The 72,089-nt window shown below is 39.3% G+C and overlaps 1 pseudogene; it reads right to left on the bottom strand.

The window, feature by feature from the left end:
• Positions 1-12,291: 12,291 nt before the first annotated feature.
• On the bottom strand, positions 12,292-47,521 carry LOC148840763 (uncharacterized; annotated as a pseudogene).
• Positions 47,522-72,089: the final 24,568 nt, after the last annotated feature.

Below are 72,089 nucleotides of genomic sequence, written 5' to 3'. Positions count from 1 at the left end.
GTAGTCTGTCGTTAATAGAAGGGGGAATGTGTGATCCTCGCTGCAGGATAATTTTGGTTTCTGTAGTCTTTCTGATTTATGTGCTCGGAAAACCGTCTTTGAGGTTGCGCAGATTAGGTGATCGCCGATATGAGATGATGGGGCGGTCAGAAAAGAGGGCCCCAATGGAGGGATCATCCTGTAGGATGGAAAAGTTGTCGTTAATAGTCCTGGGGATAGGAAGTGTGTTGGGGTGGTAGGGAAGCACCAAAGGAATGTGGTTGTTACGGCGGGAGTTCCTGATTGAGTTGATGGTCTGAGGGGTGTTTTTGGCTCGGGCAAGGACCCTGTCAATAACACTGCTGTGGTATCCTCTGTTGATGAAAAAGGAGTACATTTTGAGGGCTTGGTTCTGGAAGTCAATGTCGTCGCTAAGGAGGGGACTAAGCAGGGGAAATGGACACCCAAAGCACAAAATTCATTTGAGGATTCAAGAGGCCATTTATTTCAGCTCCAGTTCTCTGTCCTTTAGTCACAACTCTACCATTTGTGCTTGAAGTAGACACATCAGATGTCGAGGTGGGAACACTCTAGGACGGTGGTTCTCAAAGTTCTATCATCTGCGGACCACTTACATCAAGTCACAGATGCAGTAGATCACCTATGCCTACGTCCACTTCTTACCCTGTAAAAATCATCACCTATTAATGTACTAAAAATAACTAAGATTGAATTATATTTTATGAAAAGTACTAATATTTTTACAAACAAAGCTGCATATTTTGAAAATGTTTTTATTACTTAAAAAGTTAATGTGAAGAATGGAGCTGCTTATGTTGAGCAATCAGAGAAGTGATATCTGGATCCAAGCTGGACACCTTTAGTCTCATGTCCGGAATCAGACAAAGACATCACATCTAGCACACCTTCTGCTTTCTTGCACATCACATTTATAAAGCTGTTGGAATTAGAATTACAGCATTACTGGTATGGTTCACAAATTACCTCACTCACATTTTCACTTCTATTCTGCATCTTACTGGCACTTGCGTTATCACTATCAACCCTATATTTGCGTTTCAGAGTCCCAGATTTGAGCCATTGCTCCATAATAACCCTTCTGCTTTGACTGTTTCTTTAAATTACACTTTGAACTTTCCTACTCAAAGTAAGATATTCAAAAGTGAAAACAAAATGGTACCAACAATAATAAGTGCAACGGTCGAACCACACTCACATATCAAAACGTAAACAGAGTAAACACGCAATCATGACAACTAGTGATGCAGGGGTTGACTCGGGTTAAAAACAAAGTGGGTGCGGGTTGATATATGACCAAAAGCAAACTATTGCAGAAAACCGATCCTTTGTATCTTAAATTAAATTGAGTTTAAGGTTTAAAACTGACGTTTTGTCATATTTAAGCCCCAGTTGGTTGTATCACAAGGCAAAGTGGGAGAAAACATAATCAAACAGACAACAGTGTATTACAAAGAAAAAAACATAATGGCAACCTCGTTAGAGCAGATCAGGACACAACTCCAGAACAGTGAGATAAAAAGAAGAGAAAGTGACAAGAGAGAGTGACAAAAGAGTCAGGTGGGAGACGTTTGGAGAACTATTTAACACAACAGAAGAAAAAAGCACAGGTTATGTTATCTGCATTGATTGTGAAGCACTATACAAAAATGACATTCACTAGACTAGGCTATGTTAGTCTGTTTAAAATGAGGAATCTGGATATGCTGTTTCAATTAATGTTGATCAAATGAATGTTTGAATATTGTTCGGTGTAATTTCTAATGGAGCGGGTTCAGACAGGCTTCGGGTCAGTACTTTTATCATTTTAAATCGGGTCGGGCGGGTGTAGGTAAAAAAAAAAGACGACCCTTGCATCACGTCTCGTTTGCAATGCGTGACACCATTTCATTCGTGGCGCATAAAACTAAAACAGAATCGATAGGCGTTGATGGGGAGAATGAAGAGGCAAGGTGGTCCGCCATAACTCAAGCTTCATTAAAACACAAAGACAACAGAAGGGTACAGCCAAGGAGAATGAATGGAAACTTTGCCCTTTCGGCAGACCCTCAAGCCAGCCGAGCCTAGCCTAGTGGAGTGGAATTATTGTGTAGGTGATGTTGAGCGGCTAGCAGTTAAACTGCCATGGAAGAGGTACTTACTGGAAGGGGCCCCAATATCTTTTTGTGGTGTTTACCAACCATAAGAATTTGGAATGGTTGAGTACAACCGAAAGATTCAACCCCCGAAAAGCTTGATGGTCTTTGTTGTTCTCTTGCTTAAACCTCACCATCATGTATTGTCTGGGTTCTTGGAAGCCAATATCCTCTCAAGGATTCACTCCCCTGATGATTCCCAACCTAAACTGGCTCCCGTCATTTCTCCCAAATAATTTATTGGCACTACCCTACAACTGCTACAAGGCAGTTTTCACCTCACTCTGCCCACTGCTTGCTATGATTTTTCCACCTGCCTCATTCAGTCATCCTCTTAATCTGATCATATTCTCTCATTTACCTGAATTAATCCTTGCTCCATTCTAGGTTCTGAGGCAGCTAAGCTCTGAGTCCCTTAGCCTGAACATTGGCTGGCTATGGCCCTGTCTCTCAGTGACAGCAGCACAAACACCAATAACTTCAAAAATCTGCCCTAGTCAGGTGTTATCTATTGCATCTAGATTCTTAAATACACATAAATAGTTACTTCCAATAGCCATAAAAATATGACTGGTTAGAATTCAAGAGAAATACCTTTCTATAAGAACAATACACATGTCTGCTCAATAACATTTATTGAAGAGGGGAAACAATCAAGTTACAATTCATGTGCATTGAGGCTATTTGGTGCAGTGTCATCACTGAGGACATTTCAGCCCTGTAAAATAAAAGTTATCAAAATTTATAGTTTTTTTTACATAGATGAAGATTCACTATACAGAGCTCCTGTATGATTAGCATTTCTTCAGAAAAAAGGTCATGTACCTTACACAATCCATTGCCATTGTTGTCATGGAAACTGCCAGTCTTGTCATCACACTTGTCCCTAGGCAGTTACTGCTTTTTCTCACATTCACGGACATGTGCTTCCAATTCTTTCGACTGAACACTTTATAAGACACAAAATCAGCTTTAGTTTCTCTGGGAAAACAAGTCTGGCATTAAAACTAACAAGTCATATAAACATTAGCTTGCATTGTTCATACATCTATCAATGGATTATAGTGAACAGAGATTGTTTACACTGATGTGTTTTTATTCAACTAAAAAAGGCAATGAAAAGTTTTACTATGTGCAAGAAACAAAAAATAAAATTCAATTTTACATTAGATTAAAAACATCATTTACTTATTGTTTAATATCAAAATCCCTTACAGGAACAAGCCATTTGTTCTGAAGCATTGTAGAGCTAATTATTTACAGTGCCTTGCAAAAGTATTCAGTTCTTTCCTATAGAAATTGTTTTAAATTACAAAATGGTGCGTACAGTACACAGTTATTTAAACTCAATATTTTATTCAAAACCTAAATGCTCAAACTAAAGACTTGAAAGAGTAAGATAAGTTACAATGAGTGTTGCGAAATATGAAGAGAAAAAAGTGTTTTTGAATAATTTTATATCAACACATTGGCTTGGTGTAGTTTTTGCCCACTTTTTGCTAAAGCTCTCTGCAGTTGCTTGGGGATCACAGAGGCTACTCAACTAATTGTAAAGGTAATTTTGTGCACCTAAAATAATTTACGTTTTCTGCAGCAAATGTAATGTATTGCTCTGATACGGATTAGGAAGTGTATTTAACAAATATTGATTAATACTTCAAAGTCATGACTTTAAACTTTAAAAGCAACAACATTAATACAGTTCAAGCATCTGTTTTCATTACATTCACAAGGCACTTTATATACAGTCTGTATCATATATAGTCTTTGAAGCTTTTATCGAAAAGTTGTATCTACCATATAGCCTTGAATATGTCATTGAGACAAGTGACTGAAATTTGTGTTCACTCTGTTTTATGTTTTTAATGAACGATATAATGTGTAGTTTAATGTGGTCTTACTGTATTTTGTCCCTTTTTCTCTTCAAATTAGTTACATTCTACATGTTTAAGTTACAGATGGGAATTACGCCATGTCAGGATTAACGATATCCCTCTAACTATGAAACACATACAACATAAGGCTGCCCTGAAGAAAACAATTAATCTGGTGTTTGCATGTAATTTGCAATTGTTTATATCCCATATATAAAACTAGTGGAGAAAGTAATAGGAGAGAGCGCTGTTAAAAGAATAAAGGGAACAATGATCATTGCAACATGGGGTGTCAGTAATACATCCTATGTCAGAATAGTATAAGATGTCAAATTTCCAAGACTTTTAGAGGCCATTCTGTAAATCACATCATCATGGGCCAAATAAATATTTCTTACAGTTCCTGATGCCTACCACTATGTTTTATTTATATATTTTCTTATTGCTATCCTCTGCTTCCACCACAGTTCACACAGTGAACGCAGCGTCCAGAGCTTTCAAAACGTGCACTGTTGAGCTGGACAGTGTGTGCTTCCCCTGCTGCTGGACACTGGGGTTGCAGTCTCTATCCTGAATCTCAGTGGAGCAGTTTTTCTCTCGCCAACATTCGCCATCTTGTGCGGTTATGGCAGTTCTCAACTTACGAGTATGCTATGACTCCAGGTCTCTGTCTAGCTTCAATTTCCACATGTCCCGCTACGGCACCAACCTCCTGCAACTGGACCTTTTCACTCACCTCGGGTTTGCTCTGCTTGATAACAGCAGCTCTGCCATTCTCACTGTCAGCTCTTCGTGGCAGTCCCATTGGCCAGCAGCATTCTGTAGTCTCAGCTGCATCATCGCTTTTAACCAAATCAAATCAAAGCAAATCAAAGTTTATTTATCAAATGCACAACAATACAGCGTGCAGCAGTAGTTGCTGGCAATGAAATGTCTTTTCTGCGAGCTCACAAAAATCACAAGAATCACAGAAATCACAAAAATCACAAAAACAAAAATCACAAAATTAAGGTTATGAAAATAAGTTTACATAATAATAGATGTAATAGAAATGGAATAAAACTCAATATGAGTAGAGATGCTATGTGTCCATGGTGTATGCAATATATACAAGTAGTGCGGTTATGCTGAATACAGAGAAAGCTGTGTGTCCATGTAGCCATTACAGGTGATTTGCTAAGGGAGCTGCAGGTTGGCTATTTAGCAGTCTTATTGCCTGGAGGTAGAAGCTGTTCCGTAGTCTGTTAGACTTGGACCGAATGCTTTGCTACCGTTTACCGGATGGTAGGAGGGAAAACAGTTTGTGACTGGGATGACTGGGGTCCTTGAGAATGGACCTGGCCTTCTTCAGACGTCTAGCTGAGTAGATATCCTGGATGTTTGGTAGCTCACAGCCGGTAATGAGCTGCGCTGACTTCACCACCCTCTGCTGTACTTTGTGATCTGGGGCAGAGCAGTTCCCATACCAGGCAGTGATGCAACCAGTCAGGATGCGTTCAATAGTGCACCTGTAGATGTTGGCCTGGATATGTTATGGCATGCCAAACCTCTTTAGCCTACAGAGAAAGAATAGGCGCTGCCGTGCTGTTTTGACCATGGTGTTGGTATGGTGGGTCCAGGTTAAGTCCTTTTAAAAAACTTTACACACATCCGCTCTGGATATGATCAGTGGGTATCCGTCTTGGATTTCTGGAATCTTCCTGACTGGATCTGCGTTACTGACCTCAAACTGAGCATAGAATGAATTTAGTTCATCAGGAAGAGAGGCAGACTGTTGTGCGACATAGCTGGGTTGCGCTTTGTAGTCTGTAATGGTGCGTATACCACTCCACATGGTCCGTGTGTTGCAGCCGTGATTATATGACTCTAATTTTACTCTGTAGTTGTATTTAGCTATTTTGATAGCTTTCCTGAGGTTGTATGTGGATTTTTTGTATTTATCCATATTGCCAGAATTAAAAGCAGCTGTCCTAGCTTTCAGTTTGGCGCGTATCTCGCCATTTTACCCACGGTTTCTGATTTGGATATAGTCTGTATACAGATTGATATTATTTTCGGCAGCTTCGCGGAAGATCTGCCAGTCAGTGGTAGCAAAACAGTGATTTAGTATAAAATCCGATTCATCCGACCAACGTTGAATGGTTCTTAACGCTGGCCTCTTCTGTTTAAGCTTCTGCTTGTAAACGGGAAGTAGCAGAATGGAGGCGTGATCGGATTTGCCGAAAGGAGGTCAGGGGAGGGCTTTGTAACCATCCTGGAAGGGAGTGTAAACATTGTCCAACGTGTTTGTTCCGCGCGTTGGACAGTCGATGTGTTGATGTAGATTAGGCATTGTTTTCGCAGAAGTTCGTACTGTTGAAATCACACACAAACCCCTGATTGACACCACCGTGCGCCTAGTCATCCAGCCACTGCTCCACATTCCGCTGGCCCTCCGTGATGAGGTCACTGCAGACCTCCAGAGGCTCCAGGAGGCAGGCATCATCGAACTGGTTGACGCATCCCCATGTGTGTCCAATCTGGTGGTTGCTAAGCAAAAGTCCAGGGGCTTGCAAGTCTGCGTGGACCTGAAGGCAGTTAACAAAGCTGTAATACCAGACAAGTACTCCCTCCCCACAGTGCAAGATCTCACCTCACAGTTTTCTGGTTCCACTGTGTTTATGAAATTGGACCTTCAACAGGGCTACCTCCAGAATCCTCTCTACCTTGACAGCCAGAATCTGACAGCTGTCGTCACACACATTGATGTCTTTCGCTACACAAGGGTGCCCTTCCTTCGGTTTGAGCTTTGCGCCCAGTTGCTTCCAGAAAGTGATGTTCACTATCTTTGCAGGAATCCCTGGAGTGGTCATCTACCTTGATGACATTGTGGTTCATGGCCCAACCCTTGCCAGCCATGAAGAGCGCCTCCACAGTTTGTTCAAGGTGCTCCACCACCAACTCACCCTCAACGGAGAGAAATGTGTGTTCCCTGCTGATGCCATCGAGTTTGTGGGTTTTCGTCTTACAGCTACGGGCCTCACCCCACTGCAGTTCAACATTGAGGCCATTCTGCGCATCCCAGAACCTACCACAGAAGCTCAGGTTGCCTCCTTCCTTAAGATGACTGCCTACTATCTCCGCTTTCTGCCTCACTACTCAGCCACTACAGCCCCGGATTCCTCTTGGGTTTGGACACCTGCCTGCTTTGAAGCCGTCTGTCTCCTGAAGGCTCAGCTCACCTCACCGCCTGCCCTGGCACACTTCGACCTCTCCAGCCCCATCTTCGCCACCTGCAACGCCTCCAACACTGCTGTGGGAGCAGTAATGTCCCAGCTTTATAATGGGGTGAAGCCTTAGCCTCCCGGGCTCTCCGTCCAACTGAACAGAAGTATTCTGTGGGGGAGCGGGAGGTCCTGACATACGTCTGGGCATGTGAGAGGTGGCATGTGTATTTATATGGTCCTGCATTCACACTACAGACAGACCACCAAGCCCTCACCACACTGCTCGCCTCTTCAGGAATAGGGCATCGACCACTCCACCGCTGGTCTGAAAGGCTCCAGCAATACAATTTTACACTAAAGTTCACTCCAGGATGTGAGAATGTATTTGCAGATCTACTGTCCCATTCTTGGGGCCAGGTTCAGACACATTCAAGCCCGACCTCATCCAAATGCTCCACACTCCACTTCAGGCCACAGTCTCTCTCCAGGAATTACAGAAGGCCTCAGAACTGGACCCAGTGCTCTCCCAGATCCGCACCTTTATACACTCAGGCTGGCTCAAATATGAGCGCTCTTGCTGGAATGACTCCTGTGTTACCTGAGAGACCTGCATGGTTGTTCCAGCCAGTCTCCAAGCACGAGTCCTGCAGATGGTATATGAAGGCCACCTGGGCATTGTCAAAGTCTAACAACGGTGCCGGGATCTGGTGTGGTGGTCAGGAATCAACCAGGACATAGAAGCACTGTTCAGAAACTGCGAGGCTTGCCTCCTTAGTGGGAAAACAGGAGGGCCTCCTCTGCCTCCCCTTCAGTCCCTAGACTGGCCGGCCAAGTCTGGAATCACCTCCAGTTGGACATCTGTGGGGAGCTGCCCCATCAGCGCTTCCTTATAGTGACCTGTGACCTCCATTCAAAATGGCTAGAAGAAGTCTCCATAGGATCGGATCAGTCACAACTCAGGCAGTCATGGACTTTCTGGAATCCCTTTTTGCCCCCTGGGTGCTGCTAACCATCATCACCACCAACAATGGGCCGCAATTTGTTTCGGGAGAGTTTGAGTCTTTCTTGGCTGACCAAGGCATTCGACACATTCGCACTGCTTTCTACAGCCCAAAGGCAAACGGAGGTATGGAACAACTCAATCAGACTCTCAGAAACGGCATCAGAGCCCACCTGTCTGAAGGCTGCTCCTTCTCAGCCGCGATCCCCTGCACTCTTCTCCACTACAGAGCCAGATGGCATGCCACGACTGGCAGCTGACCAGCCTTCCTTATGATCGGCTGTGAACTACAAATGTCCCTGGACAGGCTCAGACCCCTCTGGCGTGCACCCACAGCAGGATGGCAGAGCAGCAGCATCAGATGAAAAGGTGGTATGACAGGTCACATAGGGTGAAACTGCCTGGATTCGCTGTCCAGGATTGAGTCCAGTTCTGAAGATCCAATCGGGAGCACAAGCTCCAGTCTTCTTCTTTACAGGTCACAGAGCAGTTGGGTCCAGCCACCTTCTGCCTCTCTGATGAGTCACTATGGCATGCCAGCTGCCTCTGCAGAGTGACATGGCCCACACACCCTGTCGTTGAGGCCAAGGTGTCCCCTGCTGCACTCCCAGGAGAGGTCCACATCCCTGTGGGCACCCAAATCATGCCAATAAAATGCACCCCATAACATTACAGGACCATGAGAACCCTTCAATGTAAGAACCAAACATTCAAGGCTTTAGAGTTCTTTAGGTTGGCACAACTCAGTTACCCATTTGTGAAGAAAATAGGAAGCATGATTAATCTGACCATATCACATTTATCCACTGCTTGGTAATCTATTGTCTATAGTAAATGCCATTAGTCTATAATCATTGTCTATAATCTTTGGACTAACAAAAGTACATTGTCAGATTGTCAGTTGTGCACCACAACTCAACTATGGTATTATTATCCTGCTCTGTGCGGTTCTGATAGTCCATTTCTAATGAAACTTACTCAGGTTGAAAATTATAGTCAATTAATCAGCAGTTGCTGAACAGTTTTGCCTTGTGCTTCAAATTAATGCTTGGATTGGATTTTATGTATTGTATTACGTAACTGTAACCAGAGCACTATTAACGTGTAGCCTACAAAAACTGCTGAAATCCAGCAAATTTTGCTGAAAACATTTTTGTGACATTTGATTAAAATAAAATACAGACAGCTGACAGGGACAAATTGTCTGATCAACATGCTATGTATTATTTGATGTATTATTTAATGGAAACAAAGTAGTAGAAATATATTGTTATAAATAACCTAATGAACTCTGAGTAACAGACAAGAGGTTTTCTCCTAACTGTAGGGTGAGGTAATTTGTCAGTTTACCCGACAGGAGGAAGTGGCTAGTAAGAGGGGATTTTTGGAACAATTGTCTGTTACAGGCTATAAAAAAACATGTCAGAGAAACTGGCAGAGCTCTTGGTGCTGCTGTGTCTTGACATCAGTACTGAAATGGGAGTTCAAGACACAGCAGCATCTAAGACAGTTGAAGAAGGCTAAGATATTGTTGTAATAGAAAGAGTAAGGTTCTGGATCCCGAGATGAAGTTAAACAGATGAGTTTATTGCATGCAAGGAACAATAAAGCCAAAGTCTTGTTTCCTGCAAGAAACAACAAAACCGAAGTATTGTTCCAAGTGCTGATACAAACTTTAGGTTTATATATCCTTTGCTTTCCGCTTCTGACGTCACTCGTTATTATGGTAAAGGGGGGAGGTCACGTGTTTGGACAGTTTACAGCTTTTTGGCCAAATGGTCAGGGATTTAGTTCCTAGGGGGTTTCCTAGCTCTCCTAGCTCGCTTCTGGAATCCTTATCAGTTCTCCCTTTCCTGCCATAAACTCCTGTTGCTTAGAAGTCTAATCTTCAAGCAGAAAGGACTTAACTTAACCCCCATCTTTACTTTTACTTCAATATGTTCCCAGATCCTCACTAACTTTTACAGATGCAATACACAGTGTGGTATGGCAACTGCAGTATTGCTGACCGCAAAGCCCTACACTACAGCAGGTGGTGAAAACTGCCCAGTCAATCACTGGGGTTGCCCTCCCATCTATATAGGACATTTATGACAGACGGTGCTTGAGGAAAGCTCTAAGCATCATCAAAGACCCCACACATCCCAGCTACAGACTGTATGACCCTCTACCATCTGGAAAACGGTACCAGAGCATTCGGGCCCGGACTACTAGACTCAGAGACAGTTTTTACCCCCGCACTATCAAACTATTAAACTCCCAGCCTCTCTCACTCTCATCTCACCTCTCACCTATGATCTGAACCTCACAGTGCCTTCTTTCTTACCAAAAACTCAAACACACATTGAAATCTACCTCTACCTTACATGTCAAAAAGCTCACTCCCAATAATTTCTATCCTTTTATTTCCTTCTGTGGATGCATGTTTTTGTACATCTGATGTTGTTTTGGTAATTACCTGTTGTTGTTTTTGCACACTGCCTGTTGTCTCTGTCTTGCTTTTATTATACAACTGTATTGTTGTTTTTTTGTACTACTTATCGTCTGAGAGCTAGCTAAATAGCATTTCGTTATACCATATACCTATATATGAGTATAATGACAATAAACTTGAACTTGAACTTGAACTTGAAATAAAGGCCTGGTAGTCATCCTACCTCTGTAGCCTGGACTCTGTTTCTTTGTCTTGGTCACCTGAAGTGGGCTGACCTTACATGTTCACTTTTCAATAAGGTTGCGATATTAAGGGTTAATAAATGCTCTATTAATAATGACCTAACTAGGATTCATAGTTTATTGAAAATAAACAAAGTATTAATTAAGGATTAACAAAGGTGTTATTATGCCTTTATTAACTGTGATATTCATGCTTTGTAAATGTTTTTCTTTAAATGGATTTAACTCAAAACTCTTAGTTTATAGAGCGTGCGTGAACAACACATTAACAGATGGCAATTTTTTTTTATTTTGCTGAACATGAATTCTATGCTCTGTAGAAGAGCAACACAAGCTGTCTCTGGGGCACCTAAGTGCTTTATAGAACACCCTTTGAAGAGATCCATAGCTTACTCAACCACAAGATCACAATTGAAGGTATACTAGATAGTTTTGGTAAACGTAGATGTGTTGAAGAGAGTGTGTATGCAGTTCCAGGCTGTTGACTCCTTTCATCCAGGACAGTGGTAGAATTGCAGAATGTTCTTTTATTAATGTGCTGTTACAGTATTCTGCCACTTACAGTATAACCATCAACCACATAAGACTAAGCCTTATGAACAACCTTCCTATTTACTAACCCCACAATGGGTTGATAGATATTATTAACAGGCATTTGTGAAGGCTTTATAAGCCTTTTATACATTCTTTGAAGCACCTCATGTAAAATGTGTGAACCTATTAATGCTTATTAATGCAAAATCATGTTGCAGTAAACTATTAATAGACATTAATAAAGCTCTTGTTCCCAATGTGTTCATGTTTCTGCAGTACCCCATGTAAATTGTGAACTTATTCATGCTTACTAATGCAAAATCATGTTGCAGTAAACTATTAATAGACATTAATAAAGCCTTTGTAAACCACACATTAAATGTGCCAGTAATACAGACCACATATCCAAAACAAGATTCTTTAAATGACAATAATTGTAACCACTGTATTACTTATAAAAATATTTTGCAAATACAAAAACAGAAATCTTGGACAAAGTATCTTTACAGTATCTTAATGAAAACATATTTGTTTTACACAGAAATTAAATGTAGTTTGACTTTGAGGCATGGCAACAAAGTAATGACTACTGTAAAAAAAATAGTAAATACATAAAATCAAGTAGGAACAAGCAAAGGTTTATTCCATGTTGAAAAGCAGAGCAAAGAGAACACAACACTTCGGTTGTGGATCCTTCTTCGGGTGTAAATAAAATCAAGTATATCCATATCATCACTCTGTGACTACACTTAAGTCTATTGCCTCAACCAAAATGATCAATAGCAAAGACTGAACAGCAGAATCCAGTTTGGCATAATGAGCGACATATTTATAGGGATAGTTAATGACTATTGTTTCCTCAAATCATGAAATAATCTACCCAGGGGTCCATTTCGGTTTTTATTTCCAAGTAATGTGTCCACTCTATCAAATCCAAGTGCTCCTATAACAGCATCTCTGTCCTATTTTCTCTCAGTTTCCACACATGTTCCTTGTATGTATGCCATGCTCTCTCAATATGCTGTGTGTGAGTACCTGTGCAAGGATTCACAAAATTTCTTCTATGATTGACTGTAAAATGGTTGTAACCAAGACTGTCTAGTACTTCCCTGTATGTTCACCACTCATCTGTAATTATGCTAGTTTGTGGTTGAACGTAATGAATAATGAGGGGTATCAGATGTCTTCGTGACCTTTTCTCCACCAGACGCAGGACTGGCTTCTTTTTTTCAGCCTTCATCCCCAGTGTAGCAGCGAGGCTTATTTAAATACAGGAATTCAGTTTTCTGCTCCCTTGCCAGTCCCTCTCTCCTTCATCTCAGTGGTGCCTGATACAGAGAGGCCATTCCATTTGGTTCACAATTAAGGTGTTTTCCTAGCTGATAGAGTTTCTTGATAAGGAACAACTCCCAATTCCTGAGATTCTCCAGCAACCTTAACAAATGGTTATCTGGCACCGTAAAGTCTGAGATTCCAAGGGAGAGTCTGAATCAAAGTTTGTTTACAACTCTAAGGTCAGAGGGCATGATTACTCATCATCAGCCAATCAGGAACTGGTAGGGCAGGTTAACCCCACTTGGGTCTCTGATGCCCATGAAGTTTTCAACCAATGAACGACCTGCATTTCCTCCAGGTAAACAGGCAACACAGAGCGCCTGTAGAACAGTTCCCAAGCGCAGGACATTCTCGCAGCGCGCCTGCTGGACATTCAGCCTCGGGGCTCCTCCTGAACATCCTCAGACTCAGCCCGGACCACCACGTAACAACCAGTGTATCCGAGTGCAGGACTTTCCTTTGTTGTAAGAGTCGAGAACGGAGGTTGCCAGCAAGTACCAAAGGATCCACCCAAGGTTAGCATCAGCAGCAAGCCTCGTGAACAGGTTGGAACTGTGGACAGCTGAATCAGTATTCAGAACTAGCGCTTCATCAGGAACGAACCGGTCTTCTTCCTGACCTGCTGGGACCCGCAGTCACTTTTCTCCTGTGCACAAACTTTGCTAGTTTCAGCCAACACTAACTAGCTGGTCTTCAGAGAGCATCAGCAGCGTATGCAGCTGGAATCTCTCCCACCACGTCGTTGTAATCCAAGTTCATTTACGAAACGGTCAAATTGAATGATATACTGAACGTATGTCTCTCTTGGTATTTGTAACTCTTCGTGACTGAATATATACCTGTTGTATTCTGCTAACCCTCACAATAAGATCTGTTATGTTAATATGCACATTTTATGTATTGATAAATGTATTCTCGTGTATTAGTACCCGTGTGTGTGCATTGTTTGAGTTATCCCTCAAGGTTGGTTTCTAATAGCCATCAGAAGAATCATTTTTGTGACTTGCTGCTACAATTAATAATTGTTAAATAGTTAAGCACAAACCCCTACATTTACTGTTGCCTCGTGAGAGGATACCCACACCAGCATTCCAAAAACGCATTCTTTTCCTTTGCCATGTTGCAGAAAACCTCCCTTTTCCATACTGACAAAAAAGAGAAATAGGAAACAGGTTACTTTAAACATTATCAAATACAGTACCTATGATACAACAAGAACATATAACAAAAGCGGAGATGTGCTCTACATTTCTACATTCATTTTGTTAAAGATTCATTCTAGTGATTCTTTTGTGTGAAATGGGTCAATCTGTAAGGTGTGTGTATGTATTATTGCAAAATCGGCTCTCAATAAATATATCATATTATTGTTATACATTTAAGAACCTTAGTTTTGTCTTAATAGTGTTCCAATTGTCTGCAAATATTTTTCTTATCATCAGAATACAAAGAGAAACCTAAAAGAAAGTGAAAATAATGGAGTGCCATAAATATCACATACAGAATGTGCCTTTCTTTTGTGTCTGAAATTGCTCTCATCAGTTACTACAAACTCCCTTCTGCCACCCAGGTACCTCTGCGATACCTCCGGATAGCTTTCACACAGGCACCCCGGACCTTCTTGGCCATTTTTTACATTTGCTGCTCACGGCTATGCCATCCTGAATCACGTCTATTTCACGAAGATACAATCCTTGGGCAAATCTAATTTAAGAGTCAGTGAGGGAATGTTTAGTAACTAAAGGTTCAAACAATATTTTTGTTGATTTAAGCTGTTTTCTCTTTAGTTTTAGGGAATTGGTTTCAGATTTAATTGCCAAATATTTAACACTTTAATTGTCCCTCCTCTTGATTTACACATGTGACTTTTAGTAGGATGGCAAAATACATAAATATTACTGGATAAAAGGCATACCATTTGCTGTGATAATTTCATCAGTTTCTGTGAAATTTACCTGTGTAAAAATTTCATCCACTGAAACAGTGAGAGTTTTGATTTCTTGAGCAAAGATCCATGTCTCTGATTTCACACAGGTTCTTCCGCGGTGTTGTGAACGTTGACAAATCTTTGATAGCAAAAAGGGGGGATAAATAAACACCTTAACCCTACAGAACATAACATTAAAATATATAAAGCAAAATATTATTTTTAAATTTCTTATTAAATTAATATAACAAAGTCAAAACTCAACAACGAGTACCAGGCATATAGATCAGTTTTCATCCTCCTGTCATTCAAATGCATATAGTGTTGGCAAAGTTGGCCCTTAATTTTGCTTTTTAAAATATGTCTTCGTTGAAGCCACTGTTTCAAATTAAGTTTTTTTCTTTGTTGAGCTGCCACTTATCTTTTTAAGCAATTTCATCTGCAAGTTGACATAATGACTAAAAGAAAAAAAATACTGAGAAACCATGAATAAAACACCAACAAGTTAAAAACACAAAAAAGTATCTAAAACTAATTTAATAATATTGGGAAGTGTTATTGTTTTCGTTTAGTTGGCAGTTTCTTTTACACACCAATACAATAACGATATGCATGCCAGATGATGAAAAACACATTTTTCACGTATTTTCTTACACCTATATTAGTGCTTATGTTATTAATCTATCAATTATAGTTACAGTTAATAGCTTTTTCAGGGTACTACAAGGGAAAAACCATCAAATGCCCACATCATCCTCTGTATTGACAGAGGATGGAATAGAATTTAATTTGAATCCAAGTGTTACAGTAGAAACCTGTAGTATCCTATTATACATTAACCAAAAAGAGCCACGTTTTTCCATAATTTTTTGTATAATAAACTTTGCAAATATAAATGTATAACCTTACCCAGATACGGTGGACAACTGGGTGTCTCTGGTCAAATCCTCTCTGTTGCACAATTCCAAAATCTGACCTTTGTGGTCACAATCTTCACGTGGTCTATTTATCACAGAACATGCACGAAATTCCCACAATAATAAAAGTCCTGCGTACAACTGCACAACTGGTAAAATATTGTTCCCCATCCATATTACAATTAAAAGACACCTGTAATGTTCATTAATATAGTATATATGTATAGATAATAATTGTTAACAAAGTTCTAATTTTCACATATGAAATCTTAATAACTGTTTTACCAATTGACAAACGGAACTGTTATTCATGTGCATTGAGGGAATAATTACATTGCTCATTGCCTGGGTAAAGGTCAAGGTTCAAGAACGTGGCTCTGAAAATGGAGGTGTGGCAGAAGAAAAAACTGAGATCAAATCCCTGCAAGCATCAGTTTGCCAGAAAAGGGGGATGGAAAATACATCACAGGTAACTCCCGGTTCAGCAGGCAGTAAGTAAAACCATTTCAGGACGTATGTGAAGCTATAAAGCATTGTCAGAGATATAGCCCAATGCTATTTGGGACCTGTAATGGCAACTGTTGTAGTGACAAACTAGACCCTGAGAATCACTCCTTACAGCTGTTTAATTCGAGAAAGCTGATTATTTAACTAGATTGAGCATGTGTTTTAAGTGTATTGGAAATACATTCTATTTTCTCCCCCAAATCTTATTGGTTTCACTCTGCCCTATGCGTGAAATTGAAATTTCCCCCATTACTGCATTGCATGCCCTCCACAATTAAATTAAAAACATTTTAACTTAAAAAGTAAATTATACTGGATGGTGGAGCTAACAACCATGTTGATGGACCATTGGTAAAGGTTAACAGCATACTTATATGGCATGTATGCAGTATGTATTTCATTATTTTTGGTGTTGCTCATTCAGAAAACATGCTCACTTAATCACTTTCTCTAATTTATTTATGAGGAAAGGGTTGTGATTCTCCCACGACACTATTGGCAGTTGAAAGATACAAGGCACAACTGCAAAGTCTAAAGCTTAAACTGCAGTGGCAAGAAGAAAAGAACAATGAACTGACTGCTGAACGTGATTTTCTAAGAGACCAGTTGATGGAATGTAAGTAACACTTTTTTCTATGTCATGTAGGTAAGGTTATTATTACTGTACTATGCCAGTAGCTGATGAGGACAAGACTTTACCAAAAATACCTATTTAATACAGTTGTAAGACAAATGTAAGCAATGTGCAATTGCATTGTAAAGTCTGCTTCAATAAATGTAAATGTAATTTTAATTTCAATCAGCACTTGTCTTTTGTAAATTTATTATGTTTCATATTTTTAATATCTTTAAATAAAATATTTGTTGCTTTTCACAGCAAGAAAAAAAGTCAGCTCTTTCAACTGAGTCGTCTTTATCAGAAGATGAAGACACATCAAGTTCTTCAACTATCATCTGAATCCTCTTCTGATTCTTCTCAGAAGAAAAAGAGAATTAGTACGAAAAGGAAGAAGAGTGAAGTTCATAGAGGTTGTAAGAGAGGTAAATACTAAAGTGGCTGCTGTATACAGTATGTAAAAATGAGTTTGTTTTGTACGACTTTATTTTTTTTTACTAATTGGTTAGTGTAAGTGTCATTTCCCTGGACAAAGATGATTGTAAGATTGACCAGCATGTGGAGGTGGCAGCTTATTATCTTTACAATAAAATGACAATATTTCAGTTGACCCCCCATGTTGGACACCACACCTATCTGAAGATATCTTGGGCTCCCAACCTCCAAACAGAACCACATAGACACTAAAACAGACGGGAGCCTTGCAGGCTAATGTGTGCTTTTCTATTTTTTCTAGCCATTATATTTTACTTTGTTCACTGTATTTGTGTTTTTTTTCCATTTATGGTACAAAACACCAGGAGCAGTGTTATTAGTAATCATTTAAAAACCTCAACGAGGATCTCTAGAGGGACTTTCTGGTGTCTGCAGCACCTGCTACAGTGCCTGTAACAGAGTCTTCAATTAAAACAGTCAAAATTATTCAAAGATAAGTGATTTCAGGATCATTTTTAATGAGTGAAAGTTATGGAAGAAGGAAAATGTGTTATTTTATGCAGTAACAGTGTTGCCTCTGAGAACCAGTCATGACAAAAACCTAGATATAATTCCTTTATGAATTAATTGTTTTTCATTCATTGTTTGTTCTAAGATTTCTCTACCCTACTCAGTAAATACCTCACCTTCCAACTTTGTGTTGTAAATGCTTCTTCCAGTATTGTGCTACGATACAAGAAGGTGCTGAAATTACTCAGAAGAAAGGGGACCATGAAGAAAGCATTGCAGAGGATAAATGTGGACAGGAACACAATTGTTTCAACAGCTGCCACATTGCAGAGTTAGCAATTAGTGCACCTGAGATATACAATGAGGTTTTACAGTCTTATACCAGAAGGACAAAGCTGCCCAACTTTGCAAAGCAGCAATACATAGTGATATAAAATCCAAACTTGAAAAAAATGAAAATGGAAACAAGTTACTCCCCCTGAAGAATACTTACTGTTAAGTGTTGAATTAGGTCAAGAGTTAAAGTTGTTTCACTGCATTTAAATAAGTCTTTCACACTTTTAATTTATCATATTATTGTTTCTCACAGTATTTTCCATTTTATGCCACTTCTTAGATCTGTACAAAAATAACCTGTACATTGGTGGCAACAAAAGGAAATCTGAAGCATTGTTAGTTTTTCATGGCTTTGAAATTAATGAGCTCACCTTTCCTGTAGGAAGATATACACGGAAGGTATTTTTCTAATTTTTCAGTTTTTGTATCTGTTAACCAACATATTTAAGTTTTGTGTAAAATACAAATATTTTTCAATATAAAGTTACTTCGTCCAAGATTTCTGTTTTTGTATTTGCAAAATATTTTTTATAAGTAATCCAGTAATACAGTGGTTACAATTATTGTCATTAAAATAATCTTGTTTTGGATATGTGGTCTGTATTGCTGGCACTTTTAATGTGTGGTTTACAAAGGCTTTATTAACGTCTATTAATAGTTTACTACAACATGATTTTGCATTAATAAGCATGAATAGGTTCACACTTTACATGAGGTGCTTCAAAGAATGTATAAAAGGCTTATAAAGCCTTCACAAATGCCTGTTAATAATATCTATCAACCCAATGTGTGGTCAGTAAATAGGAAGGTTTTCATAAGGCTTAGTCTGAATGTGGTTGATGGTTATAAGAGGCATTAAAGAACATCCTTCGATTCTACCACTGTCTTGGTTGAAAGGAGTCAACAGCCTGGAACAACATACACACTCTCTTCAACACATCTACATTTACCAAAACTATAAAGAAAACAGATAAAGAAATCATGCAGTACTTATATGTATTGTAAGGCACTTATTTTTTTATTTTATTTACACTCTAACTCAAACCTGTGTTATACAGTGATATAGACGTGGGTAATGTCATCCCTATTAAACAATGTGCTTATCACCCAAATCCTGCTAAACTAGAAGCATTCCAGAAGGTGAAAAGTGAACGCTGAAACTCCACCAGACATCGTATGTACTGTTTAACCATAGTCAAGGACCAATCCGCTCTTCCCTTTTGTAACAGGGTTACTCCCTGGAAGAGTATTATTGGACAATGTTGTGTGGGTTTGGTGGAAATTCTCTGTAAATTAAAGAGTTATAGAGGAGACACGTTGTGTCTTTTTACACTTGTAGGAACAATCCAATGTTAATGCGACAAGGAAGATATTATCAATAACCTTTTAAATCTGAAGCTGTTAACTCTACTTCACACCTGCATGTCAAGATCACGGTTTCAAAATAATAAAAAAACATCTAACCTTTGATTGAATAAGAACATCATGATTGTTTTGCAAGGATGTGAAACGTGACAATTGGTTACAGTTACCCGTCCTAAACTTTTGCCCAACTGACCAATCATGCTTTCATAAAATATACCAACTTTTTAATGACGGATGATTAACATGCTGTAATACACAGTTTAAATTTAAAAGCTCAAATGCTGTACATGAGAGGTTAAGCTTTATTGGCTCCTCCTGGCGGTTTTACAAGGTGATTCCGGATACTTTCCAGCATGACGTCAAATGACGCGATAGACCGCGTGATACCGGGTTTTGATGCGACACGCCCACCGCGGTATACCACGAAATACCCCACCCATTTTGAATGGCTGCATCTGTAGTTGTACCACTGGTCCCCAGGTACATCCAGCAACACCTGGCAGGCCTTCCCCTCCAGGACCGCGGCAAGGTGGCATTATTTCTAAATATCTAAACATCACAACGTGTACACAGCGATCCCCTCGGATTCCAGCTAGTGCGTAATTACGCATCGCTGAAAAACCGGAGGTTTAAAAAAAGAGAATTAGCTCACTGATTGTTTTATGTGCAAGCTGTGAACATTTTCACAACAAGTGGTCTTTAAAATGCATTTATTGGTTCACAATCTGACAACGCAATGTAAATCATTATCTTTGAATTCTAAGTCCCTTAATTGACTTTAAGCATAGCTTTCTCACTATTTAGATTTATTTTTCATACCATCGTTAAACAAAGCAGGAGCGTATACTACTTCCTCATGGGATCAAACGTGGAAAGGTTAGAGTAATTGTTTTTATTTTTTAATTAAATTTTAGAAAAGTGTCATTTATACAAAAAAAGTTGCATTTAATACCACTTGATAGTTATATTAATAGAGATAAGCTCTCTATTAAAGCTCAGATCAAAGATCAAACAGCAATATCTCATACACAGGGACTTGATCTATGATGTGGTTGAGTGAATTGTGGCGCTCTAGCAGGCAAAGTTGTCTGTGCCGAAAAATAAAAACCGGTTTAACAACTCTAAAGCATACTGTAGGTTTTGTTAGACCATTAGACATGCAATACACTTCCTCATGATCATCTAAGAATCTTTGATTAAGCTGCAAGGTTTTTAAATTTATATACACAATACTGCTAACAGCGGGAAGATTCCCCATGCTTTTACTCAGCAGCTTATTAAAAACAGCACCAATAGTGTTTAAACTGATTTTTTTACACAGAAGACTGACACAGCTTCGTGCTATGAATCTCTTTTTCTAAGAAAACATGTTTCCGTTGGGGGAGGTGTCTTTCACTGGAAGACTTGCCCCCTTCTACTTTGAAAATACCTGTGAAACCAGTTTAATTTGTCACAGCCAGCACTCCCGCAGAGAGTGATGAAAACCACGCAGCGCCAGGCGAATGCACATTAATGTTGGGCTTTTGGGCTCAGGTGGATTTGCGCCCTACAGTTCAACCTGCGGTACCACTGTATACTGTACATACAGTACGAACGTGTTATTTTGAAATATAAAAAATGTCAATATACAGTATAAACAATGTCTTGTTTGGAGACGGGGATATTCTGACAACAACTAATTTAAAGACAATCAGTCAAAGTGCAATGAAATACAAATTGTTGTTGTTATTGTTGCTTTTATCCTGTAAAGTGCTTTGAGAAGCCACCTTTAAAGGCGCTATATAAAATAAAGTTTATTATTAATTTGCTGGACAGAGAGGTGAACATTATTATGCTGAAGACAAAGATAACGATTTACATTGCATTGTCAGATTGTGAATCAATAAAGAGATTTAATTAAACACAAGTTTGCGATTTAAATGGAAATGGGGGTGATGGGAACTCTTAATCTAAAAAAAAATAAAATAAATAAAATAGGTTTTGATAGTTAATAATCACTTTTTATGCGCGAAACACAGGTGATTTTTCTTCCTCCTGATCAGCTTAGAAATCTGTGTACGCTGTAAGGTTTTTACTTCTTAATTAAATGTTTAAAATACACGTTTCGAATAGAAACAACATATTCTGTTGTCTTCCTGGTATGTAGAACAGATCAGCAGGTCTTTTTTCCTCAATCAGAGGGGTGTCAGATGGTGTCAGCCAATCACCATTCTGAAGCCGTGTCATAATCTCTGGTATACGAACACCCCAAAATTTTGACTACTTCTTAGCGTAGATAAGAAAGCATAGATAAAAAAGCTTGGATTCTCATGTATCTGATACACGTATCTTTTTCTGCAGTTTTCGTTGTGCTCTTGAGGATCCTTGTGATATTTTGAGCTCTGGTTGAATGATAAGTGTCACAGTTTAAATCATTTTCGGTGTTAGAAATTATGAAACGCTCTGTTAAAATCAAGGGAGTTTTTATGTCTGTTATAGTAAAAGAAAATGCCTGACGAACTAGTGATTGGACAGTTTTTCAGTGCTTGTACAATCGATGGATTCATTTCGTTTAAAATGACGGTTACAAAGAATGTGGACCAGCGTAATACTTTGAGTTTACAGCTTGTCCAAGGTCATTCATTATTAATACTATTAGTAATATCTTCGGTTTTGATGCATAAAATATTTCTGCATAATTAAAATATTTATGAAAAACGTAGGTTGTGTACTTTTGCCCAACTGAGCAATCTTGCTTTCATAAAATATACCAAACTTTTTAATGACTGATGATTAACATAATACACTGTAATACACAGTTTAAATTTAAAAGCTCAAATGCTGTACATGAGGGGTTAAGCTTTATTGGCTCCTCCTGGCAGTTTAACAAGTTGATTCCAGATACTTTCCGGTATGACTTCAAATGACGTGTTACATCGCATCATACCGCGTTTTGATGCGACACGCCCACCGCGTTGTACCGTGGCGTACCCCCCCGTTTTGAATGGCTGCATCTTTAACCCTGTACCCAGCGAAATTACCCATAGTTCATCACATTGTGCCACGGTATGTGATTTGGCTGGCCAAAATGACTGACAGGGACACTCGTGGTGCATTGGCTGTTAGTGAAATGATTTAATAATTTAATCTCTTTACTGTGCATATTTTAATCTTCTTAGTATTGAATATTTATATGGAATTTTACAACTAAAGGGAAATTTTAGTAACTGAGCATAAAAAGAAGAGGAGCGTAATAAACGTCATAAACGATATTAATTTAGGAACATAAACATATTATGTAAACTGTATATGGCTGGTATTGGTGGTTTAAGTAAAAAATACACACCAGTATTCCACTTTCTTCCTAAACATTTTAACCATCAAAGTCTTTCATTTGGTTACATACTGTGGTTATTTTGGAAAATGTTTTTACATGCTCCTTCTGACTATATTAAGTTTATATACTTTGCCTTTCATTTTGGATTGTTGCTCTCATGTTGTCTGTCCCGTGTTCAGACCTACTCGCTTGCTTCCTGGTTTCGTTTTTGTTTAGTGATTTGGATTGGTGGTTTATCTCTCTCCTGAGTCCTGGACAGGATCCATACACCCTACCTGCCAATTCTGACAGACACACTATAAGTTCACCTTAAGAGCACAGGAGAGAAAAAGGAGCAGAACAGAAGGAAGAAAGAATGTGGAACAGGGAGAAGAGAGAGGAGTGGGGACTTGAAGCTTGCACTAGGCGAGCGCTCCTACTTCATGATCATCTGAAACATAACCTAACTGAGGCTGGAACCTTATTAGAGCGTGCTTTTCTGTGTTTTAGAGAACTTGGGTTTCCCGCATAAAAGAGACCTCAGTTGGAAATGTCTCTACTGATTAGGGTGCATTTTATGGATAGGGATATAGGCTCCAATTTATTTAAAGACATCCAGGGTGCAAAGAGAGAGAGATCTAACTGCAGGTTGTTTTGTATTTAGTTAGAAGGCAGCTCATCTCTTGTGTGTCCTTGGTTGGCATATTAAGAGTTTAGTGCTTAGTAGCAGTCTGGGGTTTTCTGGGTGATCAGAAAGTTAGGCCTCTGAAACACCTTGTCTTTAAATACTGTATATACTGTAAAGTAACGTGTTGTTGTGTGTTCATTGTTTTAAAATATCTGTCCAGCCCCATTTGTAGCAATATAATATAACATGGTGTGTTGTATGTTTTGTGTAGTTTATTGTAATAAATATTTGTTTTAACCATGTGTGCCTGGATTATTACTCCTCTACACAAAGCTGTGCCAGAGAATAAAGAATTAATGTGCCTCTAGTTATACCAGCCGCTTGGGTATAGAAATCACTTACAAGTCGGGGGTTAAGAATAATTATTTCACTGATTGGCTAAACCGCTTGGTCAAATACTGATTTTCACCAGTTTCTTAACCCCCCATTTGTAACAATACCATACGTACATACAATGCTTAATAATTTTAAACTTAATTTAATTTATATTCTGTACATAATTTATAATGGCATTTCTGATGTGTTATGCCATCATACACATTCATCACACTTTGTCAGAAACAACACGCATGTAATAGACTGGCAACCACATGTCCCACCCATTAACCCCATAGAAGAACTCTGATTTGCATGTGTGTTGCCCAGTCCCACAATCATGTTTTGCTAAGCAAAGTGCAGCACTTCTCACTGAGTGAAAACTTTTCTATATGACACTTTTGTAATTTGAGTGTCACATTGGATGTGTTTTGGCAGAAAAAACAGCATCAGCTAAGCGTTTGTGTGTTGAAAGTCGTCTTTATTCATATGCATATGGAAGTCTTGCGTTGTGTGGCACAAGACTTAAATTACAGCGTTTAGAGAGCTCTTTTATACACTGAAACAAATGATACAAGATATACTCCCTCATGACTCTCTACTTGCATTGTGGCTATATATAGTCATTCTAAAAAGCTGAGCATTACATATATATTCTTTACTGCTGGCTTGCATGACAAGCAGCCCCTTCTGCTGAATAGACCATTTGTTCCAGGAGAGGTCACTCAGTCATTTCCCTGAGAACTATGTCAGCTGTGCGTCAGGACATCATGTGGCTATGTTATCTTTTGAGACCAGAACTCCTGAGATGAATTTAGTAAAATATAAGTAAAAAGATACATAGTTAACAAGATATAATACCAACTTTTAGTAAAAACTTTTAGTTAATTCCGTCAGATGTGACTAGCAAATGGAGAACACATAAGATATTGAACTAATGTACTGATACTCCCTTGACATTCAACCTCCTTTGATTAGATGGTACTGAACATTAAGAGCCCTATGTACAGTATTACAGCATTATGTGTACAGCCAGAGATATAATCAATATATATTTTATTCCTGTTTGAAAAAATAAAATGCCAAACTCATATATCCCATTTTAATAGCTATCTGTATATTACCAAAATAATAAGAAATACAAAATAATACAAATAAGCAAAAATAAAGGGACTTTTGTCAAAAAGATTCTTTTGTCAAACATTGCTTATATTGTTGTTAAATTGAACTGTAGCACTCATGTTTTTAGATCAGGGGTCTGCAAACTACGGTGTACATGCCATTATTGGCACACAAAGGGATTTTTAGTGTCATATGCAATGAAATCTAATCAGCCAGGAAGCAATTTAGATAAAAATAATACAAACTATGCTTGACTAATAATAATAACAACAAAAAAAATAGTAATTCCTTTCAGGAACTCTCCACTTGAAGTGCTTTATAGGTAATGGGGACTCCCCTCCACCATCACCAATGTGCAGCATCCACCTGTATGCTGCAACGGCAGCCATAGTGCACTAGAATGCTCAACACACATCAGCTATCATTGGGAAGGAGAACACAGTGATAAAACCAATTCATAAATGAGGATTATTAAGATTCCATGATTTGTAAAGACCAATGGAAAATTTGGCTAGGACGCTGGGGTAACACCCCTGCTCTTTTAGAGAAATACCCTGGGATTTTTAATGAACACAGAGAATACAGAGACTTCAGTTTTACTCTCATCTCAGCTGAAGAATGGGGCTTTTTTAAAGTATAGTGTCCCTGTCACTATACAGGGTCATTAGGACCTACACAGACCACAGGGTAAGTGCTCCCTACATCCTTAATCATCCCACTAACAAACTCTTTCAGCATAAACTTTAGCTTTCCCAGGAGGTCTCCGATCTGCTCGCAACTGGCAACCCACTGAAGCTAAGCAGGTGTGAGCCTAGTCAGTACCTGGATGGGAGACCTCCTGGGAAAAACGAAGGTTGCTTAGTGGGGCCACCAGGGGGCGCTCACCCTGCGATTTATGTGGGTCCTAATGCCACAGTATAGCGATGGGGACACTATACTGTAAACAGGCGCCGTCCTCCGGATGAAACGTAAAACCGAGGTCCTGACCCTCTGTGGTCATTAAAAATCCCAGGGCATCTCTCGAAAAGAGTAGGGGTGTAACCCCGGTGTCCTGGCCAAATTTCCCATTGGTCCTTACCAATCATGGCCTCCTAATAATCCCCCTCTATGAATTGGCTTCATTACTCTGCTCTCCTCCCCACTGATAGCTGATGTGTGGTGAGCATTCTGGCGCACTATGGCTGCCGTCGCATCATCCAGGTTGATGCTGCACATTGGTGGTGGTGGTGGAGGGGAGTCCCCATTACCTGTAAAGTGCTTTGAGTGGAGTGTCCAGAAAAGCGCTATATAAGTGTAAGCAATTATTATTATCTAGGTACTGGCCAGGCTCGCACCTGTTTAGCTTTAGTGAGTTGCCAGTTGTAAGTTGCAGGGTGATATGGCTGCTGGATCTCCAGTGTTTTGGACTGATGTTTTCTTTTCTGAATCAATTACACAACTTAGATACCAGCTACACAGATATTTCAGTGTTTCAGTGGATGGATGTTCAGAATTGTGAAATGTACCACAGTAAAATTAGCTTGAAAGTTTGATATTTTCTCAATTTTATTTTTTGGAACTTCAGTAACATCTTAATAGAGTCAGCTGGTGATTTCAAACTTCTTGCATTTTGTTTAGGGACATTTGTGATCTTTTCACAACTTTCACTTTATCATTTAAATGCCTATTTTTTTTAGACACAGTGTTTCAGATTAAATAACTTTGTGAGGAAAATATGTAGAGATTTCAAACCACTGATGTTTTATAAAAATAACTTTTATTTATAAATAAATTTTCAAACCCGACGGTGCTGTACATAGTAAATAAAGAAAATGACAAAAACAGCACAATAAAAAGATGTAGGCAATCATTTACAGATGTAGGCAATCAGACATAGACCTTGGTAAAAACATAAGTTTTAAGTTTAGATTTTAAGAGAGTTAAAGAAGTTGTCTCTCAAAGAGTCAGAAGAAGGTCATTCCACAGCACTTGAGCAGCTATGAAAAGGCATGGTCACAAAAAGTCTGTGATTTAGTTCTGGGTACGTGAGTAGAGGACCAGCCTCAACTGAATGGAGTCTACGGGAGGAAGTGTAAACATGGAAGAGTTCAGAGATCTATGATGGAGTCAGATTGTTTAGAGCCTTGAAACTAACAAGATCTTATATTGAATATGTGACTTTACAAGCAACCAGTAGAGGTTTAAGTGTAAGAGTGTTATGCTGCCAGGATCTGGTGTGAATCAGTTGTCTAGTTGAGTTTTGAACATATCACAACTTATTGAGAAGACAGTTAGGGAGCCCATAGAGTAAAGAATTCTGATCCTGATTGAAAAAGTCTTGTCTTAATCGAAAGGCATAATTCTCAGGGAAATGACTGAGCAACCCTCCTGGAAGAAATGGTCTATTCAGCAGAAGGGGCTGCTTGTCACACAAGCTGGCAGTAAAGAAAAAATATATACAGATGCAGCCATTCAAAGTACGCGGCACAGACACATACCGCGGGTAATTGGCTACGGCCTTGCGCATCGTGACGCAAAATACTGTGGTACGTGATTGTTGACCGACAGGGGCACTCGAGGTGCGTTGGTCGGTCGTAGAAAGATTTAAATGTCTTTACTGTGCCCATTTTAGTATTGAATATTTATATGGAATTTTACCATTGAAGGGAAATCTTAGTAGCTGAGCATAAAAAGAATAGGACCATACTGTAACGCGTGTGAAGGCCATAAACGATATTAATTTTGGAACATAAACATACAGTATATGGCTGGTCTCGGTACTTTAAAGAAAAAATACACACCAGAATTCCATTTCTCCCTAAACATTTTAAGCATCGAAGTCTTTAACTATTGTGATACCGGAGTCAACAAGCATACTTTTAGAATTTGATTAAAAGGGAATATAATATGGAATCGCGTATCTAAAGAAATTAATAACGATATAATTATATTCATGTACCGCAACACAAGAATAGTACACGCTGTACATTGTCTGTTGATAATGTTTCTGTAGGGCTTTTTCAACACTCCTCATGTGACCTTGCCAGTGGCACTGTGGGTTAGGTTCCTGACTCACCCATCACACGTTGGGTGTTCAAATTCAGCCGGAGCCATGACTTTTTTAACAAACATTTCTTTGAAAAAATAAAACTTTTCCCTGGGTCAGAGATTAATTAAAACTTCAATCGCACCAAACAAATTTATATTTGTAAATATCACAACATGATCGAATTTAAGTCATTTTAATAACAATGAATAGTCACCTATACGTTACAATATAAACATTTATATTGATTTAAATCGAGTTTTGATTTAAATCGCAAACGCGTGTTTAAATATATGTGTTTTTTGATTCACAATCAGACAAATGCAACATAAATCGATATCTTTGTCTTCTAAGTATCTTAATAAACTCTCAGCATAGCTTTCTCCCCGTTTAGAGTTGTTTTTCTTGGGATCTTGGGATCAAACGTGGAAAGATTAGATTGTAATCGTTTTTATTTTTTAAAGACATTTTAGAAAAGTGTAATCTATACTAAAAAGCTGTACACCACCTGCTATAAAGATACATATTGTAATACTTTCGGGTTCGGATAGGATGGACACAAGAACTCAGACTTGCGGAGTTAAAGCAAGTTAAAGCCTTGATTTTATATATCACCTTTTAAAGTGGCATCTCAAAGCAATACAGTAGATGTAAAAACAGTTTAAAGGACCACAGATTACAAAGTAAATACCCAACACTGATTGTACCCATCTGTCATGCTAATAAAGCACCTTAAATTGAATTGAATTGAATTGAGAGAGGGGGGGGGGGAAGGGCGGGCGAGAGAGCACAGCCAGGACAGGCAAATAAGATACACTCCACAGACATTCACAACAGCAGTCTTTTCAAAGAATGTGCTGTCCTTTGACAAAACAAGGCTAGCCAAATAATGTGAATCGAAACCTGTTTTTCTAGCTTTTAAAGTCGTGCGATGTGTAAGCAGGAACACATCATTATATCTTACATATGAAAAATACATAATATACAGATGCAGCCATTCAAAGTGCGCGGCACAGACACGTACCGGAGGTAATTGGCTACGGCCTCCCGCGTTGATGCAAAATACCGCGGTACGTGATTGGTTGACCGACAGGGGCACTCGTGGTCTGTTGGTCGGTCGTAGAAAGATTTAAATGTCTTTACTGTGCCCGTTTAAGTATTGAATATTTATATGGAATTTTGCCACTGAAGGGAAATCTTAGTAGCTGAGCATAAAAAGAATAGGAGCATACTGTAACGCGTGTGAAGGCCATAAACAATATTAATTTTGGAACATAAACATACAGTATATGGCTGGTCTCGGTACTTTAAAGAAAAAATACACACCAGTATTCCATTTCTCCCTAAACATTTTAAGCATCGAAGTTTTTAACTAACGTGATACCGGAGTCAACAAGCATACTTTTAGAATTTGATTAAAAGGGAATATAATATGGAATCGCGTATCTAAAGAAATTAATAACGATATAATTATATTCATGTACCGCAACACAAGAATAGTACACGCTGTACATTGTCTGTTGATAATGTTTCTGTAGGGCTTTTTCAGCACTCCTTATGTGACCTTGCCAGTGGCACTGTGGGTTAGGTTCCTGACTCCCATATGACACGGTGGGCATTTGAATCCAGCCGAAACCATGACTTTTTGTTTTAACAAACATTTCTTTGAAAAAATAAAACTTTTCCCTGGGTCAGAGATTAAATAAAACTTCACTCGCACCAAACAAATTTATATTTGTAAATATCACAACATGATCGAATTTAAGTCATTTTAATAACAATGAATAGTCACCTATGCGTTACAATATAAACATTTATATAGATTTAAATCGAGTTTTGATTTAAATCGTAAACACGTGTTTAAATATATGTGTTTTTTGATTCACAATCAGACAAATGCAACATAAATCGATATCTTTGTCTTCTAAGTATCTTAATAAACTCTCAGCATAGCTTTCTCCCCGTTTAGAGTTGTTTTTCTTGGGATCTTGGGATCAAACGTGGAAAGATTAGATTGTAATCGTTTTTATTTTTTAAAGACATTTTAGAAAAGTGTAATCTATACTAAAAAGCTGTACACCACCTGCTAGAAAGATACATATTGTAATACTTTCGGGTTCGAATAGGACGGACACAAGAACTCAGACTTGCGGAGTTAAAGCAAGTTAAAGCCTTGATTTTATATATCACCTTTTAAAGTGGCATCTCAAAGCAATACAGTAGATGTAAAAACAGTTTAAAGGACCACAGATTACAAAGTAAATACCCAACACTGATTGTACCCATCTGTCATGCTAATAAAGCACCTTAAATTGAATTGAATTGAGAGGGGGGGGGGGAAGGGCGGGCGAGAGAGCACAGCCCGGACAGGCAAATAAGATACACTCCACAGACATTCACAACAGCAGTCTTTTCAAAGAATGTGCTGTCCTTTGACAAAACAAGGCTAGCCAAATAATGTGAATCGAAACCTGTTTTTCTAGCTTTTAAAGTCGTGCGATGTGTAAGCAGGAACACATCATTATATCTTACATATGAAAAATACATAATATACAGATGCAGCCATTCAAAGTGCGCGGCACAGACACGTACCGGAGGTAATTGGCTACGGCCTCCCGCGTTGATGCAAAATACCGCGGTACGTGATTAGTTGACCGACAGGGGCACTCGTGGTCTGTTGGTCGGTCGTAGAAAGATTTAAATGTCTTTACTGTGCCCGTTTAAGTATTGAATATTTATATGGAATTTTGCCACTGAAGGGAAATCTTAGTAGCTGAGCATAAAAAGAATAGGAGCATACTGTAACGCGTGTGAAGGCCATAAACAATATTAATTTTGGAACATAAACATACAGTATATGGCTGGTCTCGGTACTTTAAAGAAAAAATACACACCAGTATTCCATTTCTCCCTAAACATTTTAAGCATCGAAGTTTTTAACTAACGTGATACCGGAGTCAACAAGCATACTTTTAGAATTTGATTAAAAGGGAATATAATATGGAATCGCGTATCTAAAGAAATTAATAACGATATAATTATATTCATGTACCGCAACACAAGAATAGTACACGCTGTACATTGTCTGTTGATAATGTTTCTGTAGGGCTTTTTCAGCACTCCTTATGTGACCTTGCCAGTGGCACTGTGGGTTAGGTTCCTGACTCCCATATGACACGGTGGGCATTTGAATCCAGCCGAAACCATGACTTTTTGTTTTAACAAACATTTCTTTGAAAAAATAAAACTTTTCCCTGGGTCAGAGATTAAATAAAACTTCACTCGCACCAAACAAATTTATATTTGTAAATATCACAACATGATCGAATTTAAGTCATTTTAATAACAATGAATAGTCACCTATGCGTTACAATATAAACATTTATATAGATTTAAATCGAGTTTTGATTTAAATCGTAAACACGTGTTTAAATATATGTGTTTTTTGATTCACAATCAGACAAATGCAACATAAATTGATATCTTTGTCTTCTAAGTATCTTAATCAAGTTTCAGCATAGCTTTCTCCCCGTTTAGATTTGTTTTTCTTGGGATCTTGGGATCAAACTTGGAAAGATTAGATTGTAATCGTTTTTATTTTTTAAAGACATTTTAGAAAAGTGTAATCTATACTAAAAAGCTGTATACCACCTGCTATAAAGATACATATTGTAATACTTTCGGGTTCGGATAGGACAGACACAAGAACTCAGACTTGCGGAGTTAAAGCAAGTTAAAGCCTTGATTTTATATATCACCTTTAAAAGTGGCATCTCAAAGCAATACAGTAGATGTAAAAACAGTTAAAAGGACCTCAGATTACAAAGTAAATACCCAACACTGATTGTACCCATCTGTCATGCTAATAAAGCACCTTGAATTGAATTGAATTGAGGGACAGAGGGGGGGAGGGCGAGCAAGAGAGCCAGGACAGACAGGTAAATAAGATACACTCCACAGACATTCACAACAGCGACATATCATAAAACGTTTGCACATATTGTTAAATTATTACTTGTTTTTCAGGAAGTTAAAAAAACACTTGAATTACTTATCCAGTCTCTCAAAATAAAATTATTTTCCAAGCAATGCAACTAATGTCGGGCAACGTGTTTTTTTTTAATCCAACATTGACAGCCACATCTTAAATCTTGTCAGTCAGCTCTTTTTTCTCTATTTGAATTGTGGCGATTCAAACAACTTGGGATAACAAGTGGTCTCAAAGTCACCGAGCTCAGAGAGCTTCAACAACAGATGACAATTCCCTTAGTCCTTCCTTAGTCTTCCTGAAATTGTCAGATTATGAGTGAATAAAAGCATTTTATTAAAAACACGTTTGCATTTGTTTGGGAGCTATATTATGTATTTTTCATATGTAAAATATAATGATGTGTTCCTGCTTACACATCGCACGACTTTAAAAGCTAGAAAAACAGGTTTCGATTCACATTATCTGGCGAGCCTTGTTTTGTCCAAGGACCGCACAAAAAAAACAGACAATACACAGGGGCGAGGGCAAGCGAGAGAGAGAGAGAGAGAGAGCCAGCGGGGAGTCAGCCAGCGGGGAGAAATAGAGACAGAGGTGCACTTCCTACTGCACTGTGACAGATACTCTGGGGTTAGAGAAACATTCTTCCCGAAATTCAGAAATCTAATCCCAGAGTTTCCACACCTGCCAGAATCACAACGGGTCCCAATCCTACTGGGAGAGGGAGGAGGGAACTCAGTTGAACTGGCAGCCCAGTATGTGATCTCCTGTCACAGCCTGAGGAACAGTGAGTCTGTCTCCCAATAATGCTCCAGCCGCCTACAGTATATGTCAATATTTTATAATATGTCTTTGTTGTAAATGTCTGTAATATGTCTGTAGATTTTATTTTACTTTTATTTTTTGTTTTGTTTAATGTAAATATCATTACTTTCATTTGCTTTGGCAACACTGATTGTACCCATCAGTCATGCTAATAAAGCACCTTGAATTGAGAAATTGAATTGAGAGAGGGGGGGCGAGCGAGAGAGAGAGTTTTTTGCCCTCTGTCAAAAAACCCCAAATCACTCGGGGCAGAGACTCTGGGGGGATAATTGTGTGGTACAGAGCGGAGCTCAGTCACTCCAAACAAGTAGTAAAGAGAGAAGAGTCAACAACTGATTTAAGGACGATCTGTCAAAGTGCAATGAAACACAATATTGTTGTTGTTGTTGTTATTGTTGTTTTTATCCTGTAAAGCATTTTGAGAAGCCACCTTTAAAGGCGCTATATAAAAGTGCTGATTCTTATGGAATGTGTTTTCTTTCTTCTTTTTTTCAGCATGGAATAAACCTATTACTTGATTCTTATGGATGCCCGGTTCTGCCGGGGATTAAAAAAAATGTTTTTTTTTTAATCGCGTATCTAAGGAAATAGCAGTATAACCTTGTTCATGCACAAACAGTGGCATGTTACATTATTAATTTGGGTGTCTTCTCTTGTCAGAAAGCTCTAAATTGCATTTTGAGTGCGGTTTTTTACTTTTTTTAAATTACAACCCATAAATAAAGCTGATACTGTTTAGACTTTTAATTATTTTAAACTGTATTACAGCAGCACAATGCACAATGCAACGTAAATTGCAAAAATGCACTTGGAATCTGTCCAAGCCCTACTTTGTCAGGCATTTTCTTTTACTGTAACGGACATAAAAACTCCCTTGCTTTTAACAGAGCTTTTCATTATTTCTAACTACGAAAATTATTTAAACTGCGACACTTATCATTCAACCAGAGCTCGAAATATCACAAGGATCCTCAAGAGCACAGCAAAGACTGTATTAAAAGAATCACGTATCTAAAGAAATTAATAAAATATAATTATATTCGTGTACTGCGACAGGGCTGTGTAGGGCTGTTTCACCTCTCTCTTCATGTGACTCTATTCAAAAGCCATTTAGCTAAGAGGGGATGAGAAGAGGGACAAACTACTATACTTTAGATCTTTTTTTCTGAACCGGGGAAAATCTGATCATGTTTCTCTATAACAACAATAAAAAACATTATTTTACATATCACCTTTAAAAGTGTCATCTCAAAGCAATACAGTAGATGTATAAACAGTTAAAAGGACCAAAGTAAATACCCAGACAAATGCAAACGCGTTTTTTAATAAAATGCTTTTATTCATTCAGCAGAGAGTGAGAGAGACATCCAGCAGAGAGAGACACACACACCGGTTTTCATTGACAAAAAGTAATTGTTTTTTTTAAAATTTCTCTTGTCTAACAGGAATGTTTTGTTTGTGGACAGACTGTTAGACTAGAGGAAAAGAGTGCCTCCTTCTTCGAAGGATTTCCTTGATCCGATCACAAATTCTTTTCCAGTCGCACGAAGTAAGTGTTGAGAATCTCTGATTCACCATGCTACTAATGGTTTCCCGGAGATTGCAAGGCAAGGCACTTTTGCCTCTGGACCCATTGAAATTTACAGATGTGGTCCACCCCCAGTAAATTTCAAAAGTCACAAGACTTCGAAACACGAGGGTGGCGTAGTGGTCGGCTCTTGCTTTCCCATCAATACCGATGCACTGCAAGTACAACCCCCCCTCCTTCTCTTGAGTGATGGGTAACAGTTGGATATCTGGGAGAATTATTCGTCCCACTGGCGTCTGTGAATTCTGCTCTGTAAACGGTGCTTCCTGAGGGGAGATAGATGGCAGGGACAGCATCAACCAATTCCTGCGCGGTGGTGAGTGGAGAGGCCGGGATGGAGTGTCCTGAGGTGGCGTGTGCTCTGCGGGGGGCAGAGCTTCCGCCAGGCATTGCAACCTGCGCGGCGGGGAGAGGCACTTATCGGGAGACAGCTGCTCAACTGTTTGACTGCCGGAACATACTGTCTCCTTCTTCTGCATTTTCAGGAGTGTCTCTAGCCTCCCAATCCTCCCCAGTAATGCGTCATACTGCTCCCGCTGCTGCCGAAAAGTCTCCATACAGGTGCTGCTTCTACAGGTTGGCACCCTGGCCAGTGGCCGAGAGCAGAGACCCATGGCCTGTTGCAAAATAACATAATTCATGTGTAGCGGCAATGCTTGTTAATAAGACAGAATTAAGTGTTGCTGTGCTTTCCCAAATGAGGCCCCATCTCTCTCTTCATCTCTGTGGTGCAGCCACAGAGAAACTATTCATGCAGGCTGATTTAAAGATGTTTTCTTTTTAATAAGGGACAGCTCCCAAATGGGGGTGCACTTAGCTAAGCCTGGCTATCATGATCAATGGTCATCCATTGGCGCCTATCTGTCTGGGGAGTGCCAGATGGACATCTGGACTGCATTCCTAAGTGTCAGGAGTAAGTGACTCATATCTCACCTTGATCAACCAATCAGGGACTGGTAGGGACGAGTAACCCACGTGGGTCTCTGATGCCCATGAAACTTTCAGCCAATGAACAAGCTGAAGTTCCTCCAGGTAAAAACAGGCAACACAGAGAGCCTAAGGAGACTATTCTAAAGAGAATTCCAAAAGGAGAATTCCAGGAACAGAAGGCTCCCAAGGGCAGGACATTCTCGCAGCGCACCTCCTGACCATCCTGAGACTCAGCCCGGACCACCACGGAACGGCCAGTGTGTCCGAGTGCCAGAACTTTGCTTTGTTCTAAGAGTCAAGAGCGGAGGTCGCCACGAGTAACAAAATGATCCACCCGAGCTTAGCACCAGCAGCAAGCCTCGTGAACAGGTCGGAACTGTGGACAGCTGAATCAGTATTCAGAACTAGCGCTTCATTAGGAACGAACCGGTCCTCTTCCTGACTTGCTGGGACCCACAGTCATCTTTTTTCCTGTGCACAAACTCTTGCTAGTTTCAGCCAAAACTAACTAGCCGGTCTTCAGAGAGCATCAGCAGCACACCATCGCAAGCCGCACAGCACAGCCTGGCACCGAGCCAGAGAGTGCGGATTGGACAGCAACAAGCCTGCAACTGCTTCTTTGTGCCTGCAGGAGATCTGAATCCCCAGAGATTGGATGAGTATTCATCACTGCATTACTGCTCGAGAATTTAATTGTTATCCCAACCAGTTGATATCAATTTAATTCCTAAGAGTTATGTACTTGTTTTGAGTATCTAATGTAGAAGTTATAACCAAGTTCCTTTACGAAACGGTCTAAATGAATGATATACCGATTGTATATCCTCTTGATATGTGTAACTCTTTGTAACTGAATGAATATATATCTTTTGTATTCTGATAACCCTCACGATAAGATCTTTTAGGTTTACATGCATATTCTATTTATTAATAAATGTATCCTCGTGTATTAGTGCCTGTGTGTGTGCGTTGTTTGAGTTATATCGCATGGTTGGATTCTAAGACCATTAAAAGAATCATTCTGTGATTTACTGCCACAATTAATAATTGTCCCAGTAAATGCCCAAACCCCTACAGAACTGGTGCCTCGTGAGAGCACACTACACATGTAAGAAATAAAGTCACACAGTAGCATTCATCAGTTGCGGAACAGACGTCAAAATAAACTTTTCTTTTTATCCGTCTTACCGCTTTCTTTTTTAATGTCCTGGTGGTAGATTTCGAAGATCGTTTCGCCCGTGCGGTGTTTTCTTGAAGAACAGGCTACGAAGAAATATTTATAATTGAATGTAAAATTCAAAACGGCAATAATACCTTGTAATAAGCGCTATAATCGCGTATTTCAGATGAAGCCTGCTGTATTTGCTTACCCTTCGCTCTTTGGAAGCTGGGGCGGCAGAAGCACCCCGTCTCTTCCCGTAAAAGGTCTTGGTCTCCATACTGTACTGTGGTCGCTGTAGTGAAGGCTCGCAGTTTTTTTTTGTGATGGGAGCTCACCCAATCCCTTGGTGTATTTATGCTATATTCTCATGTAAGGCTAGAATGTGTTCATTGTCTTCCAATGAAAGGCAGGTTCCTTTTGTCGAAGTCGGGAGACATTAGAGGCTTGCCACACCCGGACTGTTAAACCATAATTTGCAATAAATGCACCATAAATGCAATAATTATTTTGTTCCTTGATTTACTGATCTGCATTAATTACAGAAATCGAGTTCCTGCTCTTTGCAGACAACCTGGTCCTGCTGTTGCCCACAGAACAGAGTTATGGTTTTCCAGAAAAAAAGCCAGACCTCAGGGAAACAGGTACAAATTCACACTTAACAACAACACATTAACACCTAACAACGGGTGCAGGGCCGAATTAGGCCAGTACCCACTATTGTTAAACATACAGAAAAGAATATTAAAGTATTGGCTTTAATATTAGCCATACAGAACATTAAAGTACCCCTTTCCATTCAGCGGGTGTCTGAGCCGCTGTGTCCTATCTTCTGACAGTCGCTGTTGTTTAAATCTGAAGGGAGATATAAAGGGATCCCCCACACACACACACACAATAGAAGCAGGAAGCAGAAGCAGGGACCGTTGTCAGAAGGGAAGAAGGTGACTATTCATTGTTATCAAAAATGACTTAAATTCGATCATGTTGTGATATTTAGAAATATAAAAGTCAATTAATTGTCCATAATATTGCTATTCTATTTTTTCAAAGAAATGTTTGTTAAAAGAAAAGTCACGGCGCCAGCTGGATTTGAACACACAATCTGTAGGTTTAGTAATCAGGCACGTAGACCAGTGGGCTACTAGGGAAGTCACATGAAGAGAGAGAGGCGAAACAGCCCTACACACCCCTGTCGCAGTACACGAATATAATCATATCGTTATTAATTTCTTTAGATACACGATTCCATATTATATTAGCAGAAAAGCTTAAAACTACCACTTTTTTACACGCTATTTCACATGTTAGTTAAAGACTTCGATGCTTAAAATGTTTAGGGAGAAATGAAATACCGGTGTGTATTTTTTCTTTAAAGTACCGATTCCTGGAATCTGACTGGCTGACACCCTTCTGAAGTGGTTCCATAATATCTGGTATACAGAAAAGAAAGCGTTGATAAAAAAGCCTGGATTCTCATGTTTCTGATACAAGTATCTTTTAATACAGTCTTTGATGTGCTCTTGAGGATCCTTGTGATATTTTGAGCTCTGGTTGAATGATAAGTGTCGCAGTTTAAATAATTTTCATAGTTAGAAATTATGAAACGCTCTGTTAAAAGCAAGGGAGTTTTTATGTCCGTTGCAGTAAAAGAAAATGCCTGACAAAGTAGGGCTTGGACAGATTCCAAGTGCTTGTACAAATGTGCTAAAGAAATTAGCAAAAAAAGTCATTCCTTTATCGTATTGGCTAGCTAATGTCCTGTCCTCGTTAGTTAGATCTACGAAATGCTGTGGTGTTTGTCAAAGAAAAAACTAAAAGTATTTTCATTTAAAAAGACAGTTAGAAAGAATGTGGACCAGCGTAATACTTTGAGTTTACAGCTTGTCCAAAGTTATTCATTATTAATACTATTAGTAATATCTTTGGTAAAGGCTTTGATGCAAAAATATTTCTGATTTCAAGGGTTGGTTGTGTACTTTTGTCCAACTGAGCAATCTTGCTTTCATAAAATATACCAACTTTTTAATGGCTGATGATTAACATGCTGTAATACACAGTTTAAATTTAAAAGCTCAAATGCTGTACATGAGAGGTAAAGCTTTATTGGCTCCTCCTGGCGGTTTTACAAGGTGATTCCGGATACTTTCCAGCATGACGTCAAATAACGCGATATACCGTGTGATACTGCGTTTTGATGCGACACACCCTCTGGGGTATACCGCGAAATACCCCACCCATTTTGAATGGTTGCATCTGTAGCTCCCAAACAAACGCAAACGTTTTTAATAAAATGCTTTTATTCACTCATAATCTGACAATTTCGGGAAGACTAAGGAAGGACTAAGGAAATTGTCATCTGTTGTTGAAGCTCTGTGAGCTCGGTGACTTTGAGACCACTTGTTATCCCAAGTTGTTTGAATCGCCACAATTCAAATAGAGAAAAAAGAGCTGACTGACAAGATTTAAGATGCGGCTGTCAATGTTGGATTAAAAAAAACACATTGCCAGACGTTAGTTGCATTGCTTGAAAAATAATTTTATTTCGAGAGACTGGATAAGTAATTCAAGTGTTTTTTTAACTTCCTGAAAAACAAGTAATAATTTAACAATATGTGCAAAAGCTTTATGATATGTCACTGTTGTGAATGTACAATCAGTGTTGGGTATTTACTTTGTAATCTGTGGTCCTTTTAACTGTTTTTACATCTACTGTATTGCTTTGAGATGCCATTTTTAAAGGTGATATATAAAATCAAGGCTTTAACTTGCTTTAACTCCGCAAGTCTGAGTTCTTGTGTCCGTCCTATCTGAACCCGAAAGTATTACAATATGTTTCTTTATAGCAGGTGGTGTACAGCTTCTTAGTATAGATTACACTTTTCTAAAATGTCTTTAAAAAATAAAAACGATTACAATCTAATCTTTCCACGTTTGATCCCAAGAAAAACAAATCTAAACGGGGAGAAAGCTATGCTGAAAGTTGATTAAGATACTTAGAAGACAAATATATCAATTTATGTTGCATTTGTCTGATTGTGAATCAAAAAACACATATATTTAAACACGTGTTTGCGATTTAAATCAAAATTCGATTTAAATCTATATAAATGTTTATATTGTAACGCATAGGTGACTATTCATTGTTATTAAAATGACTTAAATTCGATCATGTGATATTTACAAATATAAATTTGTTTGGTGCGAGTGAAGTTTTATTTAATCTCTGACCCAGGGAAAAGTTTTGTTTTTTCAAAGAAATGTTTGTTAAAAAAAAAGTCATGGTTTCGGCTGGATTCAAACACACAACGTGTGATGTGTGAGTCGGGAACCTAACCCACAGCGCCACTGGCAAGGTCACATAAGGAGTGTTGAAAAAGCCCTACAGAAACATTATCAACAGACAATGTACAGCGTGTACTATTCTTGTGTTGCGGTACATGAATATAATTATATCGTTATTAATTTCTTTAGATACGCGATTCCATATTATATTCCCTTTTAATCAAATTCTAAAAGTATGCTTGTTGACTCCGGTATCACGTTAAAGACTTCGATACTTAAAATGTTTAGGGAGAAATGGAATACTGGTGTGTATTTTTTCTTTAAAGTACCGAGACCAGCCATATACTGTATGTTTATGTTCCAAAATTAATATCGTTTATGGCCTTCACACGCGTTACAGTATGCTCCTATTCTTTTTATGCTCAGCTACTAAGATTTCCCTTCAGTGGTAAAATTCCATATAAATATTCAATACTTAAATGAGCACAGTAAAGACATTAAATATACATATACATACTGTATACAGTACAGTTTGCATACAGTTTATGTTCCTAAATCAATCTCTTTTATGAGCAAGTGAAAGGCATGGTGAATCGGAGATTCCCAAAAATGACCGTACTTTGCATGATTGGAAACAAATGCGTGACTGCGAAATGCTGTGGTGTTACTTTTACAAAGACGGTCAATGAAAAAAAGAATGTGGACCAGGGTAATACTTTGAGTTTACAGCTTGTCCAAGGTTATTCATTATTAATACTATTAGTAATATCTTCGTTAAAGACTTTGATGGCGACAGCTCAAACATGAGAGGTTGAGCTTTATTAGCTCCACCTTGCGGATATTCCGGATACTATTATTTTACTTGAGGTACTATACGAGAATTTACGGTAACTCGTGGTAGACTGCGTAAAGCGCAAAATAATGCGGTATCGCCTGCTCATTTTGAATGGCTGCATCTGTATACTGGTCAGCTTTCTAGAATGACCATATATAGCCACAATGCAAGCAGTGAGTCATGTGGGAGTGTATCTTGTTTTGTTTGTTTCACTATATAAAAGAACACTGTAAACCTTGTCTTTTAAGTCTTGTGTCAAAAAGCAAGACTTTCATATGCATATGAAATAAAGACGACTTTCAACACACAAACTCTCAGCTGATGCCCTTTGTTTGGCACAACAATTGTAGTGCTGCGAATAGGGTACTCTCAATGATGGAACTCCGAAGGACCAGTGGAGGGGAAAAGCCAGGCACTGCTACTTTGAAGAGGTAAGGACTCCTGTTTATAAAAGTCCCGTCTCCTCTCCACCGCTTCCAAAGGAATTTCATGAACTGCAGTCAGTACAAAAGAATGTAAAGTGCTGAGGTGTGTGTGTGTGTGTGTGAATGTCTGGAAAGTCCTGATAGCATTCTGCTCATTCTGTGTGGTAAACCCAGGACTGAGGCACCTGGTGCACAAAACTTTTGTTGGTCGGGTCGAGATAGAGGAATTGTCTTGATAGCATTCCACCAGTCCAGTGCGGTAAACCCAGGATAGAACCACCTGGTGCGCGTGGATGCTTTTGCATTGAAGTTAGGCATAGATAAGAACAACAAGTGCTATAGGCTGTGTTCTTTCTCGTCAGCCGTTGTCTCTGGTGTTGTCTCCTGAGTCACGGATGCAGTACGGCCAAGGGTGGTAACTCGGACTGTACTTGCAGGGGAGCCGGGGATGGTAACTCGGTTCGTTACAGCTGTAGTGTCAAACAAATGACAAAGTTCAGGTGTCTGTGAAGCAGAAGACCCTTTATTCATATGCATATGGAAGTCTGGCTTGCGACCACCAGACTTAAAAAATAAGTAGCTGAAGATGGTCCTTTATACCTTAAAACACAAAGAGTTACTATGACATATTCTAAACAAATGATAAAACAGCAACACCTGCCAATTAATTATATCTAAGTTGCAGACTAGTTAGCAGTTAGTTCTTTTCATGTTCTGGGCATATAGCCAGCTTACCAAATACATGCCTTTATCTTACTGACCAAGGACAGGCAGCATCTTTGAATACATTTCAGCACAAAACCTACGTCAAGCCACTAAACTGCATAGTTTGCAAAAAACATAAAAAACATGAAAATAATATTATTATCTCACTTCCTGGGCATCTCTCTTATCTCTTCATTCTTCACAGATAAGGATAAGAACTTAATCCGCGTGGTTCAGTTGTTTAGCCAGAAGGCTTTGCACATGTGGGAGGCAGAAGTTAGACAGAATGGGATGGTTTGAGAACAAGTTAGTAGAGGTCTCTAACTAGATGTCAGAAAGAAAGAAATCTGGTGAATGTGAAGAAAAACTAAAAAAGAAATATAGATTATCAGACAGTATATGGTCTGAACAAGAATGTAGGACAGTGTATGAACACTGGAGTAAGAACAAACAAACAGAAACAGGTCTTGTTTTAGGGAAACATCTAAGAGCCCGATAAAAACAGTATTGAAAAAACAAAATGGGACAAGAGTGAGAAGTCAATGACAGAAAAACTTAAAGCAATGGCTGAGAGAAATGTGATCTTATTCACTAATAATGAGAAAACCGACAAATATCTCAGAGATTGTAAGGAGGAAGTTGAAAACCTGAAAAAAAAGAATTGGAAAAGTGTTGTAATGCTGGTGTAGTACCTAGACTATATCCAGATTTAAAACCCTTGCAGGGCAAAAATGAGGGCTGGGATAAATACCCAGATTGGCCTTATCCTGATGGGGAATTCAACTGGGGTGACACATGGTATAATCAGGATATAGACAGATCTGAGCCACCTCAGATAAGGATAAGGTAGATAAGGGATTACAAGGATCGCCTTTCACAAGAGGATGTATCCTTTTCATAAAAGGAAGAAGAAGAGGTAGGAAGGGAAGGAAGCAGTAGTCAGCAAGTATCAGAAGATGGGGGATGGGTTAAAACATATAAACCCAAGCTTGAGGATATAAATCGCTGGGCTAAGGAGGTACCTCACCCTAAGGCAGGGATGCAGCAGACATGGAGTGCTCTACAGGAATTAAAAGATACATATAGTATTAAACCTATAGAGGCAGCTATAATTCTAAGGAGGGTAGGAGAAAAGTGGGATGGTGCATTGTGAACATATGTAGCAAGAAAACAATGAAGAAGAGGGGTGGAGCATGGTGTGGAAGTTTCTGAAAGAATACTACCCACCCAAGACAGACTGGAAGAAAGTTACAGCATGTCAACAGAAAGAGAGTGAGGATGTGTCAGATTTTATAGAGAGGTTTGTTATGCTGTGGCTTGATTACTCAGGTTTAGCAAACGATGAAGAGGTTAATGAAGATACGTCCATAGTAATAAACCAGTTTAATATGAATGGGCTTAAACCAGACATAGCTAAGAGGCTACAGTTGCACTTTCCTGATATCGTGGAGGATGACAATATGAAGTTTTAGCGATTGAGTAGAAATGCAAGGAAAGGGGAGTGGGGCATGTATGCTAAAGTACGTGCGCTTCAGATGGCCTCCCCTGGTTGGCAGGTCGAGGGGGGCCAATTCAAGCAAGATAAGTTGATGTGCAATTACTGTAAAAAAAACGGGGTATTTTGGAGAAATTGTAAGAAAAAATGCTTGATTTCAGTTAAAGAACCTGTCAGAAACTGAAAGAGCCTTGCGTGAAACAATAGATTTAAACTAGGAAACCCCATTGTAGCCTCCCTAAGCTTATCTCAAGATTTAAATACAAAAGAACTAATTTTACATTGTGCAGTAAATGGTGTCCAGGTTCCTCTGTTGTGGGACACAAGATCACAATTGTCTTGCGTATCGACTAAAACACCAAAAGGTGTGATACATTTTACAATGGGTGACAGGAGGCTACAGGGATAGTGGTGGCAAAGGGTTTGTTTAAAAGAGACTGGGAATATGTATGGGAAGCACTGTACAGTTTCAAATATAGATGTGGGTGGTGGACACCTGTTGATGATATTCTGATTGTTTCCCCTGACGAGGGAATCCATAAGGCTGAGCTACTTCAAGTATTAGATATTCTGACAAAGAAAGGACATAAGGCCAGTTATAAAGTACAAATCTGTTTGGAAACTGTGATCTATCTGAGACAAAGATTAGTAAAGGACAAAGGGAACTCACTGAGGATAGATCGCAGGCTATCTGAGGGTTTCTAGTACCAAAGATTGTGAAGAAATTGCAATGATTTCTGGGTCTGTGCAATTTTAGCAGAGCCTGGGTGGATTCCTTCTCAGAACGAGCTTAACTGGTAACGGACTTGCTTAAGGTGGGGTAGTGCAGTCTAAGGACAAAATTGCCTTGACCCCTGCAGCAGAAACTGCTTTTAATTATTTGAAACAAGCTCTTTTGCAGGAAATGGCCATTGGATGGTTTCCCTCAGATGGATCAACTGTTTTTATGTCTGTTTGTAAGTGAAAGAAATTGGTTCTGGTCTGCTCCGCTGGCGCAGGAGCATGGAGGTAGGCATTGCCCGGTGGGTTATTCAGGACCCCTTGATGCAGTGGCTAAGGGGTGGGTTCTGTGTTTAAGGGCTGTGCAGGCTATGAATAATCTGGTGTTAGACCAGCAGGCTGAGCTCAAGGCATTCATAGAAGCTTGTAAATATGCAAAAGATCAAATTGTAACTATTTATATGAACTCATGGTATGTTTTTGGAGTCTGTTATGACTTTGGGAAATTATGGAAAAACAGGGACTTCCTGACATCTACCGGGACTCCGGTCAAAAACCCTAAGCTAGTGTCAGAGTTATTGGAAACTGTCTCTTCCAAAACAAGTAGTTGTGGTAAAATTTAAAGGTCATAACAAGGAAGACTCCTTGATGGCCAAGGGAAATGCTTCAGAAGAAGGGGCAGCCAGGCCAGCTGCCATGAAATACAGGTGGCCAGATCAAAGAACCAGAGATGTATTTAAGATCATTGGCCTTTCAGTAGAATCAAATTAAGGAGCTTCAGAAAGAAGACCCGAAAGAGGGAAAAATGGGCATGGTTGGAGAGAAACATAAGTTTGGGGGAAAATGGTTTGTGGCAGTGCCAAAAAGATGGGCCATTTAGTATGCCCAAAGTCATTGATGCCTTTTGTTGTGAGGCAAATACACTTTGTGGAACACCCTAGGGAGAAGCAAATGGTTCAACGATTCATACAGAATTGGGCAGGAGTTGGCTTTGCCACATACGCCAGGGAACACACTTCACTGGAAAAGTGTGTCAAGCTGTGTTAAACGGATGAACAGAACTCTGAAAAATAAGCTCACCCGCTATCACTCAGAGGGAATTCAATGGGTGGATGCACTGGCACCTGTGTTGTGAAGTATCAAGGGAGGCACTAACTGCTCTATCAGTTTAAGTCCGTTTTAGGTGATCACTGGACGTCCCATGAGGCTACCAGACACACCAGACTTATCCAAAGGGACTTTCATAGGCATTTGACTTCATTAGTTTACTAACTGATTGTATGTTTCAGTATTGCCAACTCTTGACAGAAGCAGAACAAGGTGCCAGGATGCAGGTTTCGGAAGCCTGGGGACTTGAAAGAGGACATGATCTGATTCCAGGAGAGTACGTTTGGATATAAGATATCCCATCCTAGACACTACAACCGTGTCTCCTTCCAAGTGCTCTTAACTACTGATTCAGCAGTTCGAATAGAAGGACGGGACGGGACGGATTCACGCATCTCATTGTTGATGAGCAACGCAACCTGCAGGAGATTGATGAAATGTTGATATTGCTGTGCTTAATAAGTGTAACTAGGGGGGATGTCTTGGAACCTCATGCACAGCACAGCATGGACATTGTAGAGCATGACGTTAATACATTCTTGGATCTCTCTAACCAGCTGGCTCAAAACTTTAACAAGAGTTCATGCTGGGTGTGTTTAGCCCCAGGTATATAAGAGGGGTGGGTTCATCTCATTCACATGCCTTACAATTTATTAGACTATTTGGGGGCTTTGTTGAAACTGGACAACATAAGTAATATAAAATGGTGGGGTTGTAATGATCCTTCAGACTGTAATTTTCTTAAATGGTTAAGGGACCATGATATTACACATACCAACTTATCAAACTTTTATTTGCCTACTGTTCAACAGAATGATAACTGGTGGAATTGAAAGAATAATGCATACCCTTGGCTACCTATTAAATGGAAGGGGATTTCTTATTTAGGCTTTGGAATACCACATGAGCGAATACAGCCCATTCTGTCCAAATCACTCCAGAATATATCCTAGGGCTATTACCGAGATGGAACGCTTCTTGGCTATAGCGTTGCCTTGGTATAGTACTGGCAAATTAGCAAGGGAAGTCATTAACGTGGCTGCCTCTTTGGAAAAATTAGCTAACGAGACTTCAGACAGACTTAAGGCAGTAAATGATGAAATGGGAGCTATGCAGAATAGGTTGGCTCTATATTATTTGTTAGCAGCTCAAGGAGGAACATGTGGCGTGATCAGAACTGAATGTTCCGAGCACAACACAGACCTAACACAGCATATCTTTAATGAAGGACAAAAGTAGCATAAATACAACCCAGATGATTGGGGGATAGCGAGCTGGCTGAAGTCTGTATTCGGGTCATAGGGGGGCACGCTGATGCAAAGTAGAATTGGTACCGTTTGTAATAATTTTCATACTAACTTGTATTAAATCCCTCTGCACTAAAGCCATTACTCAGTCCTGATCACTTGTTTAGGACACCATAAAGAATCACAAAATTCTCCCATAAAGAATTCATCAGTAATCACAGGATATATTTAGAAAACAATTGGCTAATTGCAATATTTTTGGAAGGGGGGACTGAGGGAATTAACTAAAAGTTTTTACTAAATGTTTGTATTATATCTTGTTAACTATGCATCTTTTTACTTATATTTTACTAAATCCAACTCAGGATGTCCGGTCTCAAAAGATAACATAGCCACATAGTGTCTTTACGCATAGCTGGCATAGTTCTCCTGGAAATGACCGAGTGACCCTCCTGGAACAAATGGTCTATTCAGCAGAAGGGGCTGTTTGTCACGCAAGCTGGCAGTAAAGAAAATATATGTACTGGTCAGCTTTCTAATGACCATATATAGCCACAATGCAAGTAGAGAGTCATGTGGGAGTGTATCTTGTATTGTTTGTTTCACTATATAAAACAGCACTGTAAGCATTGTCTTTGAGGTCTTGTGTCCAAAAGTAAGACTTCCATATGCATATGAAACAAAGACGACTTTCAACACACAAACTCTCAGCTGATGCCCTTTGTTTGGCACACCATATCCAAGAGGGGAATAAAATCTTATCCAAACAATGGCTATCATTTAAGTTGTTTGCCTATTTGCAAGTGAGTCAAGAGCAGGTAAACACTGATGAAGGGAAGGAGTTTTAAGGTAAATTATCTGCTTGGTAAATCATCAGAGGTTTCAAAAGACAGAATAGAGCATAAAAGACAAAGACAGAATAGGTAAGAGGATAGAGCAGACAAAACAGAAGGAAAGAGGGAGAAACAAGACACAGTGACAAGAAAGACTATCACCCACCTCTTCATCTTTTCTTTCTACACAGTGGTGTGCTGGGGCTCTGGGATTAGAGCAGGGGATGCTAACATGTTTAACTGTTACGCCTTCATCCCACCACATTCTCACACGGAAGCGCACCTGTGCAAATCACACTCCAGCCCAGAGCACTTCTGCTAAATGACAACGCTCCTGCCAATTAGCCAACCACGTCACTCCATCAATCAGTGCACCTTCTCCCTCGCACAATACTTAAACCCTCCAGAAACCTCTGTTCCTTGCCTGGTATTGGTTGTTCTTTGGGATCGCTTCTCGGCCTTTTGTCGAAGATCGGGAAGAGGATTGCGACCGGAGCGACGACCTGCGGACCAGGATTTTGCCTGTGGACTACTTTTCGACATTTGGATTGCCTGATCGTGTGGATTGCTTTGGAGTTTCTTCGTTGTTGGACTGGAGTGGACCCTTCGAGGAGCTGGCCTGGAGGCCTCCTCCAGGATGGCGGAAGGGTTTGACTCCTTCGACCGGCCCGAGGAGGCTCCCAGGCTGAAATGGACTTTGCGCTTTCATTGGATGCGAGGGGGAGAACCGCCTGGGAGACGTGAGTTTGAGGACTCTTTGTTTGGGTGTTTGGGCCTACGAGCAGAAGAGATTTTATGTGCACAAGGGAATAGACCTCTGAAGTATATGGATGTCACCTTTAGAGATGAGGAGATATACAAGAGGGTGTCCGCAAGATATGCAGATAAAAAGGATGAAGATTTTTTTTTAGGGATTTTGAAGTGCTGGGCTGTTATCACGACAATTTTCGTGTGGTGATGGTGCACTTGTATGATCCATTTTTGGGTGATGATGATGTAACAGCTTTTCTGCTGAGGCACGTTTCAGTCATCGGCTAGCCGGAGAGAATTACGGATAGCCGTAACGTCTGGGCTGGGAAGAGGAAGTACAGGGTGAAACTACGGTCAGACGCACGTGGGGCAGGGGGCTTTCATCACCCCCGGCATCCTTTTCACTAGGAGCTAGTAGGGGTTATCTCTACTATCAGAACCAGCCCAAATTTTGCAGACGATGTCGCAATTTTGGACATCAAGCCGCTGAGTGTCGGGGGAATGAGTGTACAGTGTGTGGAGGGGTCGGGCACGTAGCAAGGGAGTGCCGGAAGAAAGTGTGTACCCTGTGTGAGACTGAAGGACATTTGTTCAGGAATTGTGTATGGAGGGATATACGACGAGCAAGAGAGTATGATGACGGTACTTTGAGGGTGGATGGAGAGGAGGAGGAGGAGGAGGAGGAGGAGGCTGCTCCAGTGATTGAGGAAGAAGTTGCTGGCATGGCGATGGACGTAGCTCGGGCTACTGCGGATGTACAGGAGGCCGAGCCCCCGCAGGAAGTGGGGCAAGGCCCTGCTGACCCGAATACGGAAGAGGTGATCACAACAGTTCCAGAGACGGCGGAAAGTGAGCAGGAGCAGGGGAAGGTATTGGCCAAGCGACGGCACGAGGAGGTCGAGAGTGATTCCGGGGCGGAGGAGGAGAAGAAGGTGAGGGAAGATCCTTTGGAGGAGTTTCTGGAGGAGGACGAGGTGGAGCAGCGGTTGCCAGAGATGGAAGTGGAAGCAGAGGGGTCGGCGGACACGTTTGGGGAGGAGTCACCGGCTCCGGTCAGGAGGAGGGGCAGGGCTTCTTTGAGGGCCATGTCAGTGTCCCCGGATATTGTTGACACGACTTCTGGGGAAGATAGCCTACACTATCCCACTAAGGGTGGATACTCACCCGTATCAGACATTTCGGAAGGTTCCACCTCCAGCCAGTCCGGCGGCTCGGAGAGAGAGACAGATCTGGATCCGCCATGAGTCTTCTTGTCCGAACAGTAAACGTGAGAGGTTTAAAAGATAAAGTTAAGAGGACTGCGGTTTTTGAGTTCCTGAGAAAACAAAGGTTCGATGTGTGCTTCCTACAGGAAGTGCACTTGGCGGGAGAAGGTGACATTCAGAGTTTTACAAAGGACTGGGGCGACTTGAAATCCAGGTGGAGTGTGGGGGGAGTGTATTTGGCAGGGGTGGGCATTGTTTTTGGGAGCACGGTGGTGGAAGAGACAGAATACTTTGTTGTGAGTCCAGGGAGAGTGATTGTGGTGGATGGGGTGTGGGTGGGAACTAAAATTCATTTGATTTGTGTTTATGCCCCAGCAGATCGCAGTGCGAGAAGAGGTTTCTTTTCCGACTTGGCGCCATGGTGTACCACAAACAGACGGGTAATTTTGGGGGGAGATCTTAATGAAGATATATTGTCCCAGACCACAGGGGCAATTGAAATTAGCCACTTACTGTGTGATTTTGAGTTGAGGGATAGTTTTATAGGTCACTTCACAACCTTTCCGGTTACGTGGAGGAACACTAGGGGAGTAGGAAGGAGATTAGATTATGTTTTTGTTTCTTTAGGTATCCCTGTTCGAAAGGTCACAGTGACCCCGGTTTGGTTTACAGACCATGTTGTCGTCCAGGTGGAGATGGGTGATTTGAGTGCTTGCTACGGGAGGGGGGTGTGGAAGTTGAACACAGCTGTTTTGAAGGAACATGATTATTCACTGTTCATTAGAGGTAAGCTACAGCTCTGGTTAGCCCAGAAGAGCACTCGGCCGGCTTTGGTTGATTGGTGGGAAGGGCTAAAGCGCAGGCTCAAAATAATCTCACAGCAATATTGCTCTTTACGTGCGCGCAGAGAGAACAGGGAGGTATGGCGTTTGCAGGAGGAGCTGCAGAAGATTTATGAGCGTGGGAACAGTGGGTTGGCCTTTGATTTCCAGGCAGCCCAGGAGCTGAAGGCGAAACTGAAGGGAATCTATGTTAAAAAGGCACGGGATTTTCTGTTTCGTCTCAGGGACCGGGTTATGGAACCATCTGAAGAGGTGACGGGTCAACTTTTCAGGTCAGTGAGGGCAAAGCAAGGGCGGAGGAATTTTGACGGTATCCGGGTGAGTCCAGAAAATGTTGTTAAGTCTTCAGAAGGGATGGTGGCGGCCGCTGCACGGTATTATGAAGTTTGTTTCCAGGAGGAAGTCAAAAACGCAGACCAAATGGAGGAGATTATAAATTTGGTAGTGAACAGATCAGACGCTCAAGAGATGGAAGGGCTGGATTCCAGGATAGGTCTGTCGGAGGTAGAGAGCGCTGCACGTAGCTTAGGCAAGGGTAAAGTTCCGGGAATTGACGGGCTGCCCGTGGAATTTTATCTGGCCTTGTGGGACCTGCTTGGTCCTGTCCTGGTAGAGGTCTTTGAAGAAATCTTGAGTGGGCGGGGCTTATGCAAATCAATGGGGCAGGGAGTTCTGGCCTTGCTTTTCTAAAACGGCGATCCCTTGGACCTGGGGAATTGGAGACCAATACAGTTACTTTGTGTTGACTATAAGATCCTTGCCAAAGTTTTGAGTACTAGATTGCGACAGGTCTTGCCAATCTTGATTCACCCCGAACAGACGTGCGGAGTGGTAGGGTGATCAATTTTTTGGAACCTGAGGCTTATAAGAGACGCTATTGCCTGGGCAGAGGATAGGCATCTGCCTCTGTTAGTTGTGAGTTTAGACCAGGAAAAGGCTTTCGATAAGGTTCATCTCCCCTTTTTGTGGATGGTGCTGCAAAGAGCAGGCCTGAGACCACTGAAATTGTTATATCTTGATGTTGGTTTCAGGGTATGCATCAATGGACACTTGGGCGAGAAGGTTCGGATAGGGAAAGGGGTGAGACAGGGGTGCCCTTTGTCTCCCCTTTTGTATATCATGTATCTGGAACCCTTACTTGCCATGCTTAGAGCTAATAGCAGGGTGGATGGTCTGTGCGTGCCAGGAAATGGAGGTCGGCAGACAAAGCTCGTTGCATACGCACATGATATAATCTTGTTGTTGTGTTCAGAGTCTGGTTTACAACATGCCCTGGAGACTGTGGACATCTTTGGCCGGGCAACAGGTTCTAGGATTAATCGGGACAAGAGTGTGGTTAAGGTGTTTGGGAATTGGGGGGGGGACACGGATGAGGTGGTAGGGACTTTGAAGGCAGAGTCCGGGCCAGTAAAGATTTTAGGGGTGGACTTTGGATCTGGAGTACTGGGACTACGGAACTGGGAGGCACAGCTGAACCGAGTCAGCCGTAAACTGGGTATGTGGAGAGCCAGGCAGTTGTCTTCTATTGGGAAAGTGATGGTGATAAAGCTGGATATCCTCCCAATGTTGGTATTCTTGGCGCACGTTTTCCCGGTGCCTGTGTGTTACAACAAGAAGCTCACAAGGTTAGTTTTTCAATTTATCTGGAATGGAAAATATGAATATATAAAACGAACATATGTACAAAGGTACTCACCAAGGTGGGCGGGATGTTCCAGATCTTCCTTTAAAATTAAATGCAATCTTTGTAGCAGGTGTGTGTGGGGCTGTGTATGGAGAGGTGCAGCATGAGCACCAGTTTTTTGCCAGGTTCTGGTTCTCGTGGGCGGCGCGGCCCCTGTGCAGATGGACGAATGCCACTCCTAAGGCAGAACAGCAACCATGGTTTTACAAACAGGCAGCTACTTGGCTGAAAAAGTATTCTGGGGCCAAGGTGGATGAGGAGTGTATGCGGCATCGGGTTTTATACGAGAGAGCGAGGGAGGTGTGCATGCAGAAGGAGTATCCGGGGATTACTGTACCGGAACAACGTTGGAGTTTCCTTCACCACAAGGGTCCCCCCAACAGGATGAAGGACCTCAATTGGTTGAGGCTTTCTGTGCGGGAGGTTATGTGTCATCACAGACTGACGAGGTCTCCGGTGTGTCCAAGAACTGGATGCTCCGAGGTGGAATCTATTGCTCATGTGTTTTGGGGTTGTGGGGTTGCGCAGGCTGTCTGGGTTAATTATCAAGCCCTTTTCACGGGTTTGTGGTCAAATTTTACACTGACTGAGCACATGGTTTTATGGGGATGGCGATCGGTTAAGGGTAATGAGAGAACAAATTTTTTGTTGTGGTTACTGGTGTTTGATTAAAATGGTCTTATGGGACTGCAGAAACCATTTGGTGAAATATGGGGCTGATGTGGGTGTACAGAGGATAAGTGGGCGGGTTCGGCATGAATTATGTCAACTGCAGAGACATGATTACAGGAGATGGGGTTACCATGCGGCTAAAGAACGATGGAAGACTCTTTTGGATTTAGAATGAAGAAGGGTTGGTTTTCGGTGTTTTGGTTTTGTGCTGTTTTGTGATAACTTGTTTATTTTGTACTTTAATAAAAAAACAAAAAAATTGGTCGTTCTTTGGTCGTCCTACCTCACCTTTGTTTTTGGATTCTACTCTCTCCACGTTACGAACCTTGGAACTTTCCTTTGACCACGTCTACTGTCTTGCCCTTTTTGAATTGGAAGCCCTCTTGTTGACCTTCACCTTTTGAATCACGGAACTGCCTTTTGACTACAACTTCAGCCTTACCCACTTCTGGATTGGAAACCTACTCCCCTACCTTTTGTTACTACCTTGGAACTCGACTCGGACCTCGCCTCTCGCCTAGCCCTCCTAAGGTACCGCATAGGGTTCATCTTCCTTTTTGCTCAGCGGGTCATCATGACATTAACAAGCTCATCAAAACAGCAAGTCTGTCATTGGGTCTGATCTGGACCCCTTGGAGGTAGTGGATGAGAGGACATTGGTGTCCAAATTAATGACCATCATGGACAATGTCTCCCATCCCCTCTATGACATGCTTTTGAGAATGAAGAGTGCGTTCAGCAATAAGCTGATCCAACCACAGTGTGACAGGGAGTGCTACAGAAGGTCATTCTGGCCTTCTGCCATAAGACTTTACAACTCATCCACTGTGTGTCTTGGCAGGGGCAACATTGAACTGTTTTTTGACTAAACATGAATTCTCTGTTTACAGCTGGTTTTTCTGTTTACAACTGATGTGCAATATATGCTGGGAATCTGTGCAATATATTTATAATGTGCAATACATCTTCTTGTGTACTGGTTTGTTTTGTATCTTCTATACTGTGTGCAATTCAGTATACTCCATTTTTTACATTTTACTGCATTTCTCACTGACTGTATTGTTGTACTATTTCTTTACACTGTACTGTGTTGACTGTACCAGGCTGCTGTTGCACTGCAATTTTCCTCACAGGATTAATAAAGTATCTATCTAGCATTTATAGTATCCAACTGAACTTCTAAATGTGCTGATATCTTGTGAAATACAGTTACATACTCAGGAGAACGTATTCAATTTCCATGGTAAAAGGATAATAAAATTGACACGCCCTCTACAGCTAGAGGGTGCTCCTACTCTGTCCTGTCCCTAGTTTCCTGTGCTTTGCTTATCCTTCCGGTGTGTCTCTGTCTCGGGCTATATATTTCCAGGTCACACTCTCCTCTTCGCTCAGCATTGAGGTTCAGATGTCCTGAGACCCGCCTAGCACTAAGTCGCCCCACGTCCGTGGCCTGAGGGCATAGGTTTCTTTACAGCATTTCCTGAACAGCTGAGCCCGGGCTAACCCCCCGTCTCATCGCTACGCTTAGGGTCTTTTTTAGGTCTCCTGCCATTCTACAGTTCGTCCCTTCAGACATCCGTGATAATCATATATAATAAATGTGTATCATATTTATTGCAATGGTCAAATATCACTATCTTTTCATTTAGAAATTTCTGAGCAAAAATATTCTAATTAAACAGATTATTCCATTGTCATAGTAATATTAAAGCTTGACTGTCTGGATATGCATACGAAAATATATACAGTATGTATATTTGTAAATTATTCAATTTTAAAATTTTCTGCTGTGTTGTCTAATGCAATTGGTACATTTTGATAAATTAAAATAGTTCACATGACAGGTTCTAAGTAAGCCATTTCAGTTATACTTTCTAAAAAATATATTTAAAAACATAAACCATCCAGCTACATATAGCATGTTGTGAACAGACATTTAATGATTTTAATTAAGAATGTTTTAACAATACATACAGAACTTGAGCTCTTAAACCTTAAATATAATCAGAAATATTTATATAAATAGGCTTTTTTAATTACAGTAATCACAGTTCATATCACAGTAATGCTTCCATAAATATCTGTAAGCACTTTATTTGGCAGGATTAGTAGTAAAATACACCTCCTTGCCAGTCAAACAAAATTCCATAGTAACACATCTTAAAATGAAGGTGTTCTAGACATTTAGATTACATATAAGAGGGCGACATTGAATCGTGCTGCGTGATGCGCCTGACATCAAACTGTTCGTAAAAAAAAAAAAGACATGGGCTTTTGTCTGCAATTGCTTCTGTGGAAGAAGTATTCTGTGGTGTTGCTAGGCAACTCTTGCAAAATTGCAAGTACCCTGTTTAACAGTTCACCATGAAATGTGTTTTGGATTATAACAATATAAGAAGTATATTCCTTTATTCACTGCTTCACATATGTCTTTGACATGACCATTATTCTGCTCTTGTCACTGAACGTTTATCTTTCTTTGCAAACACAATTCTATGGCAGTGTTCATCTGATATTTTAGCCAATTTATTTTAATGTAACAGTCCTGTATTTAATGTAGCTATTATGTTTATGGTGAGCAATGACAGACAGTGACTCAGTTGGATTTCATTGGTATTTGTGATTGATTAACTATTTCAGATTGACTGTTCATGTTTATCTTGTACTGTTGTGATGGTGCTTTTGATTAAGATGACTAATTTTGCAAGTTTGGATTATTCTCATTCAGATAAAAATGTATTTATAACAATATTAATGTGCAGTATTAATAAAGTGGTTATGAGTCCAGAAAATTAAATCTAGTTTTCAGATAATATACATTTATTGTACCTCTTAATTGTATCTAAAATGTCTAAAACTTCTATATATTAATCTAGATATATAACATTTTTGGCTTTATTTTAAGATGATAATGATATCTGAAACTGATACATTTATAAACTCAGTTCTGTGCTAAGAAAAAAATAGTTTGTATTAAATTGAAATAGTTCAGGTGGGGAGCTGTGTCAGCATGCGTAGGCTGCAAAGGAATAAGTAAGAGGTTTATTCCATGCTGAAGAGAAGAGAGAAAACACAACGTTTCGACCGTGGAACCTTCTTTAGGTGTGAGAAAGACAGGGCAGTAAGCAAAGGTAATGTAGCATAGGAGAACAAAAGCTGGGATAGAGGAGGGGCCTGAGGCGGGAGCAGGGGACAGACAGGGTGGCCAATCAGGTAGTGTGACGTCAGCATAGGTGAGGTGAGGTGTGAAATGAAACCAACAATAAATAGAGAGAATTTATAAGAAAACGAGTCTGTTGTTGAGAGAGGGGGAAAGGTGTGATTATCCTGCAGCTTTCCCTCTCTCTCAACAACAGACTCAATACATATTTTGCTGACACAAAAGTCCAAAACTTCAGAGGAACTGCAGCCACTATAAATGCGGCACATTCTAGCAGCCTGCTGCAGCTGAACTAAATCACCCAAATTTATCATGTTACTTTAAATAGTTCCAGATATTTGTATTCAAATGAAAAATAATTCTAAAATTACACAGTAATAACGATAAATCACCAGAATAAGACAATGTGCATTTTGCTTTTACTTGCTACTGTACATAATTATTACTACATATTTACTTTTAAGAAGTAACTTTTTACTGAAATAAAAGCATAGTATAAGAACTTTTTTATTGAAGCTTTATTTTAAAGAATCTTGCTAAAACAATTTTAATAAAACAACCTTTTCTTATATTCTTAATGCAGTTATGAATAGCTGTTCAATATCAGACGCAGCCACTCAGATTGTACGTCAAAACCCATTACCGGGTTAAGATTACTTTGGCATGCCGCAGTACACAGCCCAAACAATCTTCACTGGAGAAAGAAAATCTGTAGGTGGCACTTGTGGTACATTTTAGTGAAAATATTAGTTTCATTCTTTCTGTTGTCCTGTCTTTTTAAATCCTCTTAATTTGGAGCATTAATATGAAATTGTGTAACTAAAGGGAAATTTTTGTAGCTAAAAAAGTTTCTGAATATTATTAAAGATATTCATTTATAAATATAAATATAAAATATTTATTTAGCTGGTTGTGGTAGTATTTTAGGGCATAAACATCTGTATCAAATTCTTTTACTCCATCACTTGTGGTTATTTTGGAAACATTTTGACATTCTTGTTTTTACTACAGTTTGCTGTCATGATTGTTGCAATAGAAAATGAAAAAGTAACTTTTGTGGTATTTAATTTAAATAATCTAAATTGAGTGATACATTAGTTCAACCATAGATTCTGTAAGCTAGAAGTTCATGGATTTCATTCCTGGCCAATGCATTAGTTGTATTTCTCTAATAATAAAATCTAGTAAATAATGTGTACTACATTGACATTTTTATTATTTTTATATATCACAGTATGTTAAATATTATAATAATATTGATAAAGGGTTCACAACTTGTTCTCCCATTACTGTTCTAATGTGGCAGAATGGGGTAACAAAGCATGTTCTTTGTGGCACTCCACAAAACACCCCGAGCATTCAAAATATCTATTTCTGCATGTAAAAGAAATCATCAATCAAATTAAAGACAATTTTGGATGTGCAATCATAGGAAAGAATTTGTCCAAAACCATAATCATTAAAATTACCAATCAGGTGAACCTCCTACAGTGCAATTTCCCAGGTCATCATACGAAGCATTAGTTTGGAAATTTTTAAGAAGTACAAGCTTCCACCAACACCACTTAGAGTAACAACTTGGTTTCTTTAGAGTTCTCAAGTCCTAGTACTGACAAGGCTCAAACAAGCTAAGATTCTAATGTCTGATGAGACATTAATTTCTTTTGGCAAAGGACTACAGATGCATATCATCCTGTGCCAATAGTGTCTATTGCAGTTGAGACACTAAAGATAGAACTTTTAGTTTCATCACTTATGTAGCTTAAATTATCACTCCTTTGAATAATGAAGCTTTGTGGGAAACATTTCTGGTAATTAGATTTGTCTAATCTAGATGATCTAAAAAGACACATCAAACATATAGCCTCATAATTATTCAGTGATATTTTCTGTCAGGCAGTAATTTCTCTGTTTTTTTTAAAGCCGCTATTTTTGTCTCCCACTCTCTGTTCTGGTAGGGATTCAATAATTAACAACTTTTCTATTTCGATTTAAGGCTGAGAGAAGTATTTTTATGTTTGTTTTACTTAAGTGTAACAAGAATGAAAAGGACGTGTAAGCAGAACGTGCAGATGCAAAGTCATAAAATCTTTCATTTTTTAGTAAATAATGTTGAAACCTGTTTTGAATTTAAAATACAGAAGATTCTTTTCTACAACTTATAGTTTCATAAGAAGTAACTGAATGTTTACTTGGATATATATATGTAGTGATATGAAAAGGAAATTACACCCCCTGATGATTCTATGGTTTTACATATTAAAACATATCTGAATCTATTCCTCACCAAGCCCTAACAGTAGATCTAACCTAATTTGAAAGATACACAAAAATTTTACTTTAGTGCTGTGTATTTTTTTTTAAATCAGCCAACATTCAGTAGCGTTGTGCAAAAAAGTAAGTGCATCCTGTGATTCACTAACATGTGAAACCCAATTTAGCAATAGCTGTAATTAAACATTACCTAGAAGGAAAAGCAGGATTGTGAGGCATCCATGTCCTGTGGGTGCAAAGCAGAGCTACAGTAAATCATTACCCCTTCACGACCATGCTTCACAGTTGGTATGAGGTTGTTATGGTGTTTTTTGTCAAACATGTCATTTGCATTACAGCTATTTGCATTACTCCACTTTGGGTATTGTCTGTCCGGAGGACATTGTTACACATGTCCTGTGGGTCATTCAGCTGCTATTTTGCAAACCTGAGCCATGCAGCAATGTTCTTCTTGGAATGTTCTCTCTTGACTACCATTCCATGAGAGCCATTCTTGTTAAATTATTGTCTAATGATAGAATCATGAACCCTAACTTTTACCTCTAGATCAATGGATGTAACTCTGGGGTTCTTTACAAACCCAGGCATATTGTGTTACACAAAGCCTAATTTTCCAGACAAAGCTTCTGATATAAAATACAGGTAAAAGCAGTTCCTGATGATCAACTGAATTATGTGCACTTGTTAAGCAGCGCCTGATTCTAATCACCTGAGGTAAGTAGTTAGGGTGCACTTACTTTTTCACACAGGGCTTGTGAATGTTAACTGATTTTTTTTCTTCAAGAAATAATGACAAAGTACAATTTGTGTGTTTTATTTGTCACATGAGGATACATTTATCTACTTTTAGGATGGTAAGGACTAGGTGAAGGTCAGATATGTCCTACCATGATACTAATAGATTTCTAATGCATTAGTTTTTAATATAAATAATTGCTAATTTTGCCTGTATATGTATTTACATTCCAACAGATTATTCTTGTACAAAAGCAGTGATTTTGTTGTGTGATAGAAAATGATGACTTGGATTATAGATTGATCTTTCTTAGTCCTAATACATTTTTGAGGGTATATTTTCATTTCTGGAGGAAAGCAATAAATGAAATATCACAGAACACATAAATAGTATATATTAGGGTTTCCAAAAAGACTTGTGAACAGAACTGGACATTAATTATAGAATGCAAAATGGCATTCTAAAAGATGTACTGTATTTACATCGTGTTTCAAGAGTTCTGAACAGTTTAGTTTGAAGACATTTTGAAAACTTTGATTTGGCTTTAAATGCCTGGCAGGGGGAATGTTAGCCTAGGCATAACAACAAGAACTTTAAAAAGACCACAAATAGAACCAAGCAGGACCCTTTTTCACCAAAACAGAAATAAATAATATGTTTTTACTGCAGGCGGCTTGGTGGTGCAATGATTAACATTGCTGCCTTGCAGTACTGGGACATACATAGGTCTCCACGTAGTAATAAATTCTTGAATTTCCTTACAGCACTGACTTATACAACTGTCCTACACTGTGCTGGTAATTAAGGAAAAAAATAAACAATAGAATTGATGCAGGTGATATTCTCTCTATCTTTTACAAAATTCTGGTGATGGAGTCCTAATTGTGGACCACTTATTTTCTATTGTTATCTATGTTACAGCCCAGCCAATTGGCTACCAAACTGGTTAGACAACCTGCTAACCCAGGGCATGGACGACAGCATGTTCATAGAACTGTGTGACACTAGGCTTGGGTCCACCAGGTCCAAAGTATCAATTTTCTCACCCTTGAAGCCATCTGTGAGAAGGCATTAAGGTGTTCAGCAAAAGTAGTTGTATTTGTCTTCTGTGTACAATGTTCTGAGCCATTCAGAAGCTGTGTAATGAACGTATGCTGGCCAGACACCCAAGAACATGAAATGCTTAGGACAGTTATTCCACCTGCTCTGTGAGTTTATGTGGTTTTCTGTTGTACGGTGTCCAAATGAGGAGTGGGCAGTGACTGCTGTGCTTAAGACACTGAAAGAGGGAACCCCTCAGGAAAGATAGGTACTCCATTGGGGATCTCTCTTTCTGCCTTTCTTCACATCACTCTCCAGGTAGTCTTATGTGTATGGCAAACATTTGTGTCTGGCTTGCTCCCTTCAGTACAGAAATAGTGACCAATGTGAGATTTGGGGTCGTGGGGTAATGGATGAACAAAACAGGAAATATTTCTTAAGGGAAACTAGAAGGTACATTAAGTTTTACATTTTATTTGAAAATTAATAAATGGGCTTCTTGTGTTGTAATCCTCTCAGTTCTATTTGTGTGTAAACCATACACAAATGTCAAGAGGAGAAACTTTGATATTGTTATGGACAGGGTCTACAGTCCATGTCGGGTTTTGTTGTAGATCTTATGCTATGTGGTAAGAGCTGGAGAAAACAGGAGGCATGGTATGCGATAACACACACAAAACAATGGTGCACAAAATAATAGTGACAGTCCGTGATACAGTGAGCAGGGGAAACAAAAAATGGCATCCAAATCTGAGCAGGTCCAAAGGCAGGTCAGGGCACAGTCCATGAGTCCTTCAACGATAAATCCATTGACGCGACAAGGTTAAAATTCCCGGGAAGGGGGAAAACACGAACACGGAAAACATGGAGGTCCTAGAATGATGGGGCAAGTTCCTTGAGACCCTGGGCTCAGGAAATGGGAGGTGTCAGGGATGAGGCCTATGCCCCCAGGGGACGGATGTAGAGTATCCTGGTGCTAGGCAGGCCTTGCGACATCCGTACCCTAATGTTGAGCCCTGAGGACTGGAGGAGCTAGACCTTTAAATAATTGTAGGCATAATAGGGCACACCTGGGGAACATAGCAACAGTCACAGAACTAATGACAGGAGTAGTGGAGCGCCCTCTAGGGGAGGAATGGGCGAGTCAGATATTAAATAGACTATGAGTGTCTTTAACAAGCAATTTGTAACTAAACTGCAAAATGTGTTGGAAGACCCTCCAACACATCCAACTGTGGTATTCTGGAGGATGTATCTGATGGTCAGGAGGATGCAGTAGCTTGTCCTGAGGTCAATAAGACCATTACAACCTCTAGACCATAAACACCTTGGGTAACACCGACTGTTGAGGCTCAGACTCTAACAGCAAGGGTTAAAGTCCTGTGCCAAGGCTGTAAGTTCAATCTTATGTTATGACATATTACATTTCAGTAATGCCCAAGATCTTATATTGAATTTCAAGCCCTGTGTAAAGGGTCGAGACACTTTCTGCTCAAAATAATGCAAGTTCAAGACCTCAATAATTGTAGGACTCATAACCTTGTTCTGACTCTTGAGACATTTATAAAGTGTTTAAGACAGTGACAGTGCTCCACTCCAGAATATACATAGAAGTCTGAGATCTTGTGTTGAAACTTAAGAGCCTTGTGTAAATGCATAGTAATGAACATTCATGTCTGAGGCTCTGCATCAGTGCTTGAGATTTTGTATTAACAAGCAGGATGAAATTCTTAAAGAATTAGTATAAAAGGCAACAGTGAGCAGCTAGAAATTCACATGTTTTCTATTCCTTATTTCTAAGTATGTTACATTATAGTAACAATAATATTAATTTTATTAAATTAAGCATATGGTAATCAGTAGTGCAATGATAAAAAGTGTGTCGAAATAAGATAAAAGCTTTGTATTTTACGTATTAACATATTAATTTCCTTTGTGTGTGAATTACCCATATATTATAAAAGCAAAAAGGAGGCTTCAATGCTTATATTTGATAAACATTCCATTTGTCTATTCTGGCTTCTGCCCCAGATTAATAACAGCAAAAAAGCAAAACATTGCAAAATCACATTCATTACATGTTTGCTGAACACCTATAGGTACATTACTCATTGTATTTGACATAACAGAGCAGATGTTACAAAATGCAAATACATTACATGAATAGTTTGATTAGAATTATTATGTTATGTGGTTAAGAGGGAAACATGCAGTTAAACTAGCTAGGTGCATTTAGCTGAAACTGCTTCAACTGATACTGTATCTTTGTTGAACATGCCTGATCTTCAGCGATGGATATCTTTGAAAAGTGCTTAAATATAATGGTAAAATAATTTACATTTAAATACAGTTCAGACAGTTATAAAAGGTTAGATTAATTTGTGAACATTAGTAGTACAATTTAGGTCTTTAATAATTGAATTGCCATATATATTGCCATATATAGGCTTCTCAGTTTTGTTTGTAGATATAAAAACCTCTGCAATTAAGCTTCATGTATTTTATCTCTACTGTTTTAATGTTGTGTGGTCATAGCTACCTAATTAAACAGTGTCTGTCTTTGTTGATTCCCTATCTCTATTCTTCTGGTAATGTTTTGTGAAGATTCTACCTAAAGACTCTACCAAAGTGAAGGTATGGAGCACATGTATTTAGAGATCCTCTCTTCAACATTCTTCAACAGTTTATTTTTTTAAAACTGTGCAGGACATTCACCAGAATTTTTTTAGAGCAGCAATTAATTTGTTTTAACCAAAATTGTGCATAATATTGTTAAAATTGTCAGAAATGGTTTTCAAAGTGTTTTAAATCTAGAGACAATAACTAACACCTGGCTAGCAGGTCTGAGACACACTGATCATAGGAATCGTCGGGATCACCCTGGTTAATTAACTACTGGGTAAATTATCAAATGTTATCAACAGTCCAAGAACATACCATAATAAAGGTACAGATGCAGTCATTCAAACTGCATGGAACAAACCCGTACCGCACACAACTACCCACAACCCACCACGGCGTACAGGGGTACGTGATTGGCTGGCTAAAATGACCGACAGGGGCACTTGTGGTGCATTGGTTGGTAGTGAAAAGATTTAATCATTTAATCTCTTTACTGTGCACATTTTGATCCTCTTAGTATTGAATATTTATATGGAATTTTACAACTAAAGGGAAATTTTAGTAGCTGAGCATAAAAAGAAGAGGAACATAATGCATAATGCAAGGTCATAAACGATAATAATTTAGGAACATAAACATATTATGTACACTGTACTGTATATAGCTGGTATTGGTAGTTTAAAGAAACAATACACACCATTATTCGATTTCTCCCTAAACATTTGAAGCATCAAAGTCTTACACGTGGTTATTTCGGAAACGTTTTTATTTGCTCCTTCTGACCATATTACGTCTACTTTGTGAGAAAAGTGATAGTTTTAAGCTTTTCTGCGAATATGCTCGTTATCGGAGTAAACAAAAGCATACTTTTAAAATTTGATTTACAGGGAATATACTATGGAACTGCGTATCTAAAGAAATTAATAACGATATAATTATATTCATGTACTGTAGCACAGTAGTATAAGACTTTCTGACGGCTGTTTCACTACTTACTACATGACTGTGTCTGTGTTGTGATGACTTAAGTAACTCCCTTATAAGGTCTGGTCTGGTGTTCAAATCCAGCTACAGCCATGAGTTGTCTTTTAACAAATAAAGATTTCTTTGAAAAACTAAAATAGCAAATATTATGGACAATATATTGACATTTTTTATATTTCTAAATATCACAACATGTTCATACTGTAGGTACACAGCCTTTCGCAGGGTGTAGGGCACAAACCCACTTGAGCCTGAAAGCCCTACATTAATGTTCATTCTCCCGGCGCTGAGGCTGAAGAGCGCTCGGCTGGGGTACGCGGTGAGGGGCAGGAGTAGTAGTGGTCACGGCTGAGATTAGGAAAGCCGCTGACCAGAGCAGCTGACCCACTGTGAAACGAGTGTACAGTCTGGGGAGATCGCCCGTTTTCGTGTAAATAGTTACCTGGTTTTGCACCGCTGTGTGTTGCTCTCTCTTTTCTCTCTCGCTCGCTCTCTCTCGGCTGGCAGGCGGGAGTGCTGGCCAGCTGGTTGTGCCGAAAATAAATAAAGCGCTGTTTTTCACTCCACAAAGTCTGAGTCTCTGTGTCCGTCCTCGACGAACCAGAATTTGCTACATTATTGATAATTTATTCCGTGTCACATTAACATTGGAATGATCCTTTTTTAGAAGTTTAAAAGGAGGCAATACACAAGTGTCCCCTTGAAAAATTTACAAAAATGTACAGATTTCACCAGAGCCTCACAACATTGTCCAGCAATACTCTTCTTGTGTCTAATTTTTAGTTTAGCAGGATTTAAGCTTCAGTATATGACTATAATTATATCGTTATTAATTTCTTTAGATACGCGATTCCATATTATATTCCCTATTAATCAAATTCTAAAAATGTCAATATAGTGCCCATAATATTTGGGATTTTATTTTCTTAAAGAAGTCTTTCAAAGGCTTGAGGTGTCTGTTAAATTGCCCCCCTAGATAAATTGTTTGTAAAAAAATTGTTTTACAATTCTTTTCCTCCCCCTCTTTATTTTCAAAGTAGAATAGATGTGTGGGGACAGATTTAGGCTGAAATTGAATCAGTGATCCGTATTCCTCACACCTGAAACACTGTTTTCTCTGAAAGCGTTTTTTTCCCTGTTTAGCTAATCTTTTGCTGCCTGCACATGCTTACACAGCTCCCTGAGTGAATTATCATACTTGACTGAGAAAGCTTTAGAGAACTTAACATTTTTATTATTAACAAATTGTAAAATTGACGTTTACATTGGCATTATTAATTTTTTACTTAAGTGTATGGAGGAGTGTCAGCTGTCAATAAGAGCAGACCCCCCCTCTTAGGCTGGGCAAACGATTTTTTTAAATTAAGGCAAATGAAAATTAAGGATGTTAAAGTGCTAGAGGTCTAAAAAATACAAGAATACACATGAGCAAAAAGTTTTAGAAATGGAGCAGGTGAAAGGATTTGTAAATATATTTTGTTAAAGCAAGTCAGTTTTTTGTAACACATAAAATACATTTTTCCAAGAAAGTTTAGCCTTCATCACTAATGAAATCACTTAATAAAGACATAAACTTAGAAATCTAAAGCTTTTTTTATTCAATGTTGGTAGCAGGATGAACTGTCTGGTTGAGCTAAGTGTATATTTTGTCGCAGAGTTGCTGCAAGATGTTAACAGTGAAAACAGGAATTTAGAAATGAGTCATTTCACAGAAAATAGGCAGATTGATCAGATTAGTATGAAAAGCCATTTAGCAAAGACGGTGTGAGAAGAGTGACAAACTAGAATGATCTGATCATGTTTCTCTATAACAATAATAAAAAACTTTATTTTATATAGCACCTTTAAAAGTAGCATCTCAAAGCAATACAGTAGTTGTAAAAACAGTTATAAGGACCACAGATTACAAAGTAAATGCATATACTGTAAGAAAGAAAAGCAGTTAGAAGTGCTACCAAAATTAGAAAATTAAGCAGATACAGACACTATGTCTTCTGAAAAGAGAGGTTTGAGGTTAGATTTAAATGCACTCAGGGTCGGTGACTCTGATATCACTGGGGATACAAATTCAAAGCTCTGGGGTGCAGCTAGAGAAGGTCCTGTTACTCACAGAATGTAGATGTTCTCAAGGACAGTTAGAAGACCAGAGTCAGACGGATTGAGGATTTTGAAGTTGACTCGAAACTCGAAACCTAATAGGAAGCCAGTGCAAGGACTTGAAGAAAGGCATAATGCATCCCCATCAGGATTCTGGCTGTCCAATTTTGAACATATTGGAGATTGTTCATTGTGGATTTAATTACTCCAGTGAACTGGATGTGCATTTATTAATTCTAGAAAAAATGCCCTTCTTGATTTCTCAAGTTCCCTTTAAAAAAAAAATCTATTATTCCAAATGCAGAGTACTACATGGCCGGTATTTACGTATGATATTTGTGATTTAAACAAATTAACACAAGCAGTTTTGGGGGATTTAAGTGTTGCCTGAGTTATTGCAGGATGTAAGACTAAAGATGTAGGTAGGAAAAAGATAATTTTGGGAACGTTGAGGAATACACTGATAACAAGAACACTTCCTAATAGGGTTAGGCATATGTTTGACAAAATAACAAGAGATGTTATAGACTGCAGAGGAAGATGGTGAAGTTAACAGACTGTATGTTTACATAGATACTGAAATGAGGATTGTATTTTAGATTTTGTGTAGTTGTTAGCTTTGAATTGTATGTTGGATGCACATGAATTGAAGGATTGGACAAACATAGCTGATGCTGATCCACAGAACCAGCATCTTAAGATGTTTATATTTAGAGGCAATTTGTTTAAATAACTAACTAGGTATGGATACTGATGTGCAAGAGAGGTGGAAAGGCTGTTTCCTTAAGCCAGCACTATAAAATAATGTATCCTTAGTGAGATGCTGCCATCTGATACTGGGTTTCTAACACTGTGTATAGTTCTATCCACACAGTGCCTTTACTTCCATCCATTTTCTAATCTCTTTATCCAGTACAGAGGATTCCCAGTAAACAACGGACACAAGGCAGAAAACACCCTGGACATAGCGCCTATCCATCACAGTACAGATAAACAGAGACAAACACACACACACACCAGGGCCAGTTTTCCCATAAACCAATTAGCCTACCAGTACGTTTTGGAGTGCGAGAGGGAATCATATCACACATATGGAGAAAAACCACAGAACCCAGAAAGAACATGCAAACAGGATGGCAGGAATTGAACCTAAGGCCCCAGTGCTGCAAGGTAGCAATGCTAACCACTTCGCCACATTAGAAATGGATGGATATCTTTGTTATCTTTCTAGTTCAGAGGTTTTCATGCATAATTTAATTTTGAGAGCCACTGAGACATCTGGTACTACTGTTGTATTTATGAAAAAAAACATACAAAAAGCATACTAACAACTGTGCCATCCTTTTCCTTAATTAATACATTGTATTTTTAAAAAACAGTTACCATTGTTAGCAAACTATTTTGAATTATATTTTACCCTATTTTTTCTTTAATTTTGTATTTAACTTATTTTCTGATAATCAGATTAAATGTACAATAAAAATGTGGTATTTCAAGATGCGGGGAAAAGTGCAACAATTTATTACAGGGCTAAATTTAATATTATTGATTACTAATAGTTTATACTAACACCTAACTTCCTTAATTAGATGTATTCAAAAAAGGTTTGCCCAGCCTAAGGGGGGGTCTGCTCTCATTGACAGCTGACACTCCTCCATACACTTAAGTGAAAAATTAATAACGCCAATGTAAACGTCAATTTTACAATTTGTTAATAATAAAAATGTTAAGTTCTCTAATGTTTTCTCAGTCAAGTATGATAATTCACTTAGGGAGTTGTGTAAGCATGCGCAGGCAGCAAAAGATCAGCTAAACAGGGAAGAAAATGCTTTCAGAGAAAACAGTGTTTCAGGTGTGTAGAATACAGATTACTAATTACATTTCAGCCTAAACCTGTCCCCACATGCCTATTCTGCTTTGAAAGTGAAGAGGGGGAGGAAAAGAGTTGTAAAACCATTTTTTTACAAGCAATTTATCCAGTGGGGCAATTTAACAGACGCCTCAAGCCTTTAAATGGCTTCTTTGAAAAACTAAAATAACAAATATTATGGGCACTATATTGACATTTTAAGAATTTGATTAATAGGGAATATAATACAGAATCACATATCTAAAGAAATTAATAATGATATAATTATATTCATATACTGTAGCTTACATCCTGCTAAACTAGAAATTAGACACAAGAAGAGTATTATTGGACAATGTTGTGAGGCTCTGGTGAAATTTATCTGTAAACTGAAGAGTTAAAGAGGGGACACGTGTATTGCCTCCTTTTAAACTTCTAAAAAAGGAACATTCCAATGTTAATGCAACACGAAAGATATTATTAATAATGTAGCGAATTTGGGTTCGGCGAGGACGGACACAGAGACTCAGACTTTGTGGAGTGAAAACAACCAGCCAGTCAGCACTCCCATGCACCAGCCGAGAGAGAGAGAGAGTGCCAGAGAGAAAGCAAGTGAGAGAGAGAGAAAAGAGAGAGCAACACACAGGGTTGCGAAACCAGGGAACTATTTACACGAAAACGGGCAATCTTCCCAGACTGAACGCCCGTTTCACAGTGGGTCAGCTGTACGGGTCAGCGGCTTTCTTAATCCCAGCCCTGATTAATACCACTCCTGTCCTGCCCCTCACCGCGTACCCCAGCCAGGGCACTCTTCGGCCTCAGCGCCAGGTGAATATGCTACATTAATGTAGGACTTTTGGGCTCACGTGGGTTTGCGCCCTGCACCCTGTGGTACTGCTGTGTACATACAGTATGAACATGTTGTGATATTTAGAAATATTAAAAAGGTCAATATAGTGTCCATAATATTTGCTATTTTAGACTTCAAAGAAATGTTTATTTGTTAAAAGAAAACTCATGGTGATAGCTGGATTTGAACACCAGATCTCAACCTTATAGGTTAGTGACTTAAGCCATCACACCACAGATACAGTCACGTAGTAAGCAGTGAAACAGCCATACACATATCAATAGAAAGTCTTACACTACTGTTTGTGCTACAGTACATGAATATAATTATATTGTTATTAATTTCTTTAGATATGCAATTCTATAGTATATTCCATATTAATCAAATTCTAAAACTATGCTTTTGTTTACTCTGATAATGAGCGTATTCGCAGAAAAGGTAAAAACTATCACTTTTCTCACAAAGTATATAAATGTAATATGGTCAGAAGGAGCACTTAAAATCTTTTCCGAAATAACCACATATAAGACCTTGATGCTTAAAATGTTTCGGGAGAAATGGAATACTGGTGTGTATTGTTTCTTTAAACTACCAATACCAGCCATATACAGTACAGTTTACATAATATGTTTATGTTCCTAAATTAATATCATTTATGAGCATGTGAAAGGCATGGTGAATCGGAGATTTTAAAACTTGCTTTGTATGATTGGAAATTAATACATGATCGGATCAACGAAATGCTGTGGTGTTACTTTCTGTCAATGAAAAAAATAAAGTCTTCTCGTTTACAAAGATAGTTACAAAGAAAGTGGACCAGAGTAATACTTTGAGTTTACAGCTTGTCCAAGGTCATTCATTATTAATATTATTAGTAATATCTTCGTAAAGACTTCGATGCATAAAATATTTCTGCATAATTAAAATATTTATGGTAAAGGTGGTAGGTTGTGTACTTTAGTCAAACTGAGCAATCTTGCAATCATGTTTAATGATTAACATGCTGTAATACACAGTTTAAAAGTTTAAAAAAGTCTAAAGAGTATACATTTGAAATTCTTAATTGAACAAAGATTGTCCCTCAGCATTGATCGGGATTCAAAACCAGGTGTTTTCTGGTCACAGCTCAAATGCTGTACATGAGAGGTTTAGCTTTATTAGCTCCACCTGGCGGTTTTACAAGGTGATTCCAGATACTATTACATAATCTAATTTGCATGTGGTAAAATGCGGTATGACGCGAACTGATGTGTTATGACACGCCCACTACGTTGTACTGCAGTATACCCCACTTGTTTTGAATGACTGCATCTGTAGGTAGACACAAGTAAAAGGAAAGGACACAGAGAAAGGAGGAAGAAAGCAAGAGATGAGAAGACAGTGTGCCAGTGAGGTCTGTGTACATAGCATCCCAGAATCTGGTATAAAACAAATAAAAAGCAAGTGTTTGAACTTTGTTAAAGAAGATTACCATTCTGTTGATTTTAGAAAACTATTCACATTGTTTCATATATGTTTCAGATTCATTTTTTAGCATCCTGGTTTATAACAACAGGTTGCATGAACAACAGCAACAGATTGCATGAAGCTAATATTTTAACTAACATTTATTGCACCCCAAGTGCCACCCATCTACTTTCTTTGCCAGCAATTGGCCAGCAACTCTTTGCGCTGTGTACCGTGGTATGGTGAAGTCATTTTAACACAGTAATAAGTTTTGATATTCAATCCGAGTGGCTGCATCAGTATGATACCAGATACTGACTTCTACATTCTAAAATGAACAAATATTCAAATATTCTTCTAATGGGCATCATAGATGCTTATATTTTTTTCCCCTGCAGACTGTAGGATATCTTTTAAAATTTAATCTGTTATACTGCCTCATTAATCCATTCTTTTTGAGAAGGTCCTGTACAATCCACCCATATTTGCAAGATTATTTTTAGCAATGATACAAAGGATCAGAAAAGTATTTTTATATTGAATTGGTGATTTAACCTTTGATCCTCTAAGATTCAAGTAATGGGAGTCAGTGAAACTGAAATATTTAAGTATGTAAGTGTGTGAGTGTATTCTCTCCCGTGAAGGTCCAAAAAGATTTATGTATGGACAGTCCCACAGTAAATGCAGTTGTAATCCATTATGAATATTACATTTTGCACACATTCCTGTGCTATGCCACTTCATATTTTTGATAAGTATAATAAAGTCTATTTAAAATTGTATATTAATTTTACTGAATTATATTTATTGTATATGGCTCAAAATGGATAACTGGCATAGTGCCAGACTGTATCCCAAGTCCATGTCATCTGACCCCAGGGAGAGATCAGCTAACCAATGAGATGCACAACTGTCAAAATACCTGTCTGACCTTGCATTAAAGCAAGTTGCAAAAAGTCTGAGGCTTCACTTGTATATTGGTCTGTAGTAGTTTGTCACTGTAATAATCTAATTGCTGATGCAAGTCACTTAGAAAAAAAGTTTTATTCAGTAGGCTATTAAGTTTTATGCAGTTATAGAATTATTTAATGAGGAGAAATGTTAGAGAATAAATCAGAGAAGGCTATTAATTTATTTTTACTAATCATGTGTCCCAGCTCACTCATACCTACCTGAATTCATAGTGGTCAGTTAATTGGTTTTGACTGTAAAGTTAATCTTGGCTCTAAATAATAGTAATGGTTTAAGACAATGAGACATCAAAGGATGTCTCATTGTCTTAACTCTCAAGTATTGTGATTGAATTCAAATTTGATCTGTGGTTTTGGACATACCTTGCTATAGTACAAGTTTTCTAGCAAAATTCCTAAGTCTAATACCAGTCTTTTTTGTTTCTGAATTGAACCATTTTTACCACAGCTGAGCCAAACGTTAAGTAATAGTAATACAAATGTGTGTAGATCCAGCCCACCTTTATTTTTGTCTTTTAAAAGAGCAGCATATTTGTTTCCTTTCTAGATAAGTCCTCATACCATTTCTTATTGGTTTTTATAGTCAACATTTTTAATATAAAGTTTACTGAAAACCATCATCTTAAGTATTAATTCTGTTGGAATAAGAGAGGCAAGTGCCTCAATCTGAGTATATCTCTACTAAATTGGCTTGATAAATATCTTATGTTTGCATCGCCAATAGTCTTTAACGTTAACGACTGCTCCAATTACAGGCCGATCCGGCTGCTGTGCCATTCAATGAAGATTTTCGAGCGTGTGCTGGATGCACGACTAAGAACCATCGTCGATATCTTGCCAAACCAATGTGGCTTTGTGAAAAACTGTGGAACAATAGACGCCATACAAGCAGCCCGCCTACTGATGGAAAGGTACCATGAGAAGAGGAAAACGATCCACATGGCATTTCTCGACCCGGAAAAGGCATTCGACAGGGTACCGCACGATCTCATCTGGCTGGCGCTGAGACAGCACCACGTCCCTGAAGCCTATGTCAGCTGGACAAAGTTCCTGTACCAAAAAGCCACTAGCTCAGTATGTTGCGCAGCTGGAACCTCAGACACCTTCCCGATCAATGTTGGTGTCCACCAAGGCTCAGCCTTGTCTCCTCTGCTCTTCATACTTTGCATGGATACGGTGACCAAAGATATCCAAACAAGGCATCCATGGACGCTATTTTATGCCAACGATGTTATGATAGCAAGTGAAATGCGACACGGCCTGGAACAGCAAGTACAGGAGTGGAAGACGCACCTTGAACGATTTAGGATGAAACTGAACATCAAGAAGAGTACCTGGAATGCAGTGATCAAACTGATGGCACAATCGCAGCTGGTGGGGTCCAACTGAAAAAAGTGACCCAGTTCAAGTACCTAGGCTCATGTGTCAACTCCAACTGCACTACCCTCCAAGACGCCAAGACGTGAGTCAGTGCCGCTTGGATGAAATGGCTGCAGGTCACTGGAGTACTGTGCGACAAGAAGATCCCTTTGCACCTAAAATCCAAAGTCTACCGCTCAGTGGTCAGACCAGTGGCCCTATACGGAACTGAATGCTGGCCAACGACAAAGAAACATGAACAGGTACTCCATACGATAGAAATGAAGATGCTGCGATGGACCCTCGGCTTGACAAGACTAGACCACGTCATGAATGAAGAGGTGCGAAAAACACCCAAAGTCGCCCCAATAACTGAGAAAATGAGGGAATCGCGCCTGCGATGGTATGGACACGTCCTCCGCAGCAATGACACATCAATGGCAAAGACTGCCCTTGAATTGATTGTGGAAGGCCACCGGCCCCATGGACGACCATTTACGTGCTGGCTGGATCAGCTGAAATACGACATGCGCCTCGCAAAAGTCACCTGCTGAGACGCCGCAGACTGT

The sequence above is a fragment of the Atractosteus spatula genome, chromosome 1 (assembly GCF_055471065.1).
Source record: "Atractosteus spatula isolate fAtrSpa1 chromosome 1, fAtrSpa1.hap1, whole genome shotgun sequence".
In the NCBI taxonomy this organism is placed as follows: Eukaryota; Metazoa; Chordata; class Actinopteri; order Semionotiformes; family Lepisosteidae; genus Atractosteus; species Atractosteus spatula.
This window is presented reverse-complemented; position numbering and strand designations above follow the sequence as displayed.